The sequence below is a fragment of the Notolepis coatsorum genome (genome assembly GCF_963971535.1).
Source record: "Notolepis coatsorum genome assembly, chromosome: 18".
Classification (NCBI taxonomy): Eukaryota; Metazoa; Chordata; class Actinopteri; order Aulopiformes; family Paralepididae; genus Notolepis; species Notolepis coatsorum.
Window position 1 is genome coordinate 28,396,637 of NC_140182.1, and position 72,089 is coordinate 28,468,725.

The window sequence follows — 72,089 nt, forward strand, 5'->3', positions numbered from 1 at the left end:
CCTAACAATAGGGAAAAATGCTCCACAGGCAGTGTGGAGGAGAGAAACCTTAGAAGGGCCATTCAAGGGAGGATCTCCCTTCTTAGATGTCGGTGATAGTAGTGTTGCAGACTAACAGTTGGTAAGCATGCACTCAAGTGTGTAGTGAAACACAGATGAGTGCATGCAATAGCAACTGAACATTTTGAAAGATTAAAGATAGAGCTGATAGCGATAGCAACTGAACATTTTGAAAGATTGAAGATAGAGCTGATAGCGAATCTATTTGAGGCACAGGGGCGGCGCAAAGAGGGTCGCGTCCTCCCCGTCTTAATCACGGGACATTCAACACTCCGGTCATTGCTCAGAGACAGCCGGAGACAGGGAGATAGGGGGCGGCACAGAGAGGGTCGCGACCTCCCCGACATTATCGCGGGACATCCAGCACTCCGGTCACCACTACGAGACCTCCGGAGACAGGAGGGCACGCAGAGAGGGTCGCATCCTCCCGGCCTTCATCACGGGACGTCCGACACTCCGGTCAGCACTCCAGGGCCCTCATTTATAAATTTCTCTTAGAAAGTATTCTATTTTCATACATAAGCACAGAATTTAGAATGTGTGCACGCACAGACATTTTGGGATTTATCAACCGTGCGTACATAGGTCCTACGCTCCTCCGTGTTGATAAATACCTCTTTGTTCTACCGTCAATGCTCGTGCATGATTATCCATATAATGGTCATGAAACACCCCCCATGGGATGTGAAATAATGGACTGACCCGAGCGGAACTCTGAGAAACTTCACGGGAGATTGTTCACTGAGGCGCTGCCGAACCAAGAAGACACAACCCGTGTGTTATGGGATAAATAAAAGACTGACTTGTACACGGTGATGTCAGATATCAACGGCTCCCTAAGACCATTGCTGCAATTCTGCCTGGACAGCTCAAAATACTAATAAAGACCGTTCGTTGACCACTGTTTGGCGTTGGTGTGTCATTATAACCGTGCTGTAATATGAATGCCTTTATTAGTTGTGTTCGATTGGCTATAATATAATTTTTAGAGGCATCTATTTTGTTGTCGGTATTAGGCTAATAATATTAGGCTAATACCGACAACAAAATAGATGCCTCTAAAAATCATATACTATTAGGTAGCCTATATGAATTACATATAATAGCAGCCATAGCCTACATTATGCAACAGTAACTTGCGCATATATAATAGCACAATGCACAGCCCTCGTGGACGGACCAGTGTATACCTTATATCATATTCCTATTCATATTCATATAATAGTTTACTCTATCAGCATACCAGCATGTTCTGGGCTGTGCGTAGACATACGCACAAAGTCAAGTTCACGTTCAAATTGATAAATCCCACACTTTGCTTAGAAATGGCCGTACGCACGGGTTAAGCACATATCTGTGCGTACGCAACGTTGATGAATGAGGGCCCAGGACAGCAACTCACAGGGGGACAGGGAGACGGGACAGGTGTTAGACAGCTCGTGTGATTGTAGTGGGCGGACATAGCAATAGATACAAGTGGTAAGCATATATGTGAATAGAGTAGATATATGAAGTAAGCATATTATGTGAATAGAATAGAAGTACTTAACCCAGCAATGAAACCGTGTTGACACACCAGTTGACAGGACCACGGACAGACGACGGTGAGTAGCTGATCCAAGGCCTCGTGGTGCATGTAGAGCAGTCACTGCAATCTTGGCCAAGACCCCGAGGCATCCATCACCTTAGTCAGCGCTACAAGACAGGCACTCAGAGAGATGGGGGAGGGAAGGGGGGGGGGGGGGGAGGAGTTAGAGACCTGCTTTCCACTACCTACCTTCTAGTAATTATCTTCCACTACCTATCTTCCACTACCTACCTTCCACTACCTACCTTCCACTACATATCTTCCACTACCTACCTTCCACTACCTATCTTCCACTACTTATCTTCCACTACCTACCTTCCACTACATACCTTCCACTACCTATCTTCCACTACCTACCTTCTAGTAACTATCTTCCACTACCTACTGTATCTTCCACTACCTACCTTCCCGTGCTGGAATCTGTGCCTGCACTTTAGTTAGCTTTTTCCACTGCCAACTTACCAGTGCGGAACAGGGTCTATCTGTGCTAATTTAGGCACTGCTCTCGGATAGGTACTGTCATGCTATTATCACGGGACAGAGAGATCGACCTGGGCCCTATTCCCCGTACCTGGTTCAACTAAGTCGATCAAAAGTCCCATTATAAAGATTCAATTAACCCGATGTTTGAATCCGGGATTTTCCTGTTCCTCGAACGCTGATTCAGTCTCGTTCATTCGAACCAGACTTGAGACTCAGGATAATTGCGCGCGGCCGCCTCAGCTGAAAAGACAGCAGGTGTCGATCGCAGAAATCCTGATTTTCTAATGGCATTGATTGATTGATTGATTTAAAACTTTATTAACAGATTGCAGAATGGGTACAATGCAGTACGGCTCAATAGCCTCGCCGACAAGTTAAATGCATAATCTATAGGCTAATTTTAAGTCCCTCATTACCCCAATCAATCAGATTATATTTCTTTAAACGTGCCTGCTGGCAGTAGGCTTATGGAATGAATAATCAAATGAGATCTTGCTAGCGAAAATAATTAGTTCAACTCTTTCAGAATAAGGATAAAAACAAGGCCAAATAGTATATCTAATTGATACGAATTATATTATGAGGATATCTGTACTGTATGTGCTTAGGTATTATGTACTATATAAATACATGGTTTCCAAAGAGAGGCTTGGAGGGAGGCTTGCAGTTACACTATTAATCAGGTTTTAATCTGTTTCGAACCTAATCCATACATACATTGAATTGATTACCATTTGGTTTATACCAGTGACACCTCATGTTCATCATCAGATAACAGTGCTTGAAAAGATAAATGCATTTTCTCAAATTCATTCATCAAAAAAGTCAAAGGCTCATTCAATTTATCAAGTCACGTCACGTCATCAAATCCATCAAACAGCGCATCTCTCATATATTTTAATCCCAGTTACAATATCACAATAACGTGTGACACTGTCACAGTGACAGTGATACAATTAAATACTCCACAGATTCAGATTCCTCATAATTCATATCCACAATCCGCGGATAGACGCTTGATATGCTTGAATGAAACGCATCCGGGTGCTCCGTTAAGCAAATACACAGCGAAGAATATTAAACGAATCAGAGCCAAGCACCCGATAGGTTTCATTCATTAAAAATATCCCAGCGGGATTCACATTTGCAATGATCCGTTTAGTCCGTTATTAAAATAACTGTGTGTGTCGTGAGCGCCGTATCAGTGTAAATATGACGTGCATTATATAGGACAAAGTAAATTCATAGGCTGAATATGATTTATTATCAGCATTTTAGGTAGACCTGTTATTTTACATTTCAAACGAAGCACAAAAACATTATTCAGAATGGCATAATGGGATCTAGACTGTGAAAATTATTTCAGGAAGTGAGCTGGGATTTCTTTGTGAGGGTGTGGCCATGCAGGTTATCCAGCTAACTGAACTAAACCCTGCTCTGGAGCAGGTTCAAACTTTCTGATCTGTTACCATGGCGATTTAGACAATCCGACGTCGGGGAACGGAAATGTCTAGCTTAAGTCAAGCTATGCTGAAAATTATCCGGCTAACTCAGTTAGCCAGGTACGGGGAATAGGGCCCTGGACTAGGTTGTGCAGGTTCCAAAAACAGCAATACAACAAGACAACAGATGGAGATATAACTGAGGTAAGTATCTTATTGGAAATGTACAGAGCAAAAAAGGGAAAACGATAGGAAATGTCCTTTTGGGAAAGAAAACTGCTTTGGTGCCCGGTATGGTGTCGGGAGCCGTCACGCACCATGTAGCCTGTAGGGGAAAGGGAGTTTCCTCACTGTTATGGAAATGAAAGTCATCTAAAAATTCGGTGATGCAGAGAAATAAATATGACTCTGGATACAGTGTCCTTCTCAGGGTCGAGTTTTATTCTGCAGAAGGTACAGGTCACACAGAGTACACACAGATGCGGTCTGCAGAAGAGTACAAATGAAAGGACGTTTTCATACAGCTTAAATAGGGGGGGAAAGGGGTGTACATCCATGGCTCTTTATCAGCCACTAATATTCATACACGACGGCAGGGATAGTCCCCACACTATGTGTTTAGCCCTGGGTCCTGCAGGACGGGGTGATGTAGAAAGTAGTGGGGGCCCGGGGGCCTCTTATTTAGTTAGTTCTGGGCATGATGACATTCAGGTAACAGCAAACAGTGGCTCTGTTTGTGGAGCGGTTCACTGACCCACCTTTGTACCGCCACGTCGGCATACATGTCTTTGTTAGTAACACAGAGAGAGAGAGTTGGTTGTCTAGAGACGAGAGTTTAAAACAGTATTGTGAATAAAAATACGTATGACATAGCAATAAAATACATAGATACAGTAGATACATTTCTATCACATCACCTGTCTGAGCAAGAGACACTACCACATCACGATTCACTGGTAATATATGCTAAACTGATGTATGTGATGCTACACAGTGATACAGGTATAAATAGGTAAAAAAAAGTGTAAAAGGTGAAACTGGTATAAATATGAGGTACAGGGATGAGGAAGGGATTTGACATTCACGGGTGTACATTTTTATTTGATTTCTTTCATGTTTTACATATATAGTTTTTGTTTTTTTGTTTTGCATATATATATATATTTGTTTTGAAAGGTTTAAATTAGTACACTCATTTGAGTAGGGGAAAAGGGGTAGGATTAAATAAGTGTATACTGCTTCCTACTCCTTTTCGAACATGTAAATTGAGTTCTGTTTTGCTTTTGTTTATTTATTTATTTTGTTTGTATTTATTCACATGTTCGAAATAAAGATTTAAAATCAAATAAAAAAAAAGTTTGGTTTCTTACATATCTCGATGTAATTTACCAAGAAATATCTACAGCAAGAATTCTGGGTCTCAATGAATCCAAAATGTCAATGTGGTTAGAAGTGGTGGAGAGAATAAAAGCTAGCTTATAATGGTAGTGTCTGGTTAGGTGCGAGGGATAGTGGAGGTACTTCTCAAGGTGGGGTCCGGGAGGGGGGGGTTCGAGCTGGAGCATATGTGTGTAGGTTTTTTAGATAACAGGTATTAGGGGTATATCTTATATAAGACAACTAACTAAAATGTGATCTCATTGGATGTGCCCTGACAATTAATGCTTGTATATCTTATCGTGTGTTGTCATGTTTGTTTATATGTTTGTTTAAAAAATAATAAAAAAATAAAATACAAAAAAAAAAAAAAAAAAAAAAAAAAAATATACTGACCTTTTGATCCAGACTGAGTATGAACTGACCATGAACGAGGAGGGGGAAGGGAGGTTGAGTCAAGGAAAGCAGAAACTGGTATGATAATAATGATGACCTCGTGTGACACCCTGTTCCTCGTACCTGGATAACTGAGTTAGCTGGATAATTTTCCGGATAACTTGACTTAAGCCAGACCTTTCCGTTCCCCGACGTCGGATTGTCTAAATCGCCATGGTAACAGATCAGAACGTTTGAACCTGGTCGAGGGCAGAGTTTAGTTCAGTTAGCTGGATAACCTGCATGGCCACACCCTCGCAAAGAAATGCCAGCTCCCTTCCTGAAATAATTCTCACAGTCTAGATTCCATTATACCATTCTGAATTATGTTTTTGTGCTTCGTTTTTCTAGAGGGGGCTTTTGTCTTGAAATGTAAAATAATAGACCTAAAATGCTGATAATAAATCATATTCAGCCTATGAATTTACTTTGTCCTATAATGCACATCATATTTATACGGATACGGTGCTCGCGATCACGACACACACAGTTATTTTAATAACGGACTAAACGGATCATTGCAAATGTGAATCCCGCAGGGATATTTTTAATGAATGAAACCTATCGGGCGTTTGGCTCTGATTAATTTAATATTCTTCGCTGTGTATTTGCTTAACGGAGCGCCCGGATTGTGTTTCATTCAAGCACATTGAAGCATCTATGCGTGGATTGTGGATATGAATTATGAGGAATCTGAATATGTGGATTGTTTAATTGTATCACTGTCACTGTGACAGTGTCACACGTTATTGTGATATTGTAACTGGGTTTAAAATATATGAGGAGATGCGCTGTTTGATGGATTTGATGACGTGACGTGACTTGATAAATTGAATGAGCCTTTGACGTTTTTGATGAATGAATTTGAGAAAATGCATTTATCTTTTCAAGCACTGTTATCTGATGATGATCATGAGGTGTCACTGGTATAAACCAAAGGTTAATCAATTCAATGCATGTATGGATGATGTCCGAAACAGATTAAAACCTGATTAGTAGTGTAACTGCAAGCCTCCCTCCAAGCCTCTCTTTGGGAACCATGTATAATATTTATATAGTACATAATACCTAAGCACATACAGTACAGATATCCTCATAATATAATTCGTATCAATTAGATATACTATTTGGGCTTGTTTTTATCCTTATTCTGAAAGAGTTGAACTAATTATTTTCACTAGCAAGATCTCATTTGATTATTCATTCCATTAAGCCTACTGCCAGCAGGCACATTTAAATAAATATAATCTGATTGATTGGGGTAATGAGGGATTTAAAATTAGCCTATAGATTATGCATTTAACTTGTCGGCGAGGCTATTGAGCCTTACTGTATTGTACCCATTCTGCAATCTGTTAATAAAGTTTTCAATCAATCAATCAATGCCGTTAGAAAATCAGGATTTCTGCGATCGACACCTGCTGTCTTTTCAGGTGAGGCGGCAGCGCGCAATTATCCTGAGTATCAAGTCTGGTTCGAATGAACGAGACTGAATCAGCATTCGAGGAACAGGGAAAGCCTGGATTCAAACATCGGGTTAATTGAATCTGGATAATGGGACTTTTGATCGACTTAGTTGAACCAGGTACGGGGAATAGAGCCCTGTGCTTTGATGGAAACCACAAATGGCATTCCATTGGATGTTATAGTGGTGCAATAACCGAATACAAATACTGGGTAAAATATGCGACCCCCTCCCTTCCATCCCCCCAACACATACACTCACGTACACAGAGAGCCTCTCCAAGCACCCCCTATTTAGCACACGTTCACACGTTCACACACACACACACACACACGTTCACACACACACGTTCACACACACACACACACACACACACACACACACACACACACACACACACACACACACACACAAATACAAACATTTATTTAAAATATGAATAATAATTAATTATAATTTGCAGTGAGAACTACCTACACAAATACAAGAGAAACAGTGAACCCATCATATTGTTGACATAATGTGTGTAGGAGCCATAATGTAAGTTTCAGTATTCTCTATGAGTCTATGGTGTTGTATGGTTAGTTGTACTGTCACTTTAGGTGGTGGGCGTGTTCACGGGGGTTTGGCGGTAATGGAAGTGTTCATATGGAATTTCATTCACCTTTTCACTTGGTTGACAGTTTACGGAAAGAGGGGAGTGAGATAGGAGTGCATATTTTCTAATGACCGCAATCACAATCGCAATATAGTATTACAAGAACGCAACATTATCAGTATTAGTGTATGTATTTACGTGTATTTCATCTGTATCAGTAAGCAAAAGAATAAAAAGTTAAAAAGCATATTCTGGACGTGGAACGGAACTATTATATGATGCGCGTCAAAGTGTTTGTAGTTCAAGTTCAAGTTCAAGTTTCTTTATTAGTTGTCATACAAAAATACAGAATTATTTTATATGAAATGCTTTTTTCTGTTTAGCTCCTGAGAGTGTGCTAGATCTTGGTTCATGCACATACAGCTCATTATAGTAATATTCCACAATTATTACATTTAGCTGCGGTTACACTATGGCCAGTTTTCGTTTCGTTTTCAGGGTCAGTTTCGCTTTTCAGAATGCAACGTAATGGCAGGCAAGTTAGACATCATTTTTGCCTCCTGAGCACAGTGATGTATATACATGTAGTACAATGCCAAAGCAGTAGGTGGCAGTAGGTGGCGATGTAGTTCAAACATGAAGGGTATTTTCAACCAATCAGAAAAGTTGAATGTGCCAATACACTTCCGGCTAAAAATCAACAATCCACCATCTGGCCTCACGTGAGCCATTTAGCCAACGTAGCATTTATTTTTCAGCAAAGAAAGTGCAATAAAAGTGCAATAAACAAAACGGATACATTCACTGTGTGTTCTGCCTCTCACTTGTTGATGAAACAAAACTAACATCAACACAATTGACCACCAAGAGCGGAGTTTAGTCTCACAAAAAGATCGTCGCCGATTTTGTTAGCTTACGTGCTAACGTGATTGGGATATGCCAGTATAACTAGGGCTGCCGCGGTATTGATTTTTTCCTTACCGCACAAATTTGCGAAATATTTCCTACCGCCGCGGTTACAAAAAGAAAAATAATAATAATAATTGAATGCATTTTATTTTTTATTTATTTTAGTAGTCTACTCTTTATAGCATATAGCCTGCCTCTAGTCTAAATGTCTATCTTTAGAGGATGACTTTGCAGCATGAATATTGTTTGGGATTCGGCAAGCACGCATTCGTTATTGAAAGTGAAGGGAAGCACACAGAGAGGCTGCCGGACAGTTACTCCTCTGCTTAGCCCCTCGTTTTAATGACAGCCTACTGCCGCAACAATGTGTATTTTGGTCAGTAGCGTCTCCATGACGAGCGAGAAAAAACCTGATCAGCATCACGGTCTTCATTTTCCCCCATACGGCAGCAGAATCATCATCTGTTTCCACGAATCTGTCCAGCAGCAGTCTCCACTAAAACTCCAGGGCCCTCATTTATCAACGTGGCGTACGCACAGATATGTGCGTAACCCGTGCGTACGATCATTTCTAAGCAAAGTGTGAGATTTATCAATTTGAACTTGTGCTTGACTTTGTGCGTATATTTAAGCACAGGTCGGACCATGCTTACCTGGCGCCCAGCGGTAGAATATGGGGACTGCAGACGGACGGCATAGCTCTCATCAGTTGCATGCATTGGTTCAACGCGGAAATAAGCTTGACTGACGTGTTCTGTATGACCCCCGTAATTCATTATAGTTCATTGTGAAATAGCGATAGTAGTGTAATTATTGTCAAACCCTAAATAGCATGTGGAATAGGTCTTTCTCTCCGAATGAATGCAGCATATGGTTTATATATAGCGTTATCGGATGCACTGACTGCGCTCGCAGGAACTGTTTTCAGAGATAGCATCAGATAGGGATGAATGAATGAATGAGGGGCAGTCTAATTGCAGAGAGAACATAATATTAACTAGAGTCCACTACCCGAGACACCTCCTTCATTTGTACCGCAATTTGGGACCCAAATTGGAGCTATAAGCTTAAAAGCTTTTCGTGCTTATTTGAGAAGGGTCCAGCTGCAGAGCCGGAGAGACAGACAACAGAGAGACAGACAGACAGACAGATAGTGTGTGTGTGTGTGTGTGTGTGACTACTAGTCTCCTATAGTAGAGACTCCCCCCCCCCCCCCCTCTGGACCACCTCCTAGTAGAGACTCACCCCCCCCCCCCCCCCCATCTGGACCACCTCCTAGTAGAGACTGTACGACCGGCTGCGATGAGGAGGGGGAATTGCAACCACCGCAAGCAAAACTTAACTCTTTCACTGCAGTACACGGCTGTAACCAGAAAAGTCAAGTCATTAATCCTCATCTTCGTCTTCTTCCTAGAGAAGTCTCTACTAGGAGGTGGTCCAGGGGGGGGGGGGAGTCTCTACTAGGAGGTGGTCCAGAGGGGGGGGGGGGGCTGAGTCTCTACTAGGAGACGTCACACACACACACGCACGCACGCACACACACATCTGTGGAACAGTGTCTGTCAAATCAAATCAGATCAAATCAAATTTATTTATAAGGTCTGTCTGTCTGTCTCTCTGCTGTCTGTCTCTCTGCTGTCTCTCTCAAAATAGTATAAGTGCTATCTTGGCCCTGAGAGCGTTGCTCTCCGGCTCTGCAGCTGGACCCTTCTCAAATCAGCACGAAAAAAGCTATAAGCTTATAAAACGATTTAATATGCTAAACTTCGGTTTGAATTCTTTAATTCACATTTGTTTATTTCATAAAGATTTTCCCGACATAATGCTACCTGCCCCGACCAGATCCATGACTCTGTTGCGATACAGATTAATTATCTACTCAGAAAGCTTAAAAAAACGATTTAATATGCTAAACTTAATTTTAAATTATTTAATTCACATTTGTTTATTTCATAAAGATTTTCCCGACATAATGCTACCTGCCCCGACCAGATCCGTGACTCTGTTGCGATACAGATGAATTATCTACCCAGAATAGTATATAAAGTGGCTATCTTTTATGCTGTAGATCACTGCTGGTACGTGCGTGCAGAACCTTTATTTCAGCGGGGACTGTACGTATTTATTTGACGTTACTGTACAATATATGTGTGTATTAAAAGACGGAGCTGTCTTTTATTGTAATATAATAATAATTAATATTAAAAATAAATGAAGAAAGGCATTCTTATTCCAGCATGCATTAATGACACCAACGGGCAACGGCAAAACAGTGGTTAATGGTCTTTATTAGTGTTTGCGGTGTCCAGGCAGCAATGGTCTTTTAGGAAGTTAATAGATATAATATCCGACGTCACCATGTACAACACGCTTCCCGTGGCTTAGTCCACTTTTCCACATTTCATGGGGGTGGCCCATTACCGTATATGGTTAATCGGGGCGGTTCTGGTATGCAAATACTTAAAACAGTGCACGAGCTCCAGCTTAGGAGCAAGGTGATATTTATCAAGACAGGTGTGCGTAGGACCTGTGTACGCACGTGTGATAAATCCAGTTTTTTTTGTGCGTGCACACATTCTAAAATCTGTGCTTAAGAACGAAAATAGAATACTTTCTAAGAAAACTTGATAAATGAGGGCCCAGGAGCCAGTGGATGATGCAACATGGGGGGAGGGGGGGGGGGGGTTTAGAGAAGGAACATGGGGCCAGAACAGAGGAAGAGGATGATGATGATGGAATGGGATTGATATGACTTGCGGTGCAACACAGCCGCCCCGGGTGCTTATTGCTTATTCCCAGAGGAAGAGTACGCCCGAGTGCTTCCGCGTTTTCCCTGATTGGCTGCGACACGCCCCGCGGCAGGCGCGGCAGAGCTTGCGGCATTATGTAGCCGTAATCCCTGATGATTTTCATTCGAAGCTTAGCTCAACTGGCAGCGCTGCGGTCCTGCGGTCCGTTGGTCACAAGTTCGAATCCCTTCAATTTTTTTTCTTCTTTTAACGTGCATTCTTTCGCCGGTTAAGTTTAGGCATTAAGGTTAAGGTTAAGGTTAGGCATTGTTTCGGAGTTGGTTAAGGTTAGAAGGGTTAAGTTTAGGCGCTGTTAAGGAGCTGGTTAAGGTTAGAGTTTGTCTTAGAGAATGGCAATATTCTTTCGGAGTTGGTTATGGTTAAGGTTAAGGTTAGGCATGGTTAAGGTTAAGGTTAAGGTTAGGCATTGTTTCGGAGTTGGTTATGGTTAGAAGGGTTAAGTTTAGGCGCTGTTAAGGAGCTGGTTAAGGTTAGAGTTTGTCTTAGAGAATGGCAATAGACAGCCTATTTCCGCGCTGCAGCGCGAGGCAATAGACAGCCTATTTCCGCGCTGCAGCTCTCTCGCGCTGCCGTGGTCACATGGGCGTCATGGCCAATCAGAGAAAACACAGAAGCACGCGACGTACTCTTCCGCTGGGAATAAGCTACACGCGTCCCGGGTTCGACTCCTGGACCCGGCGACCTTTGCCGAATGTCTTCCCCCATCTATCCGCCCATACTTCCTCTCTCTCTCTCTGCCGGACTGCCCAGAAAAAAACAATAAAATATCTATCTAAAATTATTTAAAAAAAATTATAATAATTATTAAATTAATAAATAAAAAATTAAATAAAAAAGGTAATTGAATGCATCGCTGACCAAATAGCACACATCTGTAATCTATCATTCAAGCTGGGCTCCTTTCCCAGTAGAATGAAAACCGCTAAAGTGATTCCGATATTCAAAGCCAGTGAAAAAAATCTCTACAGGCCAGTTTCCCTGCTTTCACAGTTCTCAAAAATGATGGAAAAACGTTTTTTGTACGTTTGGACAGTTTCGTGGAAAAATATGAGTTGCTCTCAGATAGTCAATATGGATTTAGAACGAAGGAATCGCTCAACCTCAATGGCGCTAATGGATCTTGTGGAAGAACAAACTAGTACAATTGATAATAAGAAGTTTGCATTAGGTATATTTATAGATCTGAAGAAAGCATTCGATACAATTGATCATGAGATTCTGTTAAAAAAAATATTGGTTGTAAATGAAGATCAACCATATAGCCTTATAATGTACTTGTGAAATTAAACGATATAGCCTTATTATAATGTACTTGTAACATGAAACCATATAGCCTTATAATGTACTTCTAACATGAAATCATATAGCCTTATAATGTACTTGTGACGTGAAACCATATACACTATAATGTACTTGTAACAGGAAAACGTATAGCCTTATAATGTACTTGTAACATTAAACCATATAGCCATATAATGTACTTGGAACATGAAACCGTATACCCTTATAATGTACTTATAACATGAAACCATATACCCTTATAATGTACTTGTAATATGAAACCGTATAGCCTTATAATGTACTTGTCACTGAGCTGATTCAGCACCTTCTTGAGATCAAGTGTACAAAGAATATAAGCAAATTAATAAAGGGCAGATGATTTACAGGGGTTTTTGTAGACTGAATCTTGCCATCCGGACACATGCAAGGTAGAGAGGGTCCTCTCTCTACAACTTTCCAAAAAACAAGTTTTAATTTATTTTATAATACACTCTCTCTCTCTATCCTCCCTTGCTACCAAGCAGGCCTGGGAGAAAGATTTTGGCATCTCTATTGATGATGAGGATTGGCAGGAAATGCTCAAAATTGGACCCACGCTGTCCACCACTGTACTTGGTTTCCGTACTATCCTTAACCTCCCTGTAGGCCAATGCTGTTTTGTTGCCGGTGCTGTGTCGCTGCGGGGGCTATTTTAATCTGCCTAATGATGATGTTGGCCAGGAGCCGACCCCTTGACTGTTGTTCTTGCTATGTCTTTGTATAATTTCAAAGGTGTCTGAGCCGGTGTCTTGCTGTCTGTATGCTTGTTTTTTTTCTGTTAATGTTTTGCGTGTTTATAAGAGAAAATAATAAACATATTTGTAAAAAATATATAATAAAAAAATAAAATCTTATATATATTTTTTATCTATAGCACCTTTCCAAAAATCTACGTGTTTTGACGCACATCCAATATTCAGAATGTCAAAGAATTCCAGACTGCTCTAAATAGTGTGTGTGCGCGCACGCATTTGTGCAAGTGCATTTGTTTGGCTATTGTGTCACAAAGTAAATAAACTCCCTTTGAAATGGTGACCGCTGTGTCATTTATGTTTAATGTAGACCTTTTTTTATTTGTATGTCAGCTCTTTGACTGCCAGAATGGAGTGGACTCAACCTTGATGACTTGGACTCGGACTAGGGTAATGGTTACATACTCAGGCTCTTCTTTAGTGACTCAGACTTGGACTCTGGGGACTTGAGATTTAGTGACTCGACTACAACACTGCACCTCCTTAAAAGGAAATAACTCAGTTGAAGAAGTTCAGTACAAACCCTCCCACAGCTGCACTCTCTCTCTCTCTCTCTCTAGAACATTCCTCCTTGCTTAAGCAATACCATCGGTTGGGAAATACTCCTAAAACTGCCATTAGTTAAATCTTATTTTATTTTTTATCTATAGCACCTTTACAGTGTTGTAGTACTCGAGTCTAGGAGTCCTGGACTGATTTTCAGGACTCGTGACTTGACTTGGACTTGAGCACTGATGACTTGGACTTGGACCCGAGCATTGACTGCATTCAGACTCGGAAGGTGCAGACGAGGACTCAGACATTTTTTTATTGATAAATACAGTTTTTTTTATAGGCCCTAATAATTTGGCATAAGATATTGATGGCTATATTAATACTGTAACATTATTTAATTTCATGCAAGAGCAGACACGTGCGTTCCACCTACATGTATGCTATGGGAACATACTTCTTTTACTGTTTCCATCATTATTCACGGCTATCAATGTGTTTTGAAGCACATCCAATATTCAGAATGTCTCAGACTTGGACTCTGGGGACTCAAGATTTACAACACTGCACCTCCTTAAAAGGAAATAACTCAGTTGAAGAAGTTCAGTACAAACCCTCCCACAGCTGCACTCTCTCTCTCTCTCTCTCTAGAACATTCCTCCTTGCTTAAGCAATACCATCGGTTGGGAAATACTCCTAAAACTGCCATTAGTTTCACATGGAACATTTTACTGGGTAGATGCCAGAAACAAGTCCACGATCACTAACGTGACAGGAACTAACTTTTTAAAGCGGGCCGCTCTCAGAAACGTCAACTTAAACTGAGACTTTAAAAGGCTAAAGTCTAGAGGTACGTTTTTAGGTATGCTTACATTTGAAAATATTTAGTGATAGCCTCCATGTGTCCATAGGTAAGGTGTTCCATAGCTTTGGTGCGTAATCCGTGAAGGCTGCATCCCCAATTTTCTTTTGGCTGTGGTTGGGAACCTTCAGTAAACCAGTAGATGATCGTAATGTTAAGATAAGATAAGATAAGATATTCCTTTATTGATCCCCTTGGGGAAATTCAGGCATCATAGCAGCATGGGGGGGAGGGGGGGAGGGGTACAGGTAGTAAAACAACACAGTATACAGGTAGTAAAAGAAGTTCTTGTGGGCACATGGTTGACAAGAGAATTGACAATGTAGCTTGGCCCTGTTCCATTTAGTGCTTTGTATATAAGGTGAGTTGCCAATATTTCCAGTGTCAACAGACCACGGCTATAAAACATGGTGGCACTAGAACAAAGTCATGAATGTGCACCACATATTTTATGGCAATCTGGCCATTACTTTCCAAGACATTTATCATTTTGACATCTCCCCATTGTGAAAAATATTTCTGAATCTGTACTCGTGTAAGCATTGGAGTGTATCTCAATTCATACTCATGTGGGTATTAAACATTAAAATTATATTTTTTGTCACAAAACATAATAGTGTCGAGACACATTGTTACAACCCCAGTATGTCAAGGGGAAGGGGTGAATAACATAAATTATGATTATGTTATTATATACAATGAAAATGGTGGATTTGGGAGACAACCAAGGGGAAGGGGGGGGGGGGAGAGGAAAAGGGAGCTTGAATGATGCCAAAGGAATGAAGTAAAACAAAACTAAAATAACTCAGTAAGGAATATACCTATCTACCTATACACAAACACAAGGTCAAATAAAAACTACTCCTCACTACCTACACTAACTAACCAAACATATGTCCAAAACATACAATGAGTGGCATCACTCCTTACCTAGTGTGTCTAGACAATACTAATACTACGTGTAGCACCAAATGTATTGGGCCCCTTACCTGCTCCAATTCCCAACACACACACACACACATACACTTTTACAGAGTTGGCTAAGGCCTTGTCCAGACTAAAACGATTTTGATCTGTTTCGTTTTCGTTTCGTTTTAAGGTTTCCGTAAAAACGAAAACGTCTCAAGATAACAAGTGCATGCCACACATTTACAAAATAAATGTCTTTCCTGTTTTATTTTGAAAACCCCCGACCGGAAGTGTTATAGTGTCTGTTGCTAGCAGCTTAACTTGTGTCGGCCGGTTCTGTGCTTTTCGAGCTAACTTAACATTAGTTTCCAAAGGAGAGGAGAGAAAGACCGCGGCTCACATGCAGCTCAAACTACCTGTTGGAATAAATTAATTGATTGATGTTTAACTTGTCCCTTGATGTTTAACTTGTTTAACTTGTCCCTTGTCAGCACACACACACACATACGCACATAGGGGACACGTTGATATATCTGTGAAAAAAGCTCTGATTACCCCAAGACTGGTAAAATAGATTCCTTACCTCAGATCAGATGTTCTCCAAAAAGATTATTCCAATTCCTGATCGCCATTCTAAATATCGATCGCGTTTATTGATCCAACGCTGGGTGCTTGAAACACATATTCCACGCTGTTCTGAGGGACCACAAAGACTGCAATCGGCTCGGATTACATGCCTGACAAGTAAAATGTGGATTCCGGATTTTCTTTTCCCCATGCGTTTTCATTCAGTCCAATCCAAAGGGTGCATTACCATCCGGGAGACGATAGGGGGCGGTATTTTCCCTGTTCGAGCTCAGAGAGACTCCCAGTGGTAACGTGAGGCTAGATTGATGAAAAATGAATGGAAATCGCTAATAAAATAAATAAATATAACGATTAATAATGAGATTTCTCATCGTTGGCACTGAACGATTGGCATGAAATAACGAGAATTCTCGTTGTTGGCACTCAAAGTGTTAAGGGAGATGTTAATCTGTTGTCGACGGTGGTTGGTGATGTTTGGCTGAGTTTGCACATGCAGGAGAGGTGGGCTATACGCGTCATCGGAGAAGACGCGTATTGCTTGTAAAGATGGTGACGCAGTGGGGGGCGTCTTCAGAATTGCGCACTCTGGGAGCTGGTATCAAAAAGTACCGTCTTCAGGCTGCCAGAATGCAGTTCCGTGTGGCAGAACGATGCAAACGATCAAATACTTTGTGTTGTGAAGGGCCAGATTAAACTGAGAATTTACCTTTATTGTTTGATATACTTTGTATATTATTTATATATATACACGGAATATCCCTTTACCTGTGTTTAGACCAGAGTAATATTCGCTCTCCTATTGGACAGCGCCCCCAGGCGCCAGCCCCCAACGGCAAGTTCAAAGACAACTGCAGGCATGTCAGAACATGCCCGGAGTCAGCGTAGTAATACGAGACAAGGACTGAGGTTGGGACTAGATATTCACTTAAGTATAAATACTGCGGCAGGTGCGAACAGTAGCTGTTCATCAAGTTCGGTAAAACAGTGAAGTGAGCAACCTTGCGTCTAAACAGAGCATTGAGAACCGTGTGCGAATAGAATGGTAAAAGTGTCAGAGTTTAATGAAGTAACGTTGAGTTCGACTTAATCTAATGTGAAGTAAATAGTCGATCATTTATTGTATATCGTGCGGCCACAGTTCTTTCGTGTGTAGCATTACCCAGCGGTTCGTCGTGTCTTTAGCTAGTGTACTTAACCAGGCTGTGTGGCCTAAATACGTCGCCCACACCCGAGGAGTCCTAGGCGGAGAACCGTTGGACATGTACACAGGAGAATCGACGTCGGCGATTACAGAACCATTCCTGGTTGGATTATATTGATTTGGGACGTGACCACCGGAGAAGAGCATCGTTGATTTCCACTATCGTTTGGGATTCAACCTCGTGAGGATTACAACTCGGGCCTGCCTCGTGGACGGGGCTGGCTATCTGTCATCAATGCTGTCGGGCATTTGGATTACAATTATTGCTTTTGCTGCTGATCAAGGGAGTTTACAAGGACCGACTCCTGTACCTGCAGTCTTTTTATTCCTCATTGAATCAGACGGAGTACCCGAACATTCCTCTACCCTCCAGGCCTTACACCCCGGAGGGAACCCATTGTCTCCAGTCGGTACCAGTGTTGCCCTATATAATTGTTACTATACAACAGGTGGCGTCAACTTAGACCCATCGTAGGATTCCTGTTATTCTTAGTGACTCATGCTCTTGACTGACTTTACGTATATTCTTCGCCATACAAGCGCGACCCTAATTCTCATTCTGTAACCTAACGTTGCCTAATAATAATAAATTACCCTCAAATACTATTTCTGTGTCAATGCCGTGTTCTTGTGGGTGTTCACCATCTATATTTGATGTACTGTCTGGCCAGTAATTAAAGTACATAACTAGCAGTGGTTTAATCTATCACAATCTTTAATACAGTCAGGGTTTTGTAACCCCTCAGTTACACTTTGCCTAAAACAACCAACATCGTTTTAGTCTGGACATGGCCTAACTAAGTCACATAACATTTAACCAACAGCAAAACCAGAGACAAAAAGGAAGGGAAACAGGAAGTGCCACATGGGTTTTAAAACAAGAGGAGGGCTTCCGATTGGTCAACTGGTGATTTGATTGATGGCTGGGATGACTGGCTGGTTTCCAATTAGTGTCCTGATGAATGACAGGAACCTGGATCAGAGTAGCAGGTGGAGTGAGTGAGAGAGAGAGAAGGGGGGGATACACAAAAGTACAAACAACATACAATGGCCACATGCTGGAACGTAACACCCCCACACACAAAAGCAAACCCATCACCCAAAAAATTTAAAGAGAGCGGTTGGTACAACAACCACTCGGATCGATTATGACAATTCGACAGCAACAGGGAACGAGTCGACGGCAAACGGAACGAGTCAACAGCAACAGAGAACGAGTTGACGGCAACAGAAAACAAGTCGAAGGCAACAGAAAATTAGTCGACAGAAACAGAGAAAGAGTCGACAGAAACAGAGAGCGAGTCGACAGCAACAGAAAAAGAAAAGTAAACTAAACACACTATTGTTTAGTTTGTCATCAACATCATTAGTAACACCAGAAGCAATCACCTGAACTGAAGCAACTGAGGTAGTTGCTTTTCCCTCTACCTCCTCTGGCTGAGGGTTCCCTCTAAGGTGATAAAACTGCAAATGTTAACACAACACGAGTCCTGCGCTTGCGGTTAGGGGTACTTATCAAAAGGCCTACAACCTTTTCACGAGTCACAGATAACTGAGGAATACAGCCACTCTTGGTCTGGTCTGTAGCATTTGGGTGACCTTTGGTCTCTTCCAGTGGGCACCTAGAGATCAGTAACAAACAAGGATGTTAGCACAGAGTCAGCCAGATTAACCATATCACCCATTTCTTCCCCTTTTCGTAACTGAGCGTGGGTGTCCACGCAGGCAGGGAAGGCCTCAGGGAATGACTGACCCAGGTCTAACACAGGACACTGTTCTGGCTGAGCCAATACTTCTAGTACTGGCATCACTTTTCCTCCAGCTATGTCATTACCCATAATGAAGGCAACACCTTCGATTGGCAATGCATGACGCACAGTAATATCAAAGAACCCAGAAGCCAAAGCTGACTGGATGTGGACCTTATGCAACGGTACAGGAATGAAACCCATTTCAATTCCCTGCACTATGACACTAGAGCCACAGGACGTTTGGTCCGAAAAGGGCAGAACATTAGCAAGCAGGAAGGACTGCTTAGCACCAGTATCCCTTAGGATATGAACTTCTGATCACTCGGATTTCCAGTGAGCGAAATTAACCCATCAAAAATGAATGGCTTAAAACTAGGATCCGGTTCGGTGGGCTGACCGGAGACAGACGGCCTAATTGTCTTAACAAAGCCTACCCCTTTTGTCTGGCCTGGACTCTGACCTTGATGTTTACGTTTAAGAGTGTAGCAGTCAGCAATGAGATGCCCAGTCTTATGGCAGTAAAAACAATCACGTCGGTTTTTGAGGGGGCAGGTATCAGTTTCATATAGCTTGATTGTGACACAGGGACTTTAGGAAGTGACCCTGCAAACTTATCACTACGGGATGGTGCAAAGACAGTTGTGAATAAGCGTGAACTCATCTGCAAACACTGCAGCCTGTGACAAAGAATTTACCTTCTGCTTATGTAAGTAGACCACAATGCGTTCAGCAGTGTTGGGCAAGTTACTTTTAAAAAGTAACTAGTTACAGTTACTTCTTCCAAAAAGTAACTAAATTACTTACTCAGTTACAAATGATAAAAGTAACTAGTTACTTCAGAAAGTAACTATTGTGTTACTTTCAAGTAATTTCTTTTACATAAACAACATACACAAATCTAAACTATTTTAATGTTGCTGTGGGACAAAGTGAGACTAGCCTCCAATCAAATGGCATGTATATAGATATTATTATAATTACTATGTTTATATAGTGGATCATACAAATACAATAGATGTTTTGGAACTTGTTATATCATGTATTGCCCCTCAACAGGCCACAACTGGGCAACATTAAATTATGCTTGTTAAGCACTATACCAAAAATAAATAACAAATATATACTGATTGATTGAACATTTTAATTAACAGATTGCAGAATGGGTACAGTACAGTACGGCTCAATACACACAATTGTTAAGGGGATGCAGACCAGAGAAAGACTTTCGTCTTGTTTACATCAGAGTCCCCCATTTTCAATTCATGACATTTATGACATACACAACATACAGATATAAGAATCTAATCTAATCATCTAAACAAATCTAATCATGACATTTAAAACATGCATGACATACAGATATATATATCTCTGACTCTGAGCACCTGAAGACTGTGCTATTAAACCAGGAAGTGCAACACTATGTCAGCAGAGTAGAGCCTCCACTACTGCAGTGCAACACACAACTAACACAAGAGTGAACAAAAAACGCTCATGGACCGGCGGTCTGTCATTGACTGCTCGCTTGTGTTGTTTGTTGGATATTTGGCCGCCAATCAAAACGTACACGGACCGCGGTCTCACGTTGACTGAGTCACTTGTGTTGTGGCTGTGTCAGACTCTGGAGGCTTACCCCAATCGCGCTGAGGTTGGCTGAGAAGGACAGTATGCCTCTCGGCGCAGAGATCTGTCTGATGAAAAAAAACAGCTTCAATCATAGACAGTAACGCGCCAAATTTTTTGGCAGTAACGGTAACAGCGTTATTAAGATTGGAAGAGTAATCCGTTAGATTACTCGTTACTGAAAAAACGAACACCGTTAGTAACGCCGTTCTTTATAACGCCGTTACTCCCATCACTGGCGTTCAGACACACAATTCTTAAACTCCTCCAACAGCATTAGTTCTCTAAGATAGTTGTAGTCAGTAGACTTGTTAGCACTACACCACTTGTCAAAGAGAGTTCCCTTCTCTCTAGCAAACTCAACAAATGTCTGACTTGAGGATTTCTTCTCTGGCACCAACTCATATGCATGGTGAACAACAGACTTCACAATGTCATATTGCCATGCCTCCTTCTTCCACTGAAGCTCCAGCTTGCCTACTGCTAGCCTGAAATCTATTTCAGCTTGTCATGCCTGAGCCTTCTCTTGAGCTTCCATGTGAAACCGAACCAAGCACAGTTTTATTTGCGCATCAACCATTGAACCGGTTGAGCTAGGAGAGAGCGGGTCAAAGCGCGGTAAGGTAGCAGGTTGTTTCACATCTGCCTTCGCACCCAAGCCAACCGGTGACTTTTGTTGCTCCTCCTGAAACAAAGGAGAACTAGCTTCTGTAGTCCCCTCTTCCTCCAAGGCACTAGAACCAGACTGCTCTGTCAACACAAGTACCTCCATCTGCACCAATATTTCCAACACCATAGACCTAATCTCTTTTTTAGGAATATACCTTGATATCTGGAGACCATAGTACTTACCTATCAGTAACAAATCATCCTTTCGGCACTTAACAATCATTTCCAAAGAGGGATTCTGAACAAACTGATCTATGGTAAACGGAGCCATGTCAGCAGTGGACTGCAACAGTACACCAAGCACAAAATATATAATAACAGTAGTAGGAAGGAGAAAAAAGTATGTGGTTCACCACCACAAACAACCATCAAAACCAGGAATCCTTTACAGGAGATACCGGATGAGCCCCCATTTTATGTTACAACCCCAGTATGTCAAGGGGAAGGGGTGAATAACATAAAGGATGATTGTGTTGTAATTTGTGATACATGAACCAAAGGTGTTATGGTTTGTCGACGGGTCGGGTCGTACTGTTATGGTTTGTAACCGACCCCAATCGCACAACACAAGACAGGTATGAGAGTAAGCCAAAACAGGGCATTTATTTCTTACATAACAAAAAGCGGCACAGTCCCTTTAAGGGAAAACACAAAACACTAGAAATCAGGGAAAATATGGGAAAAGCGGCACTGTGCCTTTAAGAGGCGAACAGGATAAGGGACTAAGGCTAAGGGACAGGGCCAGGGCTAAAAGTCAAGGACCAGGGGCACTGGAGAGGGGGACAGGGACAGAGGCCCGGAGAGGCGGGCTGGAGACAGGGACAGAGAACAGGGTTAAGGCCTTGGACAGGGCGAGGGCCAGAGCTGCTTACAGGGAAGACAGGGTTCCGACGGCGGAGGCCTGGCACGGGAACAGGGGCCCGACAGCGGAGGCCTGGCACGGGGCCAGGGGCCCGACGGCGGAGGCCTGGCACGGAGATCCTCCTCGGAAGCTGCAGACGGGCAGCGCAGAACACCGGGGTCCCAGGGGACCGGGGCGAAGAGACGCATCCTCCCGTGGAAATAGGAAGCGATGCGCGCCGGCTTGACGTCTGGAGTGGGAACACTACTCCAGGCCTGGCACGGAGATCCTCCTCGGAAGCTGCAGACGGGCAGCGCAGAACACAGGGGTCCCAGGGGACCGGGGCGAAGAGACGCATCCTCCCGTGGAAATAGGAAGCAATGCGCGCCGGCTTGACGTCTGGAGTGGGAACACCACTCCAGGCCTGGCACGGAGATCCTGCTCGGATGCTGAAGACGGGCAGCGCAGAACACAGGGGTCCCAGGGGACCGGGGCGAAGAGACGCATCCTCCCGTGGAAATAGGAAGCGATGCGCGCCGGCTTGACGTCTGGAGTGGGAACACTGGAAAACCTCCCATAGAGAATTAGAGAGCGTAGACGGCGTCCCACTCCAGGCAAACGGCGACAGGTGGTGATGTACCGGGGTGGCACGACGTCTTACGCCGGAGACGTGGCCGTAGATTGTAGTAACAAGAACGACCCGACCAGGACTGGAGGGAGGTCCAGGTATTTAAAGCCCTCTGGGGCGCTAATCATAAACTATGACAGCTGCGAAAGGTAGTCCAAGGGTGGGGGCTGGTGAAGAGTAGAGGAGAGTAAAACATCGCAAGGGTGGGGGCTGGTGAGGTGAGGAGACAGGGAATTAAAGGTCCAGGGAACAGGCGAATCCTCACAGTACCTCCCCCTCCACGGGAGCCACCGGGCGACCGAAAAAAATCAGACAGCGGGGCAGGGGACATGATAAAGCAACAAACAAAAAAAAACTGGCCCATGCTAGCAGGGGAAGCTACACCTAAAGTGGGGCTAGCAGAGGGACTGGGTAGCTGCCAGAGCATTGCTAGCTACAGGGCCTATGCTAGCAGTACTGCTACAATAGGATAGAGGCTGCGCTAGCTGCCGGAGCTAGGCTAGCAGACAGGGCTGGACTAGCAAAGGAGAACAAGCTAGCTGGAAGGACAGTCCTAGCTGTGGGGAACAGGGTAGCTAACAGGGGAGCTAACAAGGGAGTCAACAGGGGAACTAACAGGGGAACTAACAGGGGAACTAGAGGGAGCTAGAGGGAACTAGAGTGGGTTAGAGGGAACTAGAGGGAACTAACAGGGGCTAACTCACATACACTGTCTGTGCTGGCTGGGGTCGTCGACGGGTCGGGTCGTACTGTTATGGTTTGTAACCGACCCCAATCGCACAACACAAGACAGGTATGAGAGTAAGCCAAAACAGGGCATTTATTTCTTACATAACAAAAAGCGGCACAGTCCCTTTAAGGGAAAACACAAAACACTAGAAATCAGGGAAAATATGGGAAAAGCGGCACTGTGCCTTTAAGAGGCGAACAGGCTAAGGGACTAAGGCTAAGGGACAGGGCCAGGGCTAAAAGTCAAGGACCAGGACCAGGGGCACTGGAGAGGGGGACAGGGACAGAGGCCCGGAGAGGCGGGCTGGAGACAGGGACAGAGAACAGGGTTAAGGCCTTGGACAGGGCGAGGGCCAGAGCTGCTTACAGGGAAGACAGGGTTCCAATGGCGGAGGCCTGGCACGGGAACAGGGGCCCGACGGCGGAGGCCTGGCACGGGGCCAGGGGCCCGACAGCGGAGGCCTGGCACGGAGATCCTCCTCGGAAGCTGCAGACGGGCAGCGCAGAACACCGGGGTCCCAGGGGACCGGGGCGAAGAGACGCATCCTCCCGTGGAAATAGGAAGCGATGCGCGCCGGCTTGACGTCTGGAGTGGAAACACTACTCCAGGCCTGGCACGGAGATCCTCCTCGGAAGCTGCAGGCGGGCAGCGCAGAACACAGGGGTCCCAGGGGACCGGGGCGAAGAGACGCATCCTCCCGTGGAAATAGGAAGCAATGCGCGCCGGCTTGACGTCTGGAGTGGGAACACCACTCCAGGCCTGGCACGGAGATCCTGCTCGGATGCTGAAGACGGGCAGCGCAGAACACAGGGGTCCCAGGGGACCGGGGCGAAGAGACGCATCCTCCCGTGGAAATAGGAAGCGATGCGCGCCGGCTTGACGTCTGGAGTGGGAACACTGGAAAACCTCCCATAGAGAATTAGAGAGCGTCCCACTCCAGGCAAACGGCGACAGGTGGTGATGTACCGGGGTGGCACGACGTCTTACGCCGGAGACGCGGCCGTAGATTGTAGTAACAAGAACGACCAGGACTGGAGGGAGGTCCAGGTATTTAAAGCCCTCTGGGGCGCTAATCATAAACTATGACAGCTGCGAAAGGTAGTGTCGTATATTTCTAAATGAAAACATGAACATAGCAACTGTACAAAATGATACTGGACGAAAATGCTGTTGGTAAACTGTAAAGGAGCGACCGGGGCTCCAGGAGAAATGGTGTCCGTTAGCACCAGGCCTACAGAGGGTAGAGGCAGGTTGACTCCCCAGAAACAGATGGCTGACCTTAAGACAATTACTGACCCCTCCAGGCTATCTTGAAGGAAGCCAGGACAGAGGTCTTGTAGATAATAGCTGACCAGCCGTGTGACCCAGGCCATGCAACGGCAGCTGCTGCTGACTAACGGACAGGGTCAGAAAGGTGACACCCATGGTGGGAATCTTCCTTTCACATCACAGAGAACTGCCACTAGTTGAAAAACAGTGCAAATCAATGATATACTAATAGGTTTAGCAATTTCATAGGTTACATGTAGGCATAACTCTTAGAACTACTAGAATAACTTAGTCACAATAAAGAATAAAAACTCTTAAATACTAGAAGGTAAAACTATACAAATATTGGTCACATGATTTAATCAGGAAATAAGGTGTTCTATTAAAGGACGGATATATAGGGTTTGTTGTCTGGGCACTGTCTGAAAGTAGTCTGTTTCTTATCTATACTATGTAAACATTTTGTCACAAGCATGAGGATGTATTACTCAGTGAAACGGATCCCCTCATCAAGTAAAGTGTCAGCAGATTCAAACTGTGAAACCGTTGTCACAAGACCCGCAGACAAGCCGGCTACAAGGGGTGGCCAAATAAGGAAGCCAGATTATGGACGTGAATAGGCAGGCAGGGACGCTCTCTCTCTCCCCCTCCCCCTCTCTCTCTCTCTCTCTCTCGCTCTGATAAAAAGGGCTGATGGCGACACACAAGGAAGGAGACAGACACACCAGAAAGGACCAGGCGAGCCACACAGAACTCGAGAGCCGAGCCTCAGACACTTTGAGAAGAATCCTGAGAGCATGGAGACACAGAGCCATGGACACAGACAATGACAGAGATCGAGGCTCATAGCAGACTCCGCCGATACGAAAGCAAGCGCTCCCTGCCTGATCGGCGAGGAGACGACCAGCAAACCACTAAGAGAGGACTCGTTGTTGCCATGGACAACCTGAGACAGCGAACAGCACCGAGAAGAAAACTCTGATCACCCTAGCTGATCCGAGCATGGACAACAGCCACATGAAAGAGACGATTAGATTGAACCAAAGAGACGATGTACTTGTTTTAATTCCTAAGCTGTGGTATTAATAAACACCGCAGTTATTTTGACCACTTTGTCAGCAGTCTCTCCTTACTTGAACCGAACATCTGAGAACTACCTAACCAATGCAGGAGAAGGGTGATATAGAAAACTATACGATCAATGAACTTAGATATAGGTAAATGAAGAACAGAGAGATACTTCAATTGGTGCGGTGAACCGTGCTGCATTCGACCGGAACCGGTTGGAGACGACTGAAAGCTACTTCTGGAAGATGGACCTCGTCGACGCCTCTACGACTGAATAATCGTCACCGTTTCGACCGGGGCCAGCGGGACTAGGTAAGTAGTAATGGCGTTTAAGATTGGTAATGGTCGAAGCAGTCTCGCATTTTGGGGTTGCTAGTTGCTTTAGGTAGAAATGAGATGGAACAGGTTATGTTGGTGTTGGAGGAGTACCGGGGTCCAGGGTTCACGACCTGGCTCTGGTCTCAGCCATACGCCGGCGCTGCACTTAGGAAGCGTAGGGGATAGGGGATGTCTATAGTTGGTACAATGCCAAGTGAGGAGAAGCGATAGATGTCTGTATTTAGTTAGCTTAGGAGGATAGGCTAGGGATAGGTAAAATATTTGAGGGGACCGGCGTGGTAGCGGTAGAACGGGGATTAGTCACAGATAGCGGGACGAGGGACTGTGAGTGACGAAGTGGTTCATTAAAGGGTAAGGTAAAGAGTTTAATGAGAGAACCGTGGTGTAGTACAGGGATAGCCTGGTTCCACGAAGAGAACAGAGAACGGAGTGTAGAGTACTGAGAACCGTGGTGTAGTACAGGGATAGCCTGGTTCCACGAAGAGAACAGAGGACGGAGTGTAGAGTACTGAGAACAGAGTACAGGGTACGGATAGCATAGAAACAGAGAACAGAGTGATGAGAAGAGGATAGGGTTCGGGCTAGGATGCTATAGAAGCCACACTTAGAATCGGTACGACGGAGTAATGGACTTTGGAAGACGTTCCATAAGCGAATTACCAATTCTAATCCGACGTCATTTAGGCTCAGATTGGCTAAGGTCGATATCTGAAGGACATCAGCCGAGTGGAGGAATGAGGGAATGTAGAAGAAATCAAGCCGACAAGGGGCTCTACGGGTAGCGGGGAGTACGGTCGAACACACGATTTGGCCATATAACACTCCGATACAAGCCGACAATGGGCGCTACTAAAACTCTTCACGGGCTACTATACATGAATGGAGTGGGTTTCTCAGGGGTATAGCAACGCGGACTCAGTAGATATATGAAGCACTTTGGAAGTAGATACTGCACATGTGATTAGAACATAGGAGAATATTGTGTGAAAAAAGCGAGGTAGGAAATGCGTTTGGGATGAATGTGAGCAAATGAATGGTATGCTTATGAATGGGACATTGTTTTGCTAAGTATATCAAGATTCAAGATTCAAGATTCAAGAGTTTTAATTGTCACGGCATACAGGTATACAATGAAATGCGGCTGGTCTTGCCCGCGACGATGTGCAATACAGTGGTACAACATATAATAGAATCCAATAAAATACAGTGGTACAACATATTAATAGAATCCAATAAACAGTGCAATAAACAGGTACATGGTGTGCCATCTCGGTATCTGTACATTAGTATTTACAGAGCATATAGGACATGCTAGTTAGCTTTAGTAGTGCAATACACTGTTCCTGATGTTATACTATTTTAAGTGGCCTTTCCTCTGGCCATGAGTGTTAAAGTGGCTGCTAGTGTGTGAGCGTGCTCAGCGTGCGTGTCGTGTATGTACTTGTGTGTGGATAGTGTATGTATATGTGTTTGAATGGATGAATGTTAGGAGCTCTGAGTGAATGCCAAGGTATTTTTTGTATTATTATGGAACATGGGTGATCAAGGCCGAGAAACCGCACCCCTGTCCGGAGGAAGAGAGGCGTTTGTTTAGCTGCCGGCGTTAGCTGGGGGCAACGGGTCTAACGTGTGGACGCTGTGTTGCGTTGTCGGGTGAATTGAATGAATGGCATGTGTGATGGAACCTAGATGATGTGTAATGTTCGTTGAAATTTTTTAAAACGGTGCTGTGGGGGTCTAGAAATAATGTAGTAACGGTCAACAGAAACGGAGATTTTGGAGCTGATGACGTCACTGGGAGCGTCGGAGCTTGGGGTGCGTTGGGTTTAATATACTGTGTATTTCGGTCAGGCGGGGCCAAACGGGCGAGCGTACTAGGGTAAAGATAATGATATATGTTCTGTGAACGGGGGCTAAATAGGATTAAGGTTATGTTACGGGGGAAAGCAGGGGTTGTGTAAACGTCGCGATGTGTTGTGCCGCTCGGATCAACAGGAGAATGGGCCGTTTAGGAGGAGTGATGTTGGATGCTAAGCTAAGCTATAGGAGCTAGCGGTACTGAGCTAACGAAGCTAAGATGCTAAGCTACCTGTGCTAACAATATAGCATGATTGAACTCTCGGAGAATATCGCGTGTTGCTACTCTTTGGTGGCTGGCGCGGGATCTTGGAGAGGCGGGGGACAGGGACTTCCGGTGTAAGGGGATTCTGGGAATTGTAGTTTTGTGGTTGAGATGGAACGTCAAGTTGACGTCTTGGTGTGGTGTTACCGTTACGTGATGACGCACTTGCGGGGGAGGCGTGGGCGCCTCCTGCAGGACGTGGTGAGAACTGTGGTACAATAAGGGTGATGAGCGAACGTTCCAGTGGAGGGCAGTGTTGCCTCTTTGATAGTTACACCTCTCCTTTACAGGTAAAACGAGGTGCAGTAGGCAACGGCAGAACGTTTGTGGTTATTATAGGTTTTGAGTAGCGACCATCTGTGGGGATTTGTAAATTCTTTATATTCGGTTTTTTCAGGTGTTGATGATGGATGTGTATACTTGTTTGATTATAAGTCTGTATTTGTTATGGGCCGAGTATGATGGCGTTTTGTGATGGGATTTTGCGTGAACCCCCCCCCCTTTTTCCTCTGTCTCTCCTTGTATTTCGCCCTGTGGTTCTCCATCCCTAGATTGCGGCGTATGTTGTGGGCATTTGGTTGTATGTTTATTTGGGCTGCGTTGATATTGTGTATGTGAAGTAGGTACCGGATGGGCGCTGGCCTGTCTAGGTGCAGGTGGTGGTAGGTTGAGTTGTGATATTCCTTGGTAGGTAGTTTGGGGTGTTTCCGTTCAGGTTCGAAACTGGAGGGAGGACGCTTTGGGCTGTGAGTTGACGGTTCTTTGTGTATTCAGGGAACTGGGTGAATATTGCGGTGGCATGGTGCGGGTGTCCATGAATTTATTAACGTGGCCAGCTGTACTATGTGTCGGTCAGGGTTTTAGTGATCTAAGTTGCTAAAAGTTTATTGTTTTCCCTGATTGGTGGTTGGTAGCAGTGACAACACTAATTGATTTTTAGTATTGTGAGGGGGTAATGGTTGTGTGTAAGGATGAATGAAATTGATGTTGTATGAGGAGTGTGTGAAGCAAAAGCGAATAATACATTTAGTCGAGACGCTAATCGGGCAGTTAAAGTAAGAAATAAGGTTAGGATAAACAGATTCATCAAGCAAAGAGAGATTGGAACGGATGAAAGACCAGGTTTACCAGGATTATTAGACAAATTGATAGGCATGGGACTAATGATTATGTTTCCCAGAAAATCAGGTGGAGAGAACACACAGGGGATTGGAAACCTCCAGTGTTCCTGTTGAAGGAACGGACAATCAAGATAAGCTGTATCGTTATTTTCAAACAGATCACACTGTGTCTCTCTAAACATTTTAGTATAGTGTTGCCCGACATTTCCAATGCATAACGAATAGTGGAAATAATAGGGAAATGCCACTGTATTAAGTCTGGATGTTTTTGCTTTCTTTCTGTACAGGTGCTCGGCCGGACAGGAGCTCTAACGATTTCCATAAGCCAACTAGGGAAACGGCTGTAATGAGCCTTGGTATAAGTATGAATGATAAGCCAGTTATCAATCCTTGTCTGCACAGTAAAATTTTGACAGTGTGAGTGTTTTAACTCAAGTAAGTGGAAATAGTGAAAGACAGAGAAACTTGTTTTTTCAAACGGTGATTACAGGAGTGTTTGAAAGTGGAATGAATGACTGTAACATAGGAAGTTCACCTTAGAGGAGCATTGATAGGAACAACTGAAGCGGTAGATGCAATAACAATAGAATAACAACCAAACAATATGGAAAAGGGCCTTAGTGATCAGGCCAGTGGGGGGAGAAGGCCGAGAGCCTCTGCAGACATTTCCCAGATAGACTTTACCAGTGATTATGATCTGATTGATTGGAATATGGACTTCTCTCATGTGACCAGTACGACAGAAGGACTTGAAATGTTGACTTTGGTTCCAATACAGGGGAGTGAACCAGTGACAATGGTGTTACTCCAACCAGAACCGATTCAAGCTGGAGTGTCCATTGCAGGCGACTGCGGTTTAACCAAGGGGCAGAAAAAGAGACTGAGGTTACAGCAGTCCCACGAAGTCCACTCTGGCTGGATGGCTGGAACTGAGACCGACAGCAGGTATGGAATACACGAACAGTTTCTACAGCCCACCCGTTTCCCATGTCCACCCTGCCCTCAGCACCAAAGCCAAGATGAGAGGCGGAGCCCAGCGATGGGAAGTCAAACCGCCAGTGCTGAGAGGGGGGAAGAGGCAGCATCCTATAGACGACAGAGAGCGTTTGTGACAGCGTTCGAACAACACGAGGCAGTTCATCGAGATCTGATGAAGACACAGCTGGAGATCGGTCAAGCCGCACACGAGACTCAGAGATTGGAACAAGAACTGGCAAGAAAGGCTGCGCTACTAGAAGCGACAGCTGTTGAGATCATGCTTCGGGCGTCTGACCTAGGCCGCCGTGATCAAAGAGTGCCCTGTGCTCTGTTGCCCGGACAGGGAACTGGGCCGCGACAGGGTGAACGGAACCGCAGGAGGGGTGAGTTTCTAGGCCCCTCCCAACAAGAGAGGGCCCGAGGAGAGGCAGCAGAAAAGGACAGGTATGCCCCTCTCTCCTCCAGGCAACAGGACATGCGACCAGAGGACAGGAGAGGGGTTGACCTGGCGAGGACTGTGGGATGCCAGCCGAGAGACTGCGGGAGTCGTGGTAAACTGGAACCCCTGGGATGGCCGGCGTCGGCTGTGTGCTGGCATTGTGGGGAGATTGGCCATTTCGCTCGGTCATGTGACAAAGGGTGGCGGGCTCAGCAAGAGTCCAATAGAAAGCAAGAGTCCATCAGAAAACAGAGTTGCTGGAAATGTGGAGAGTTGGGACATTTTCAGAGGGGGTGTAAATAGGGGATGTCTGCATAGGTCATAGGTTGAATAAGAGCGAAGCGGGAATGCACGAAAACAAAGCTAAAAGTGCTCGAGTAAATAGAGTTATTGATAAATTAAAATGGAAAATGAGACTGATTAGAATAAGGATAGAGATGAGGATACATAGATAAGGTTTGATTAGGGGTGCAAGTTACTAAAATGGTTTGGAAGACTAACCAGGGTAAGTTGGGGCTGTTGATGGGATGAAGTAACTGGGAATATTGCCTGGGCTAATCAAACTAACAAAATTGATGGCTTTAGACAGGAACGATGGAACATTTAATATTAGACAGAGTTAGAAACAAAGGACTATTTATAGTAGTGATTACATACTTGATCGAAGGGTGGTCAAGTTGAAAAAAAAAATAAAATAAAACACACAACGATATTATTATTATTTCATTACTTATTTTATTTCTTTTTGGATTTTTAATTTTGCTGTCTTAGTTTTTGCGGGGGTATTTATGCCTCTAGATGATGGTTAAGTTCTGTTGGATGGGTGTGTAGCATGTAGGCACTCACAATTTCTTTGTTTATTTACAATTTTCTTTGTTTTTGTTTGACTATATTTTTTTAGGAACTGGCTGGCTGGGAGGGATCTCTCGCCGGTCAGGGATAGCAGGTGGTGGTGACACAGCGAGACTGGTAGGAAGTCTGATGTAATGAGCTGGAAACTGAGAATGGACGGGAGCTGGTTCATGGTTTGTTTTCCGCTCATTAAGAGTCCAGATGTAGAATCTGGGCGGTTGTGTCACTTTTTGGGTTATGGTAAGGGTTGGGGAAACATATTTCTCTGTCTATAGAAAGCTCTGTAGGTTTTTGGTCGCAAATTGGCCGAAATAGTGTTCATGTAGGGTGCAGACATGTGAATTTGATGATTGACTTAGGGGAGACTCTGTACCGGCTTGTTGAAAGCTGGCGGAGTGTGTGTGATGTGTGTTTAAAGGAACTGTGGTTTGTTGACCATGCACATAGGTTCTGTTGGTGATTGGCCTCGTCTAGAGCTGACTGTCCGGACCGAGGAGCTGTCGGGAAACAAGGTATTTGATAGTGAAATAATGGGTATTCCACTTTCAAGGGTGGAAGTGGTAGTTGTGTTGATCTTGAGATATTTGATCTAGTAAAACAGTACAGCACAAAAAGAAATGAGACAAAGGTGATTTGATTGAATAAATAACTTAAGAAGCTGTGAAATACATAGATAATTAATTTGGAGAAAAATGTATTGTCAAAATGCAGAACAGTAAAGATGTATCTGCGAAAATAAAAGTTTCCAATCTATTGTGTGTTTTGTAAATAATAATCCAAAATGCAAAAAGGACAGAGGGAAAATCGTTTCCTTCTGTGGAGAATCGGAGCAGTACCGAGACCTGCATACAACAAAGAAGAGGCGGTGATTAGCACAAAATACAACAAGAAGAAAACGGTCAAAAACGAGTTAGCAGTAAAGGCCTCAGGAGGTTGAAATAGGGATAACTGACAGGGAGGTAATTGAGGCCTCAGTGGTCTTTTCAAGGAGAAGAAATGATTAATGTTGCTTGTTTGAATTTCCCTCAAATGTTTAGAACTGTTAGTCTTATATTGGTGTGAGGTAAATCTTTTCTTGCAGAGTCCATTACACAAAATAGACATTGAAGCTAATTACACGGATAATGGATAGTCATAATTGAAATAAGCTGAGAATGGTACGATGATTCTTTTTGTATAAAGACACGGACCTAGACTGGATGTCATAATAATAACTGATAATGTGTATAAACTGTGAAAGGAGGAAAAGGTAGGTGAAATGATGATTTGTAACTGTACAGATGGAAAGGGGTTTGGTAGTTCGATTTGGGTAAATTTTGGATTTTTTAGAAATTTTGAAAAATATTAGCAAAAATTATGATTATGATTTTAACATGTTTTAATTTAGAATATTGATGCTGTAGAGGAGGTTATTAAACCCCCTAAGGGTGGATTGTCGTATATTTCTAAATGAAAACATGAACATAGCAACTGTACAAAATGATACTGGACGAAAATGCTGTTGGTAAACTGTAAAGGAGCGACCGGGGCTCCAGGAGAAATGGTGTCCGTTAGCACCAGGCCTACAGAGGGTAGAGGCAGGTTGACTCCCCAGAAACAGATGGCTGACCTTAAGACAATTACTGACCCCTCCAGGCTATCTTGAAGGAAGCCAGGACAGAGGTCTTGTAGATAATAGCTGACCAGCCGTGTGACCCAGGCCATGCAACGGCAGCTGCTGCTGACTAACGGACAGGGTCAGAAAGGTGACACCCATGGTGGGAATCTTCCTTTCACATCACAGAGAACTGCCACTAGTTGAAAAACAGTGCAAATCAATGATATACTAATAGGTTTAGCAATTTCATAGGTTACATGTAGGCATAACTCTTAGAACTACTAGAATAACTTAGTCACAATAAAGAATAAAAACTCTTAAATACTAGAAGGTAAAACTATACAAATATTGGTCACATGATTTAATCAGGAAATAAGGTGTTCTATTAAAGGACGGATATATAGGGTTTGTTGTCTGGGCACTGTCTGAAAGTAGTCTGTTTCTTATCTATACTATGTAAACATTTTGTCACAAGCATGAGGATGTATTACTCAGTGAAACGGATCCCCTCATCAAGTAAAGTGTCAGCAGATTCAAACTGTGAAACCGTTGTCACAAGACCCGCAGACAAGCCGGCTACAAGGGGTAGCCAAATAAGGAAGCCAGATTATGGACGTGAATAGGCAGGCAGGGACGCTCTCTCTCTCCCCCTCCCCCTCTCTCTCTCTCTCTCTCTCGCTCTGATAAAAAGGGCTGATGGCGACACACAAGGAAGGAGACAGACACACCAGAAAGGACCAGGCGAGCCACACAGAACTCGAGAGCCGAGCCTGAGACACAGCGAGAAGAATCCTGAGAGCATGGAGACACAGAGCCATGGACACAGACAATGACAGAGATTGAGGCTCATAGCAGACTCCGCCGATACGAAAGCAAGCGCTCCCTGCCTGATCGGCGAGGAGACGACCAGCAAACCACTAAGAGAGGACTCGTTGTTGCCATGGACAACCTGAGACAGCGAACAGCACCGAGAAGAAAACTCTGATCACCCTAGCTGATCCGAGCATGGACAACAGCCACATGAAAGAGACGATTAGATTGAACCAAAGAGACGATGTACTTGTTTTAATTCCTAAGCTGTGGTATTAATAAACACCGCAGTTATTTTGACCACTTTGTCAGCAGTCTCTCCTTACTTGAACCGAACATCTGAGAACTACCTAACCAATGCAGGAGAAGGGTGATATAGAAAACTATACGATCAATGAACTTAGATATAGGTAAATGAAGAACAGAGAGATACTTCAGTAGTCCAAGGGTGGGGGCTGGTGAAGAGTAGAGGAGAGTAAAACATCGCAAGGGTGGGGGCTGGTGAAGTGACAGGGAATTAAAGGTCCAGGGAACAGGCAAATCCTCACAAAAGGAAAAATAAAGCAATGCCCACAACAAGTTTAGGTGAAAAAAGGTAATATACTGTGCCTTATGTACACAGTGTATACAAACAAAAACACCTAAACGTATGAAAATTGTGGATTTGGGAGACAACCAAGGGGAAGGGGGGGAAGGAAAAGGAGCTTGAATGATGCCAAAGGAATGAACTGAGTAAAACTAACTCAGTAAGGAATATACCTACCTATACACAAACACAAGGTCAAATAAAAACTACTCCTCACTACCTACACTAACTAACCAAACATATGTCCAAAACATACAATGAGTGGCATCACTCCTTACCTAGTATCTAGACAATACTACTACTACTACTACTACTACTACTACTACTACTACTACTACTACTACTACTACTACTACTACTACTACTACTACGTGTAGCATCAAATGTATTGGGCCCCTTACCTGCTCCAATTCCCAACACACATAGACTTTTACAGACTTGGCTAACTAAGTCACATAACATTTAACCAACAGCAAAACCAGAGACAAAAAGGAAGGGAGGGAAACAGGAAGTGCCACATGGGTTTTAAAGGGGAACTATTTTACTATTCCTAGCACTATTTGGGCAACTTTAAACAATTCCTGTCAGTCTATTGAAGACATCTGTACGTTTAAAAAAAAAATGCATTGGTTTATATTTCTAATCAAGTACTCAAACCCATCATTTTTCAGCCACAAGAAATCAGGCTGTTATGGCCTGGCTCCGCCCATAAGCACTTTGAGTGACAGTCAGTCGAGAGAGAGAGAGAGAGAGAGAGGGGGTGTAGACAGACAGACAGACAGACACCCTATGTCTATACGTTGTGTTAGTTTGCTGCTGCTATGAGAGAGAGAGAGAGAGAGAGAGAGAGAGAGAGAGAGAGAGAGAGAGAGAGAGAGAGACAGACAGACAGACAGACAGACAGACAGACACCCTATGTCTATACGTTGTGTTAGTTTGCTGCTGCTATGAGAGAGAGAGAGAGAGAGAGAGAGAGAGAGAGAGAGAGAGAGAGAGAGAGAGAGAGAGAGAGAGAGAGAGAGAGAAAAAAAAGTTGAAACACTCTGCGTGTCCTCCCGGGAGAGGGAGCCGGGAGGACACGCAGAGTGTTTACAGTTCTCTCTCTCTCGGTTCGGGAGCATGAGCTGTCTGTGGCGCAGCGCGGTGGTGGACTTGAGCCGGGAGGACACGCAGAGTGTTTACAGTTCTCTCTCTCTCGGTTCGGGAGCATGAGCTGTCTGTGGCGCAGCGCGGTGGTGGACTTGAGCCGGGAGGACATGCAGAGTGTTTACAGTTCTCTCTCTCTCGGTTCGGGAGCATGAGCTGTCTGTGGCGCAGCGCGGTGGTGGACTTTCTCGAGAGGGAGAGGGAGACGCAGAGCGTTTACAGTTCTCTGCTTCTCTCGCTCGGCGGGCAGCTAGAGGGGGCGGGTGTTATTATGCAAATGCACCATATGACGTCCCATATAGGCAAATTTTCAGATGACTCACTTGAGGGAGGGACATTATTGTGAGGGGAGAATTGGAAGAATGCGCCAAATCGAGAATTAGAGACATAGATTCTATTACTATAAGTCCACATAGCTAGAAAATAACCCTAAACACAGGAAAAGGTCATTTATAAGATAGTTCCCCTTTAAAACAAGAGGAGGGCTTCCGATTGGTCAACTTGTGATTTGATTGATGGCTGGGATGACTGGCTGGTTTCCAGTGTCCTGATGAATGACAGGAACCTGGATCAGAGTAGCGGGTGGAGTGAGTGAGAGAGAAGGGGGGAGACACAAAAGTACAAACAACATACAACAGCCACATGCTGGAACGTAACACACATATAGGGAGTAGGGATAAAACTGTTTGTGTAAAAAATCTGAACCATTTGCTTCTGGGCACCTAGAGCAGTGGTTCCCAATTTTTTTTTAACCAAGGCACCCCTGAATCTTTCCTCCTTCTCCAAGGCACTACAACTCTTCAAAGACTTAAAAAATGTAACAGACCTTATACTAAAAACAAATCACGATGAATTACATTTTAATGGATAAATATTATGAATAGGTATGTTGTTTTGGCTGAAAATAATGCCTTGGTAAATAATTTAAAGGGGAACTATTGTGGTATATTGACGTTGAATTTCATAATTAATATGTGGGAATAAATTAGAGACCCATAATGTAAAGCCAGATGTATCTTTCAATAGCAGAGAGAGACTCAGTGGCTAAAACAGTCTCAACTGTCAGTGGAGACAGCTGCAGCAGATAACAACAGAGAGCCATTCTCAACCCCCACTACACCTTTTCGAACTGACTGTATGTAAATGCTGATCAAAGACAGCTGGGCTGACCACAGGGCAGACCAGTTTAGACTTGTTGAAGAAATGATTAGTCATGGACACTAAGTCACAAACAAAGTTATCTATCTATCAACTGTTTAGTATCAAAAGAATAAACCATAATATTAGAAATGGGTAAATTCATATATACGGGAGATACAGTTGGTAAAAGGTTTATTGGCACACCCAGGCGGGGGGGGCCACAAAGACCCCCCTTCTGATCACGGAGGGAAGAGAAACCACATCAAGGAAGGGGGGGCCATAAAGACCCCCCTTCTTATCACTGAGGGAAGATGACATCACACCAACCCCCACCCGTGAGACAAGACCCAACCCCCCAGAAGAAGACGCTGGATTGGATCAACCATGTGCTAATATTGGCTAGAAATGATAGGATATAAGGGCCCACAAAGGGTGATTCTGGAGCCCAGATCCCACCCAGGTCTGCGTGCTCCAACCGCCCCCCCCCCCCCCCCCCACCGAGAGACTACTGCTGAGCTGTTTTAATGTAAGTAAGCTGAAATGGAACCACCATGTTTGGTTAGAATAGACTGTAAACTTAGCTTAGGAACCAGGCTTACTTACATACAAAAAGGGCTTACAGTATTGTCAATGTATGTTCAAATTATGTTAACGAGTGACTGTTTCTGTACATATTGGGGTTTGAGATGCAAACCTTATTGTGATTTCTGTACACGGCAGCCATGTTAATGTTTTTCTGATAATCTTTTGTATGTAAAAGGCAACTTCTTATTCACCCTTGGCCTCTGGCTCAAATAAATGTTGAGTTGAACTATAGTTCTGGTTTGTCTGGCTACACGTTTATTTCTTCATCTGCTTTAAGTCAGATGAGGAGACCAACAATTCTATCACTATGAACCCTTTCTCCTCCTTCCAGATAAGCAATCCCATTGTACTGTACTACAATAACCTTAGATTATTGTGGGATTCTGTAGGAATATACTACACTATCTTATAAATTGCCTTTTTCAGTGTTTAGCATTGTTTCCTAGCTATGTGGACTTATATTAATAGGATCTATGTCTCTAATTCTCATATTGGCGCATTCTTCCAATTCTCCTCTCACAATATTCACCCTCACTGAACTGAGTCATCTGAAAATGTGTATATCTGTGATGTCAGAGATTTCTCAGCTGCATAATAATGTGGCAGTTGATGTGGCAGTTGGCACCATGCCACACAGTTGTTGGAGCCCAGCCTCAAAACGGCTTAAGATCTTGAGGTAGAAAAATGCTGTTTTTTAGTACAAAACAATGAATTCTTTGGAAAAAAAACTTACAGAGGTGTTCCATAGACTCACAGGAATTGTGTAAAAGTGCCCAAATAGTGAAAGAAATAGTAAAATAGTTCCCCTTTAATAATAATGCACAAACAAACCTGAATGAGACATGGCATGTACATTTGACCAAATTTATCCAATGAGTTTTAACAGGATAATACAAGTAATTGACGTCCATGCATGACAAACATTTTATCACCCCCGGACCCGTGCACCCAGTTTGGGAACCCCTGACCTAGAGACCGTTGGGTTTACTTGGAACAATTTGATGTAGCCTAATACATCACTCTTGCAGTGTGGAGAGCATTTTTTCACGTAACTGATCTCTGACTATTTCCAATTACTGTCATACAACACAAAAAACAAGTAATATTAACTTCAGTTAACATTAGTAATTCATGCCCACTGAATTTAAATGCAAAACTGGGACCTTTTAGTTTGTCCTCACGAGGTGGCGAGTGCAGCTGTGCCAGTCGCTGTGTCTCGGACATGGCCATTAGGCTACTGGTAATTGCAGGCCCGTACAGACATTTTGGGGGCAGAAAAGCTAAAAAGAAAAGGGCACTCACATCACTGACTAGGGCTGTCGAGGAATATTATATATTCAAATTAATAATCGAATTGTTAAAAAATACATACATTCGATTGTAAAAATTGATATTCGAATTGTGTGAATTGTGTTTTATATATATATATATTTAAAATAAAAAAACAGCCTGGCGGTCTCCCTCTCGACTTCTCGCGTGTGTCTGAACGTCTTACGTGCACCTTACAAACGTCTATTGGCTGAGCAGCCTGGCATTCGTGTGACATCATGTCCGGAATCAACCAGGAAATAGCTAATGGCTAATAGTTGTTGTCGTTGCTGTCGCTTCCAATTCGTGATGATGGCAGAGTTCAGATCGCCAACTCGGCTCCGGAGAGAGTGATTTGCACTCCGAGCAATCTGAAAAGCCCCGTTTGGAAATACTTCGGATTTATGCTGAACCGTTAAGTCAGCTACGTTACATGTATCGTTTTGTGTGCTAAGTGCTAAAGCTAGCGTTTTGAGAGTTATAGCATCAAGAATTTAAGCACCCTAACTTTAGCGTTTTTTATAGCACTTTAATGTAAATCATCCCTCAGGGCAAAACTTTGTTTAGTCATATTTCTAGGAATTCTGTGCCTTAATTTTATTTAAACTGTTGTGAAGCACTTTGAACTGCAACCTCTGTATGAAAAGTGCTATACAAATAAAGTTATTATTATTATTAAACAAAACATGGGCGGCTGATTGGCGCAGTGGGCAAGACGCTCACCTCTAACGCAGGAGACGATGGGTTCGAGCCCAGCTCTCGGCGTTGCTACCGGCTGGCCGGTCGTTCATACTAACACAATTGGCAAGTGTTAGACGGTGGGAAAGCCGGTGGGTGGGGATTGGACATTGTGGACAGCGACTCCTACAGGTCGGTTGGGTGATGACGGAAGTAGCGGGGGCAGCGTGAGCCTCCCACGCGTTACTCCTCGCCACTGAGAGTTCGAGTTGCTGCGGTGAAAATATGCGACAGGCTGCCTCCTCGTGTACCGGAGGGGACACGTGAATGCCACCTACAACGCAACTGTACAGAACTGCGTTTCCGCATTGCTCTGATTGGCCACTGACCCCACGTGACGCTACCCTATTACACGCCCCCTTATCGACGCGCTTACGCGACGCTCTACAGCTCTTTCACTCGCAGAACAGCTGTTTCCGTATTTATAATATTGGAAACGCAGCGCTGTGAAGCACCTCTGTATTAACGTCTATCTGCTAACGTATTTATAATATTGGAGCACCTCTGTATTAAATGCCGACAGCACCTCTGTATTAAATGCCGAGACAGGGGAGGGAAGAATTGGATAATACGAAATTGGGATGGGAGAAAAATAGAAAAACGGGGAGAAAAAGTGGATAAAGAAAAAATAAAAATAAAACATGAAACAAGTATAAGCTACTACTGAACAGATATTGAATAATGAATTGACAGAAGCATTTTACGGATCCCCAATGGTTTGATTACTATTTCACGTTTCATGTCAAGGAAAATATATTGTTTGATATTTATCACGCCTTTTTCGGAGGCCCGCTGCTTTGTATAAATGTCCGTTCTATATACTGTGAACTTTCATCAATTTGATCTTGCTCCGAGAGACGGACCCTTCTGAGAGATAGATAATACATTATTCTCTTTGTATGTATGTTGATATTTATTTTGTTTAAAGGTCTTATGTGTCTTATAAATGGCCTTTTCCAGTGTTCAGCATCGTTTCCCAATGGGGGATTATATCAATGTGGTCTGTGTCGCTAATCCTCATTTTGACTCATCAGTCTAGTCTCGAGTTCACGAGATCCTCCCTCACTCAACTAAGCCGTTCTGATTTGACTGTTTTGCTGACGTGAAAAGGCACTGGTTGTAGTCACCACCCACATCGCTCAACAACAGAGCGAGTGGAATTACTTCCTCAAACGGGTTGCGCGGGTGCCGAGGGAGAGAGGGATATGGAGCAACGGAAACATTTACACACAAACCCAACTGTGTGTGTGTTTTCAGGACGCATCTCTCCTCTCTCTCTGTCACTCGTCTCGGAGCCATTTACACACAAACCCAACTGTGTGCATGTTTTCGGGACGCATCTCTCCTCTCTCTCTCCCCCTCTCTGTCTGTCTCTCTCGTTCTCTCGTATGCATCACGCTGTGTGGGTGACTGTCACTCAAAGCGCTTATGGGCGGAGCCCAGCCCAAACAGCTTGAAATAAAAAAAATTTGCTTTCGAGTACTTGATTAAAAATATAAAACAATTGTTTTCTATACTATACATTTTGCTCTTTATATTTGATACATATAACAATTTATTAAATACAATTAACACCAGCAGGAAAAAAGGGCACTTTTTTACTCTTGAGGACAAAAATGTAGGGGCTCAAGCCCCCCCCCCATGAACCCTATATGTGCACGTGCCCAGCTGGGTAAGTGGACAAAACGAGTCATGATAATCCTCAGGTACCTTTCTACCTGTGACACAAGGACCGGCTCAGATTAATTTGTATCGACTAATCTTCAGTAAAAACGACAATATTGAAGTCTGTAGATTGTGTTTGTGTTATTTCATGTGCTACATTGGTATAGTGGTATAAGAGAAAACATTTTGGAAAACTGAGGTGAATCAGCTTTTAACGATGTACAGACAAAGAAAAACAAGATTTTTCATAAAGAGTTTATTATACAAATGTATATATATTTTTTTAAAGGCGGTAAACACAGTAACATGTGTTACTTGTATGTGTATAGTGCAGATGACACAGTATTTTATATACATTCATTTAAAAAGGTTGGTTTTTTAATATAAAAAAATCTCATCACGTGAAATTTCAAGTAATGTAGACAAAAGGCATAATAGTGTTGAGTGAGAATTCACATGCAGGTAAACAATTAGGGTAAACGTCCCTTTTAAACCCACCAAAACCTGTTTGCAGACATTTTTAATATATACTGCCACAATTGAATTAAGATATAGATGAAATGAAACATTAATCTCTCATTTGAAGTTTTGATAACTAATTTATACCACTTTTTAAAGTTTTTATTATTTAATACAAGGAAATATGTCCAACGTCTGGCATGGGCTTAACACTTTCAGTGCCGGGCCGCGTTTTCCTTTTTACTCCCTTGAATGCCGCCACCCACTTCAATGATAGCGTTAAAAACGCATAATCTATGTTTTAAATTATGGCTATGTGTCTAATCTGCCCGTCGCTTATCAATGACTTGTTTGCAGTCAACATTGTTTGCAGTCAACTTGTTTGCAGTCAACATTTTTATAGCATTTTGAAAAGCTATCGTTTTCTCGAAAATTTCAGGAAAATAGAAAGATTCCGTCATAAACGGCATTTATTGGAATATTCTCGAATACACTAGACACGTTGTCATTTGTCAGCCTATTTATGAATAGTTTTCAAATAAACGCTAGATTATCGATAGTATGTGTACTTATGCACGCTATAGAAGCGAGCTGAGAAATCGATTATCGTATTTCCTCAACAGCACACACACACACATACGGGACACGCTGTTATCTCAGTGAAAACAGCTCTGATTATCCTAAAACTGGTAACATAGACTCCTTACCTTAGATCAGATGTTCTCCAAAAAGATTATTCCAATTCCTGATTGCCATTCCAAATATCGATCGCGTTTATTGATTGATTATTGGCTGCTGTAAATATATATTCCAGGCTGCTTTCCATCTCGCGATCACTTCCCTCTTCATCAGATCCCTCGCCAGCATAGTGGAGCCAGTAGGCTCCCCCCCCCCAGAGATCCACCAGTGTAATCGAATGGCCTGCAGTTACACTGGGATAGACGATAGGGGGCGGTATTTTCCCATCGGAGCTCCTAGAGGGGCTGCTGTACCAACGGGAGACTCGTTGATGAAATATGAATTCAGATCGCTAATAAAAAAATCAAACGACAATTAGCGTCATCTGCACTCAATGGGGGGCATGAAATAACGACATAACACGTCGCTGGCACTCAAAGTGTTAATGGGTACCGAATGTACCCTTTAAGCCCATGTGTGTTCCTAATAATAATAACTTTATTTATATAGCACCTTTCATACATGGATTGCAGCTCAAAGTGCTTCACAGAAAATAGCATAAAATTAACATAGGCATAACATTTGCAATCCATAAATGCAATCCATAAATGCATAAAGTGCAGACATAAGAATAGGAATAAAAGACAATAAAAGTAGTGCAATGTAAGCTAGCTAGAGTTAGCTACCTTCGTAGTAAACATAATTTAACCAATACAACGGGTGGAAAATACAGCCAACTTGGCTAGATTTGGTAATGAATGACCGAAGAGCTAGTCGACTGAAATCAATTCGCAACATATCACCGGTACTACTAGCTAGCTCCTGTCAAAACGAATGGTTTGGTATGACCGTTACGTTATTTATATTTGACATTAGCTATTTATGGGTGGAATGTTCTGATTCTAGCTCACTAGATCAGTCACATTAAACTGTTTCTTTTTGTATAGCTTGCTAGCTATGTAGCTGATGTTAGCTAGGTTAACGAAGCTGTAGCTAACGTTACTTTCCAGGCAAACCCCACTCTGCGAAGGGCTAACGTTAGCTAATTACCACCGTGCATTGAGCATTATTTTCAGATAACAGCACACCACGTCATGTATTATCCCTTACAGCTAATTAGCTAGCCATGGTAACTCCCAGCTATTACTAAAGTTGATTTCAAGACAACCCGACTCAGCGTTTTATTTTGCTGACTGGTGTAAACAAACTGCACCACATGGATTTCCTCGCTGGACTTCCGGGGGGTGTTCCAAAGGTGCATTCCAGTTGACATTTCTGACAGGCATTTTCCGAAGTTCATGATTCTAAACGTATACCATCGGCGCCTACCATCTGAACGTAATATTAGTGGTTTTGACACCGCAACATTTTCAAACCGCGGTAAACCGTGAAACCGGTAACCAGCCCATGCCTACACCCCACACATCAATCCCCACCACAACCCCATCCAAGACACACACCCTGATAGAGCATGTCATGACCGAAGGAAAAAACAAGCACCCGGACCGTTCACCAAATACAATGACCAAACAATGAACATCCCTATGCGCACAAGCATGTGAACCCCCCCCAGACCTCCCCCAGAGCCGAACACCAGTCTCCCGCACTTGCCCCGACGGACCCCGGCCAGTCCCCACCACTGAACTCACCGACAAGCGTTGAGCGCCAATAACGAGTAAACTAGTTTTTAGATCCTTTGATCTTTTTCCTCTGATCCCGGTTCTAAATCATCATCCGGATCATTCTAGCCGCCCCTGGCTCGTTTCCCTACGTTGGAATTGCAATGCCGATCGAATATCACCAGGTGGCAGTATCGCCTACCTTTGAACTGGAATGGCTTGGTGTTGATACACGTTTTCCCTTTTTAATTTTTTTTGGTAAGGGCTCCTCCTCCTGCTTGAACAGCTAGATTCACATCGATTGCCTCGAAATTCCTTTGCCGAGGCGTATGCGATCACTTGGAATTATTCTATTTAGAATACCTTCTGGCTAAGGTATGGTCTATTTTACCGAATGTGAAACATGTTTTTCTAACGATCACAGTTTTGTGTTTTACCGGACGTAAAACATGCTCAACAAACACGATCACGGATTTGAGTTAAAACGACCCCCCCCCTTGATGATTTTGTGAAGGTACATGTGTACATGGTATATGCCTTTGATTTGGGAGTATTTGGGGTTTCAGGGGATCAACCAGAACGGTTTGGGCTTATTGCACATAACACGTTTTATCTCGCGATCTATGGAAAAAGACTGGATTATCTTGGAAATGTGCAATGTTTAGCGTGTAATAAACTACAGTGTGTAGAAACTAACTATTTTTTCCATGTTGGACTACAAGTAGTGTCTTTCAAATGAGCCACACCATTGTCTCCACAGCTATAATACAGAACACACACACATCGTGAAACACCACGAAAATGACAATTTTAAGCTGGCCTTGAGGCGGCTTGGGGACAGTTTATGGCGCTGAAAGTGTTAAAAGGCCAAGGTGAAAAGATATGTTTTTAGCTTACTTTTAAAGATACTTAGTGAGCTTTCCAATGATGGCAGCTAACCTTCAATAGCCTACGAATCTTCCACACAAATATGAAAATAATCACGCCCTGAGGGTGGTACACAAGCACCAGACATTCTTTGCCATCACTGTTTAAGTTTGGCAACTCTACCAGCAACAGTTCAGGAATATTTGGCAGTTTTCAACATTTGAGGATTTCTGGGAAACAAAACAAAAAAACACTACTTTCTCCAGCAAAACCTAAATGTCAACATTGAATATGTGTTCAGCTGAATTCTTCTTCTGATGGCTACTTCTTCTTTTTGTATTTCTTCTGAAACTGTTGGAAGATGGTGCTGGTCTTGGGGACTTGAGAGTCTAGAGACGGCAGGGGGTTGTACTTCTTTGGAGGATCGGGAGCCCACGCACCTACAATGTCATTGTGATTTAGTTTAGTTCATTGATCTAGTAATATTTGATGTCAATATCTTATGTATCTGAGCACCCATTGTCTCCCCACGATGCAGGCTGTAGGACCGTGGCTCTGTGTGTCTCCCTCCACACACACACTCACACCCGTTGACCCTTGACCGAGTGCTGGGTCGGACCGGTAAAATAGTTAACCAGCCCTACTCACCGCGTCTCAGAAAACACCTATTAACTCTTGCACTTAAACACACACACCACACACACATACATACACACACAGATACATATACACACACACCCCTCCCCTTCTCTCTTTGTACAAGAGGGTATATAACGCTGTTATGTCATGTCTTCATTCTGGGAGACTGAGCCCCGTGGAAGGGCTGGTCGGAGTTCTGTGTTCTTGTGTTCGACAATAAAGACAACGTCTGAGAAATAGAACTTTGTCGCTTGTGAATCTCTGGTCAGCTGGTCCATACTAATATCAATTAAAGAACTTGGGTGGGAAGAATTCTCTAACAATCGTGTTCTAGTTAATTATCATGAAATAACACAACATTAAAAAAATAATTTTAACTCTTTTTGTATCACAAACAGTACTGTATTTGTACATCTGGTATGTCATGAATGTATAGATGTAGCAGTACTGTCTAACTGTATGTCATGTATGTCATATATGTTATGATTCATTGAAAATGGGGGACCCTGATGTAAACAAGACAAAAGTCTTTCTCTGGTCTGCATCCCCTTAACAAAAGCGTCGAGGGTGATGCGCCGATTCAGTATCTGGAACGGATGATTCCCAAGTGGTTCTCGTCCATCGTCCCTCCGGAGATTGAACGTGCCCACAGAATTTTCACAAAAGGTCCCCCGGAGAAGGGTGAACGTCCCCGCGCCTTCATATTCTGCTGCCTGCGTTTCACTGCACACCAGGCTCTTCTGCGAAAGGCCAGAAAGCATCCTCCAACGTGGATAACCATCCCCTCAGATTCGCCGCGGACTTCAGCGATTACACCGTCAAACGCCGCAGAGCCTTCTCTCAGGCTATGGACTACGCTCGTGAAAAGGGCATCGAAGTTTTCCTACTCTACCCAGCCACCTTGAAAGTCAAGATGGGCCACGGTGTTGTTACATGCAACCGCCTCTTCACCTTGCCGACTGAAGCACTACACTTCCTACGGAGCGGCATGGTATCCTCCCTGGCCGAGTGGGACGGACCCCCCTCGGCGGAGCTGGCTGCAGGAATCGGGGTGTAACAGGCCTGGTCCTGGATGGCCTTCCCGGCCGAGGGGGATGGACCCTCCTCGGCGGTGCTGTCTACGTGAATCAGGGTATAACGGGCCTGAGCCTGTTTAAGCTAAGTACAAGGCGTGCTTGTTATATCTCCGCTGTATTATCTCAATGACGGGTATACATATTGACTTTCTTCAAGTTTCACACAGACAAGATGTGTTTTAACGTATCTGCTTTTTATCGTCTGCACATTGAACTCCGCATTGAACTTCGCATAGATTTCTTATGCATATTGACTTTTTTCAAGTTTCACTCAGACGAACTGTGTTTTAAAGTATCTGCCGGCCGAGGGGGATGGACCCTTCTCGGCGGAGCTGTCTACGTGAATCAGGGTATAACAGGCCCTGAGCCTGATTAAGCTAAGTTCAAGGCATGCTGGTTATCCAACTCTCCTAGCTAACACTACCGTTACCACGCGCCTACCATAACTTTTTGGTCCAACAGAATGGTAATGCTCAAGGTTTATCTCCGCTGTATTATCTCAACGATGGGTATGCATATTGCCTTTTCTCAAGTTTAACTCAGACGAGCTGTGTTTTAATGTATCTGCTTTTTATCGTCTGCACATTGAACTTTGCATTGAACTTTGCATAGATTTCTTCTCTCTGATGAGCGAAGTGGGTTCCTTTTTCTAAATTGTTATAATATACCTTACACATTTTTGGTATGGTTAAGTTACATAATGTTGTGGTTGTTATGCTCAGTCATAGTGGCCAACTGATGTTTGATTGATATCGGACAAGTTATCTGATGGGGGGAGGGGGGTGGGAATGGGGGGGTGCGTTGATTTTTGTTTTCATTCGACTCGCTCTATTTTATTTTTGTTTTCACGCTCATGCTCGGAACTCAATAGAACCTTAACGAGTGGATATATGTCTGTTCTAGTGCTCTACTCCAAACGAATTACATTCAGTCACACTGCAGCCCTTTTAGACTATGGCTAATTTAAATATCTTGATCTGGAATACAGGGGGTCTTAATTTACCTCATAAACGCACAAGTGTACTAACGTTGCTAAGAAGGAAGGAAGTGGACCTTGCTTTACTGAGTGAAAGGCACCTTTTAATGGCTGATAATGCAAGACTGGCAAATAGATTTTACCATAACATAAGTTCTTCTTCTTTTAGCACTAAGGCCTAGGTTACACTGGGCGTTTATGTTTTCGTTTTGTTGCTAAATGAATATGTTTGCTGTCCCTGTTACATAGAAATGCCGTTTTGGCAGGAAAACGCGTTGCCCTAGCGGGAACGCTGAAAAGGTGTTTTCGTTTTGGATACTCGCCAAAACTCGCCGACAACGTGGCCGTGTAATCTGCGCGGAGCCGTTTTTGCTCAACGCCCATGCGCAGTAGACTGTCAGACTGCAGTGTAACCTACAGCCCGCGCGCAGCACCGTGTATATCCCTCCTGTCTGGCTGTCTGTCTCGAGCCCGGGGAGCAGCACCGAGCAGCGGCCGAGGAGCAGCCCGCGCGCAGCACCGTGTATCTCTCCTGTCTGGGCTGTCTGTCTGTCTGTCTCGAGCAGCAGCCCGAGCAGCAGCCATGCCCCCCATGCCTCATCTCTCCCAGCACCGAGCAGCAGCCCCCATGCCCTGCGCGCCTCATCTCTCCTGCCTCTTGCAGCACAGAGCAGCAGTGTTTTAGAGGTTATTTTGTACAGTACCTTTATCTGCACTGAAACATACATTTCTACAGTACATGCAGTTGTTGAGGTAGATAACCGTGATTATGTTTATTTATTTATCTATCTCTCTGTGAGCAAAACCTATTAATATTACATATGTGTTGGCGGAATCGCGTCAATGTTTGTTATGAATAAAACGCCCGAAATAACGTTACAAAGTACAGTTGACAGCTGGGCTGTGTTAATGTTACAATGTACAGTCGCGCGAAATAACGTTATGAATGCCCGAAATAACATAACGTTACAAAGTACAGTTGACAGCTGGGCTGTGTTAACGTTACAATGTACAGTCGTGCGAAATAACATTATGAATGCCCGAAATAACATAACGTCACAAAGTACAGTTGACAGCTGCGCTGTGTTAATGTTAAAGTTACAATGTACAGTTTCTGACAGCTGGGCTCGCGAAATAACGTTATAAACTACACAGGTCCAGCTCTCACATTGTGTGTGAGATGACAGCGGGGACGAGGGAGAGTAACTACCTCCCCGCGCATGCTCAGTGCTGAATTCGAGACGTGATCCGTTGCGGTCTGACCAAGCCTCATTCTGACAAAACGAAAGTGCTCAGGTTGCAAAACGAATGTCTAACTCGGCTGTTTTTACGTTGCGCTCTGGAAAGCAAAAATCATATTGAAAATGAAACGAAAACACCCTAGGTGTAACTCCAGCCTGTCCCGTGGGGTAGCCATAATAGCGAAGCTAAATTTGAATATTAAACTGTTAGATGTGTGGTCTGATGCAGATGGTCGAATTACTATTGCTAAAATGGAATACTCTAACCGAAAAATTGCTCTGGTCTCTGCATGTGTGGCGTTTGCTCAACCCATCCGCGAGAGATTACTCTTTTTTCTCTTCGAGACATAAGACCTTTTCCAGAATTGATTATGTTTTTTCTTCCCCGCGTCTCTTCGATAGCTTTGATGTTGACTTAATGCCCATTGCACTTTCAGACCACAAAGGTATCCTTCTCAAGGGTTCTCTCAGTAAAATAACGTCCCGCGCCCCTAGATGGCGCTTTAACTCAACGCTGCTGAAAAACGGAGAGTTTAACTTGCAATTTAAAGAGAAGCACACTGAATTCCTGCAGTTTAATGCTGGCTCGGTACTAATCTCCGCAAGGGACGTCTCTCCAAGCTGGTGGAATTGGAAAAGCTTCATGCCACGTTGATATCCTCTTTGCAGCACAACTACTCTAGTCGACTGGAGCTTCAAATTAAGGTGGTGAAAAAAGATATTAACTCCATTTTAAGACAACAGTCTGAATTTCAAATGCACAGAACAAGACCGTACTACTACTTTCACGGCTCCAGGCCTAGCCACCTACTAGCTATGAAGATACGAGCCAGTGAACAATTTGCTGATATCCCTTCCATTAAGAACCAACAGGGGGAGGTAACCACCAACAGTTAGATTTTGATTGGGATGCAGTCTGGGAAAATGTCCGGCTAATGGCTATCCTCAGGCAACCCAGATCACCAACAGATTGATCTAAATTTTGTTCACAGGACTTATCTGACCCCTAGACGGTTGAATCTAATGGGTCTTAGGCCTGACTCTCGATGTACCTTATGTCCAAACTGTGACACCAGAACATGTATGCATATGTACTGGGAATGTCCTTCTGTTGAGCTCTTTTGGGAAAATGTTACCCCTCAGCTCTCAGATATTTTCTCTCTGACCATACCCGTTTATCCTTCTGTATTGCTATTGAATGACGTTTCTCAATTACCAACCTCTACACATGTGAAAAGACTGATTCTAGCCGGCCTCACAGCTGCCAAAAAATGTATTGCCTCACGATGGATACACCCAGACAAACTCTGCCTGAAGGTATGGATTCTCACTTATCTTGATATGATCTATTTGGAGATATCCACTGCACGTGTTATAGGGGTTAATGAGTCTAATATTGCGATCTGGGTGGCTGCTGTTGCAAAGCTAAAAGAGCCCATATAACTCTCGATTACTCGATAATTAATAAACTGATTAATTATTATTATTGTTGCTGTGTCTGTCCGGTGATGTTTTGTTTGTTATTGTGGTGACTGTATTGTGCTGTGTTTTGTTTCATGTAAAAAAGGAAAATTAAAAAGATTTGATAAAATATAAAAAATAAATAGATGTATTATTATTATTATACTAAAGCTCCTTTAAAATGGTGTCTGTTGATGTTGCTTCACCATACTAAAGCTAATGGTGTCTGTTGATGTCCCTTCACCATACTAAAGCTCATCTAATGGTGTCTGTTGATGTCCCTTAACCATACTAAAGCTCCTCTAATGGTGTCTGTTAGGGGTGTAAAGGTACACGTATCCGTACCGAACCGAACCGTTTCAGTGTGTACCGTACCGAACGGCTGTGTAGTGTACTGAATGAATACAACGGTATGTTAACCACTAACGACCGCCCACCGGGGGCTGTTTTTTTCACAATCTAATATAATTATTATTATATTTAAATTTGTTTACAAGTCGATTATTAATTTCAATATAGAATATTCGTTGACAGCCGTACAAGTACAATTAGTTACTGCACACTACATCACCCCTGAGTGGAACATGGAAAGCCAAACTTTCCCCCACTGTACCGAAAACCCGTACCGAACCTTGACTTCAAAACTGAGGTACGTACCGTACCGTGGTTTTTGTGTACCGTTACACCCCTAGTGTCTGTTGATGTTCCTTCACCATACTAAAGCTCATCTAATGGTGTCTGTTGATGTTGCTTCACCATACTAAAGCTCATCTAATGGTGTCTGTTGATGTTCCTTCACCATACTAAAGCTCATCTAATGGTGTAGCAATACCTTGGGATTGAGCAGTGACTTGGTATCCATCCATCTTTATGAACTATTACAATTGTTCCTAATTCCCCAAATTACTATTTTGTTGAGTACCATTTTCTACACATTTCAAGGCCTTCAAATTTCAGTACAAACACACAAACAATGTGTACCTTTGAGTCTCTTGGCTGGTCGTTTTGAATCTCGGCCATGTTCTTTGTCAGGGTCAGGGATATCTGAAGAAAAACATAGGTAACGCTTGATCAATATTTTCATCTTACTTGTAATGGATTTATGCAATCCGATAATTTAAATAGTGTGAATAACATACTTGTACTATAAGAAGTATAAAGATGTATTAGAACCTTTTTTACCCAATACAATTTTTGAGAATCTAATGTCCTGAACACTGACGTGAAAATTAAAGCTGCAATCGTTTTGACCACTAAAGTGCCGCGAAGAGACACAAACAAATCACCCATTCCTCCCTCTCCCAAACCGAAAGATTTGTAGTAAATACAAGCACAATTGTAAACAAGAGATTTGCATTAATATTTTTTTTCATGCATCGATTTAGATTGATCAACTTCAATATTTCAATGTAGTGGACAGGTGATCATAACATACCTAACTGAGGATCAGTCGACTCCTCAGGGTCACCTGGTCCATGGTTGAAGTTGAAGGTTTTGGGAAGCACATTGAACCTAAGGACATTATTCCCCTGAAGGGGCATGAGGGCGGGGTTCCCCAGATCATATTTACTTCTCTCAGTATCTGCAGGCTTTTTGGGCGTCACCCCACATGTCTTTGATTTTTCCACCCTCTGTCTAAGACTTTTTAAAAGGGACTCCCTTTGAGCACCCCATGCGTGTTTGGTCTCATCTGTACCAGGTGGCGATTGTCCTTCAGAAGCTACTGGGAGCTCCTCTGTGACTGTGGGGGGACGTGCTTTAGTCGTCTCTGGCCTTACTTGATGTGAAGAAGAAAATGAATGTTTCTTTAGTGTCATTACCCTGCCTCTGGACTTCCTCTTTCTTTGTACAAATTGGTTATTCGAGGATCTTTGGCTATTTATAACAGTCCCATGCTCTTTCGGGGGCAATGAGCCAAATAAGGCCAGTTTTATAGTGACAGCCTTGCTATGAACAGGTTCAAGGTCATCAATGTTGCCATTTCCATTAAGTGGCTGATCCACAGGTGTCAATTCGTCCTCAGGAGCAGGCAGCGAGTTGGGATCCAAAGACACTTTAATATTTTTCAGGAATGGCAACGAATCAGGAGTTTCTGCCCGTCTCTTGTGCTTTCTTCTCGCCTCAAGACTCAGATTATTTTTACGATGTGGGATGCAGAAGTTGTTTTGTGCCAAGGAGGGGGATGAAAGAAAAGTAACTTGATTCGTTTTCTCGGTGGATGTGAGCTGTAAATCGAGAGAAACCTCCTTCTGAAAGGTAAGAGTTTGCTGTTGAGTGTTAAACTGTGTCTCTGTTGATTCTGGCCATTTCTGCTCAGATTGTCCATAATACATTTCAAGTTCTGGCCCCAAGTCATTAAGAATAGACAATTCTGTTTCACTGCAGGAGAAGAAATCATCGATTTCTCGTACAATTATGTTTGAGTCCACCAATGGCGTACTTGATGGAAGGATGCGCTTGGGCTCCATGTTGGTTTGAGAGAGAAGGATCTCATTCTCTTCTGTTAGGTCAATGAAATTCTCACATTGCTTTATCCATGTAGGTGTCAAGGTTTGATTATTGATGGCATTACCAATATCCACTTTATTCTTGCTTTCCATGGTGGGGTCCAACTTCATTAGCTTCATCACGCTCTTTGTTTGTACGTCCCTTTCTTCCTCACAGCTCTTCGCAGTGACACCATCAGCACTCTGCTCACGCCTGGACTGGCAATTACAGAGTGAGGGAGTGTTCGACACCCCCATCACTTCCATCCACCTCATGGTGCAGCAAAACTCTTGGATGGGGGCCTGAACCTTGTTCTCCAAATTCACCTCACCCAACCTGACGCTCACCATCTCTGGCAAGGCATCCTCCACATTCATGATAATCTCAGAGTGATCCTCCATCTTCTCAGTGTTCACCTGCTCACTGTTCAACTTCACCGCACCCAACCTGACGCTCACGATCTCTGGCAAGTCATCCTCCACATTCATGATCATCTCAGAGTGATCCTCTGTCTTCTCAGTGTTCATCTGCTCACTGTTCAACTTCTCAAAGAGGGTCCTGGCCTCTTCTGGAGGCAAAACATCAATCTTGAATGAGTAACTGGAGTCGATAGAATCTGCCGTTGCATTTTCCAGAGGAACAGGGGTTTGATTAAGGCCATCTCTGGTACTTGAGGCTTGTTTTTCTACATAATCATCATCACATAGTGCTGTGATCTCAGTTGGAGACACCCCTTCATTTTGCACCTCACTTGCTGTGTTTTCAGGAAAACCATTCTCCGTCTCAATCAGTGTTGGCTGTTCGTCTCTCTCAAGAGTCGTTAGACCATACTTCAAGGACAAAGGGAAGTCAAACTCTTTATGGATGTCATCACGCTGCTCATTGGTATTCAACCATGATGACTTGTATGTGTTCTCACAATGAACAGCGCCATGCCTCTGTCTAATAAGATTGAAAAAGGTCTCCCTACTTGGAGCACTCAGTGGTTGTTTGGTCTTATCTGTACCAGGTGGCGATTGTCCTTCAGAAGCTACTGGGAGCTCCTCTGTGACTGTGGGGGAAGGTGCTTTAGTCGTCTCTGGCCTTACTCGATGTGAAGAAGCAAATGAATGCTTCTTTAGTGTCATTACCCTGCCTCTGGACTTCCTCTTTGTTTGTATAAAATGCTTCAGTGACTTTACTCTGCCTCTGGATTTCCTCTTTGTTGGCACAAAACAGTTCCTCCATTCTTCATAAATTCGTTGTTTGATAGTACTATGAATCACAGGGCCAGTTTCAGATGGTCCCTCCAACATGGGCTGTTCAACTGGACTATCCGACTTGGGGCCAGTTTCAGAGGGTTCCTCTGAGATCCCCTGTTTGTCTGGACTTTTCATCACTCGACTTCCACCTATAGGGGTTAATTCTGTTGGTTCTTTCTGTTTGTAGCCAACTGTCACAGAAACAGTAGTTGGAGGCTGTGGTGTTCCAATTAAGTAGAAATTATTTCGACATGACATACTATGCCTATTCGAGGATCTTTGGCTGTTTATAACAGTCCCATGCTCTTTCTGTGGTGATGAGCCAAATAAGGCCAATTTTACAGTGACAGCCTTGCTATGAACAGGTTCAAGGTCATCAATGTTGCCATTTCCATTAAGCGGCTGATCCACAGGTGTCAAGTTGTCCTCAGGAGCAGGCAGCGAATTGGGATCCAAAGACACTTTAATCTTTTTCAGGAATGGCAACAAATCAAGAGTTTCTGCCTTAAGACTCAGATTATTTTTAGGATGTGGGATGCAGAAGTTGTTTTGTGCCAAGGAGAGGGATGAAAGAAAAGTAACTTGATTCCTTTTCTCGGTGGATGTGAGCTGTGAATCAAGAGAAACATCATTCTGAAAGGTAAGAGTTTGCTGTTCAGTGTTAAACTGTGTCTCTGTTGATTCTGGCCGTTTCTGCTCAGATTGTCCATAACACATTTCAAGTTCTGAATTAAGAATGGACAATTCTGTTTCATTGCAGGAGAAGAAATCATCGATTTCTTGTACAATTATGTTCGAGTCCACCGATGGCGTTCTTGATGGAAGAATGCGCTTTGGCTCCATGTTGGTTTGAGAGTGAAGGATCTCATCCTCTTCTGTTATGTCAAGGAGATTCTCACATTCTGTCATCCATGTAGGTGTCAAGGTTTGATTATCCATGGCATTACCAATATCCACTTTATTCTTGCTTTCCATGGAGGGGTCCAGGTTCATCACGTTCTCCGTTTGTACGTCCCTTTCTTCCTCACATCTCTTCACAGTGACACCATCAGCACTCTGCTCACGCCTGGGTTGGCAATTACAGAGTGAGGGAGTGTTCGACCCCCCCATCACTTCCATCAACCTCATGGTGCAGCAAAACTCTTGGATGGGGGCCTGAACCTTGTTCTTCAATTTCACCTCACCCAACCTGACGGTCGCCATCTCTGGCAAGTCATCCTCCACATTCATGATCATCTCAGAGTGATCCTCTGTATTCTCAGTGTTCACCTGCTCACTGTCCAACTTCTCAAAGAGGGTCCTGGCCTCTTCTGGAGGCAAAACATCAATCTTGAATGAGTAACTGGAGTCGATGGAATCTGCCGTTGCATTTTCCAGAGGGACGGGGGTTTGATTAAGGCCATCTCTGGCACTTGAGGCTTGTTTTTCTACATAATCATCATCACATAGTGTTGTGATCTCTATTGGAGACACCCCTTCATTTTGCACCTCACTTGCTGCGTTTTCAGGAAAACCATTCTCCGTCTCAATCAGTGTTGGCTGTTCGTCTCTCTCAAGAGACGTTAGACCATACTTCAAGGACCAAGGGAAGTCAAACTCTTTATGGATGTCATCAAGCTGCTCATTGGTATTTAACCATGATGACTTGTATGTGTTCTCGCAATGAACAGCATCATGCGTGAGGATATAGCAGTTCTTTATCAGTTCCTGAGAGTAGGAGAGTATGACAGAGTCTGATGCAACATGTTTGCTGCAGAATTCTTCAATCTCATTTATTAAACTTGTGTGAGAGTCCACTTCCATCCACACATTTTCGTAGGTTGCTTCCCAAAACATGCTTAAAATTGTGCTTGCGACACCAGGAATTGTAATTTCATTTTGTGAAAGGAATGAAAGGATTTTGCTATTAATTCTTTTATCAAGTATCTCTATCAACTTTGTCAAGTTATCATATTTCCATTGGATTAATGGAACTGAGGACAAGTCAAACTCAACAATTGGTTCATCTCGTCTCTTAGTTTCACCCATTGCCTCACTTCGACTTGAAGGCACTTCAGTGGTGACTGGTTGATGAGAAGTGGGTGTGGCTTGCATTCTACCAGATGGTTGAGATTCCACATCCTCTGCATGTAAATAGTTTGGCAATGTTTCTGATTGTCCTGTATCATGATTTGTCATTGCATCAGCCCCTTCCTCAGTGGACATTTCCAGGCTAACGTTACCATTCACATATTTATGTCTCTGTGTCAATGAGGTAGATTCAGCAATGTGGTCTACAAATGGTTTCACAATGGATGTTTCCTCACATACTCTACCAGATTCATCTGTTGTGGTGGTCTGTTTACACTGACCACTGCACATGTCAGAGTAGACATCTTTGTTGTTTGTCTGAGACAGTGGTTTTACAATTGCAATAGCTTTCTGGCCTGCATGACCAGGATATATGTGATTACTGTCCTTTACTTTGCTTGATGAGGCAGGTGTTTGTGGGAGAGATTGTTGGCCATGTCTTTGCAGTGATGTTTTTCCAGATGACAGGTGACATTGCTCCTGTTGTAGTACTTCATTTAAAGAGCATCTTTGCAGGCCCTTCGAGATCCCATTCGTATCCGCTTTATGTTCATGAAAAACAATATCATCTACCTTGAATCCTTTTACACTTTCGTCCTCACTCACTATGACGTAGTAGCCCTTTTGTACAGGGCGACCCTCTGGGGGAGCCCCTGAACTGTGCTGATTTGAGGATATGTCCTTTTGTACAGGGAAATATGGTGGGGAAGCATTTGGTGAAGTAGCTAACCTAGTCCCAGAGTTAACTGCATTATTAACCACAGTCAGAAAACGTGTGGAGCCTGCCGCTTGACGCAAATTTACATTATTTGCATCTCCAGGGATCATCTGAGAGTTGGACAATGTGCCTGTGTGTGGCCCATTTATTTTTGGAAAGTTACGTCCATCTGAATACTGGGAGCCACTTGGGTGTGTTGCAGAGTGGCTGGAGGAAGTGGCCATCTCAGTGATTTGTGTTAAAGATTGTCCACTCGATGAGTCTGACGTCATGACATGGCTGATGCTCTGAAGAGACTGAGACTGACTTGGTGCAGTAGTGTGGGGAAGGACTCCACGTTGAAAGCCATCGATTCCGTACCCGTTGCTGTTGTTATGAGTCATCTGTTGGCTGTATGTAGTGGTAGACATTGATGTTCTGGCAGGAGACATGTGTCTATGTTGAACAGAAGTAGCCGGAGCAGGGAGAGTGTTAACTGGTATCCTGTTAACATTTTGATAGGAAGCATTCTCAGCATCACCACACTGGAGCCTGTTAGGTGGGACACAATTAACAGACACATCTTGTGCTACTACTGGTTGTTTACCCTGTATTGGAACTTGCTGATTAGAATTGGATACAACGCCTTCTTCTTCTTGGTCCATTAAATCCAAGCGGAGCATATGCCATTGTTGAATCAATGCCTTGGATACAACGCCTTGCAATAAGTAAAGAGGATTATGTTGTATTCCATTAGGTGGACTCGGATCTGGCCGGTTCAGAGAGTTCTGGTGTAAAGCCTGCTGAGGTTCATTGTTTCCACTTTGTACTTTAACACAAGATGCTTGCATGGCTGCATTGTCCTGTGTAAAAGTCCCCTGATGGTAGTTATTACTCCTCCCTCCAGCTGGGACCTGCAGTGAAGATACAGTCTGCTGAGGGGCTCTTGCAGTCTGCCAATTAGGTGTCTGTCCACTCCAGAGAGCTCCATTTTGAGGGATGAAATTACCACTTTCTGGCTTTGTAATATTTGCGGTAAGTAAGTCATACAGTAGAGAGGGGGAACTTGGTCTCTGAGTGACCTGGTTTCCATTTCCGTCACTGTGTGGACTGGCAGCGTGGGAGTATTGTGATGCTTGTCCAACCTGGGACTGGTACGGTCCACCCTGGGTCTGGGACAGTCCGCTCTGGGTCCTGGCAGAGGCCTCCATTCTGGTCAGATAATTGGTCGTTCCTTATTAGCCTTGGAGTAGAATAATATCTGAAAGGGACAAAAAATACAATATTAAAACCTTTCAATTTTCAAAAACAATTATTTTAGATTATCTCAGGGGTTAGATTAGGGCCGGGCTCTGGCCCATTTTGTATGCATAGATAGGGGTTGGGTAGGGCTCGGGATCCTTTTATTAATCTCACTTAGGGACGTAACATTGCCAACAAAGCAACAGGCTAGACCGGTGAGAGCGTGCGTGTCGGAGAAGCTAAAAGGCTAAAATTGGAAACGGAGATCTTTTGAAAGTTCCCAATGCATTCTGGGAAAGCAAAAAAAGTTCTGGGAAAGCTGCATTGTGGAAGCATCGATTTAATAAAAAATGCAGAAAATGAACGATCGGCCATGTAGGCAAAACATTTTTACAGGCCGCACGTCAAATGACCCACGTCGGACAGTATACGCTCGAGAACTGACCAATCACTGCTGATGGTGAAAATTATTGGTCAGTGTTGTAGTCAATGAGTGTCCGCTTCCAACGATACCCCACGAGGGGGGGGGGGGGGGGGGGGGGGGTGCAAATATAGAAACTAGGTGAAAGTTGACGAGCAAAAATCAGTTGTGACTCAGACTTCACAATGCATGGAGGTGGATGGCAGAAATGGATATTGGAACTCTTTTTTTTGGCGTCGGTTTACTAAAACCTCTCTCAAAGACTCATTTCTGAACAGATTTTCATAAAATTTGGTGTATGGTATGGTATGGAACCGTGGTGTTATCCAGCTCATACCTCTATGCTGGAATAATGGAATCTGGAATCTTGCAACCACTAAAGATAAATGTGAGTACACAAGTTCAAGTTCAAACCTCTGTTACTTTATTTCATTAGCACTAAAAGTGATTATCCTTTTTTGCATAGGTAACTTCAGAATGTTATCTTTCAAAAGAGACCAGCCGCATGCATGTGCTATAAGTATAAAGTATAAAGCTATGCTTTGCAAGAAAAGTATGCAGTCCTCAAGTTCAAGTCAAAAAAATTGCCACTTTTCTGCCTGCCTGTTACAAGGTTAAATCGCAAGTCACTGATAAGTGCGTGGTTCTGATTTACTATTACTACAAATTAATTGGCTGCTGGTTTATGAGTGTTTTCGGTATGCTTTAGTGTCATGACATTGTTTTAGTCTGTGGGCATGTAATTGTTGCTGTTGTTAGCTGCAGAGCTTTGTTATTGTTAGGCCTAACAAAATTAATAGTTAGTTTCAGGTTGCCGACCGACCCTGCCGATTTAGGTGCGACCCAATATATTTTATGAGTTTTTAAAAAAAAAAGTATTATTAAAAAAAAAAAAAAAAAAATTGAATAAAGTTTCATAGAAATCTTAGTCAAACATTTAGTATTATGGATATTAAACATGCTGGCAGAGTACATGCATCCATGTTGTTGTGAACATTTTAATTAAATAAAGAAATTCCCTATCCATAGTCGCCGTGGGAAAGAATAAAATAAAAAAATAAAATAAAATAAATTCCCTACCTACCCATGGCCAAACTTGTTAACATGTAATCTCTTTGCCTGTATACTACTGGCAATACGTAGTCTAGGTTGCCCTCTGGAGGCTGTGAAACGCATGCGCAGTTAGTCTGTGTCGACCACGAGCATGAGGTCCACTGTTCGTTAATGGCTCTGTATTTGTGTTTGCAAGTTGATCAAATAAACCAAGTTAACAGAAGATAAACGTCGTGTTTATTTATAGTAGACTAACATTGGTAGCAGAGGATGGTTAGCAGAAGATGGCTACTGCTAACTACAAAGTTCCACCGAAGTTCGACGAGTCTCGACCATACGAGTGTTGGAAAAATGAGATCGCCATTTGGAAGCTGGTTACTGAACTTGATGAGAAGAAACAAGCCCTCGCCGTTGTCCTGGGGCTGGAAGGAAGGGCAAGGGACATCGCTATGTAAATACCAGCTTTGGACTTGAACACCAACAATGGTATGGACACGCTGCTAGCAAAACTAGATGGCATATTTCTCAAAGAAGAGAGAGACCGCGCATACGATGCATACTCTTTTTTTGACTGTATCAAAAAGGAGAGCTCCGTGTCCATGGCGGACTATGTGATTGACTTTGAACAACGTTACAACCGAATGAAAAGGTACGACATGACTCTCCCTGATGCCGTGTTAGCTTTTAAACTTTTAGACACGGCTTGTCTAGACGAGAAAAATAGACAAATGGCGCTGACTGCGTGTACAGATTTAACGTTTGCGGCAATGAAGTCCGCGCTGAAGAGGATCTTTGGGGGGAGAGTGCACGGCGGCACATCAAACGGAATACACGTTAACGATGAAGCGTTATTCACGGAGCAACGCTCACAAGGAAGATTCAGACGTCCAACGACGCAGCAGTTTGGACAAGTTGGACAACAGAGGCAACCGTCACAGGGTACCAACCCACTGGATATGTTCGGTAAGAGATCAAAATGTGCTTTATGTCAGAGCACGTTCCATTGGGCTAAAGACTGTCCTCACAAGAATAGTGAGCAAGTGAAGCTAACTGACGATCGAACAAGGGTAGAGGAATGTGACATCACACTGCTTACTGCTGTACTGTCTGAAACAGAGGTATTCCTAACTGAGTCCTTAGGGACTGCTATCATTGACACTGCATGTACCCGCACAGTGTGTGGAGAAAAATGGTTGGACAGCTTCGTCGCTGATCTCAGTCAAAGTCAAGTGAACCAGATGGTAAAAAGTGAAACTCCAAGCTCCAGACCATTCCGGTTTGGAGATGGAAATATAGTGCATTCTTCCAGAACACTGAAACTGCCTGCCAAAATAGGACTGACAAAATGTCGAGTGGAAACTGAAGTAGTCAAAGCTGATATAAAACCTGGTATAACATGCAACATCTAGACAATGATGGTAGTGATGGGCAAAAGGAAGCAGTTGATATCTCACAGGTTGATAATCTCAACATTCAAACAGAAAACAGAGAAGCTGATGTACTTGTAACCAAAGACATTTCATTTGATGCAGCTAAACAGGAAGAAATAAAGAGCTGGCACATTAATAATGTATTTGAGGAAGTTGAAGATGCAGGGCAGAAATGCATTTACACCAGATGGGTTTGTAGTCTTAAAGACACTCCCAAGGGTATCGTGCCTAAAGCCCGACTGGTTGCCAGAGGTTTTGAAGAGCGGAATATTCAAGAGTTACCGAAAGATTCCCCCACATGTGCCACAGATTCACTTAGACTTATGTTATCAGTGATATGTCAAAACCAGTGGGAAGTCCATTCTATGGACATCAAATCTGCATTCTTGCAGGGTATTGAGCTATCCAGGGATATTTATATCCGCCCCCCTCTAGAGGCAGGATGTCCACATGTTGTATGGAAACTAAAGAAATGTGTATATGGTCTTGCAGATGCATCACTATATTGGTACAACAACGTGAAGGAGATCATGCTGAGTACTGGTGGTAGAGTCTCACAGGTGGATCCGGCAGTCTTTTACTGGTTGGATGAGCAATGTAAGGTCACTGGGGTGCTTGCATGTCATGTAGATGATTTTCTTTGGGCAGGCTCATCTAACTTTTCATCCAATGTGATTCCCCAACTGCAATCTGCATTTAAGGTTGGGCGTGAGGAGCATGAAAAGTTCTCCTATGTAGGAATGGATTTTGTAACTGTTAAAGGTGAAGTTCAGGTACATCAACAAAGTTACATTGAGAACCTGGAGCCTATTCCCATACAAGCAAGTCGGGCCACACAGAGAAATGAACCCCTCAACGAAATTGAGAGAGAGCAGCTACGATCAAAAATAAACTTTTTATAAACTGGTCAACACTGGTCAACACAAACGGTTCGGGCAGAACCAGTCCTTCATGGTAAATCTAGGTTGGTTGGCTATGGGCTAGCAAGTGACTGTGGATTCACTCGGCCAAACCTAGCGTTGGCGTGCATCACAGTCATGAAAGGGGCTAACGGTTGTGGAGCCTGATGGCCATTGGCACACGACCACAGCAGACTGCAGAGAGTGGCCCGATCAGCCGAACGCACAATTGGAGGTGGGTTTCCCTCTCTCCAGGACATTTACACCAAGCGTTGCAGGGCCACGGCTAAGAGAATAGTCAAAGACTCTAGCCACCCAAACCACTGCTTCTTTGCACTGCTGCGGTCAGGCAAGCACTACCAGAGTCTCATGTGCCTCACTGCATCACTGAGCACAGAGTGACAGTTACCATCTTCCTGGACTCTTAGTTTTGAAACAGCACTGTGCAATATTACACCTACTGTAGACCTCAGTATATTTTTTACTGTATTTATTTACTCTATATTTTATTTCATTTTTATTCTACTCTTATCTTAGGCAACTTGATTTGATTTGTTTATTATTAGGGATGCTCGATATTGGCTTTTTTACCGATACCGATATTCCGATATTGTCCAACTCTTAATTTCCGATACCGATATCAACCGATACCGATATATGCAGGGTTTCCCCCCCCCCCAAAAAACTAAATAATTTCAGGTAACTAATAATTTCACTGGATATATATATATATAACAAATATTGTTATTGTTTTATTTTCTTTTAAACCGATACCGATATTTTCCGATATCACATTTTACTGCCGATATCGGCCGATAATATCGATCGGCCGATAATATCGGACATCCCTATTTATTATTCTTATTCGTGACCTGTTCTGTCTAAATGTTTAAATGTTTAAATGTTGAGCGATTTGCAGTGTCAAATTTCCCTCTGGATAATAAAAGTATTTCTATTCTATTCTATGACCAGTATAGAAAGACCCAGAAGGAGCTTCTATCCCCAGACCATCAGGATGCTCAATGACTCTATGTAACATCAACCCATCCATCCACACTCATTGCACACACATCCACATGCACACACTCACTTTAAACAAACACCCACCCTAACACTCACTTTAGACCAGGGCTCCAGAGTGCGCCTATTTGGTCGCATTTTGCAACCTATTTTGGAGTCAGTGCGACCCAAAATTATAACTAGGCGCACCAGTGCGCCTTGCAAATAAGTCCCTGTGAAAACTCCAATGCATCTAACATGCTTTGCATCCTCGCCATTCCTGTATGCCCACGTCACGGTAAAAACTAAGCTAACCCTGGAAACGCTCACAGGCACAGCTAGAAAACAGCGGAGTTCCAATAGTGAGGGGGGAGGGGGGGGGGGCTGAGCCTGTCTCTCTCTCCCATACCATGTTGTACAGTTGTACAGTGTTCCCCCCCCACCCCTCCTACCCAACCCCGCCCCCCCGAAAGTCTTTCTCTGGTCTGCATCCCCTTAACAATTGTATGTATTGAGCTGTACTGTATTGTACCCATTCTGAAATCTGTTAATAAAGTTATTTTCAGTGGCCTGAAAAGGGTATTCGGTATCTAGGGATTCTTTTCCCCAAGCAAGTAAACCACATTGTTAGTGTCAACTTTGACCCACTACTAGGCAACATTTCAGTGGATGTGGAGAGATGGGCTCCCCTTTTCTTGTCACTATGGGGCAAGGTCAATGTTCTTAAGATGAACTGCATTCCCAGAGTAAACTACCTGCTCCAGTCACTGCCGATAGCAATACCTAACAAGTATTTTAAACAATTTGACAGAATATTTTTAGTTCATTGATCTGATGTCAATATCTTATATATCTGTGCTTAGGCTGCACACTGCTCTCTGTGTCTCTCTCCCCCTGCATGTGGCGTGACCTGATGACCTCTGGCTGAAGGCCCCTTCCACACACAGGGCCGGCTCCCTCCTCTCTCTCTCTCTCTCTCTCTCTCTCTCTCTCTCTCTCACACACACACACACACACACACACACACACACACACACACACACACACACACACACACACACACACACACACACACACACACACACACACACACACACACACACACACACACACACACACACACACACACACACACACACACACACACACACACACACACACACAGATTAGTGACCGCCCAGCCAGGCCCATTACCCCTAGCCGCCTCCTCTACACACACAGGCACACACACTCACGTGCACACACATGCACGCGCACACGCACACACACTCACGTACACACACACGCACAAGCTGTCGCCCATGAGGAGTTATGGAGATGTTGTTCAGAGAATAGGGGCTCCCTGAGTACATCTGGACCCAATTAGCCCCCCTTCTTCTGACCAAGCACACACACAGCCTAGCACACACACCCATACATACACACACAGAGACATACACACACAAACATATACACACATACACCCCTCCCTTTCTCGCTCTGTCCAAGAAGGTATAAATATGTCAGGGGACCGCACCCTGGAACGGGAACCAGCTCAGGAGGAGACCCACATCCCCTAGAAGACGGGACCAGGGGTGCACTGTAAATAGAGGGGGGGTTCCTCTGGGTTAGGTGAATGAGTAAGGGGGGTCCGACGGGGTTACGTGCTATCTTCTGTTGGGTTGCAAATTCTGTGTTTCTCTCTTTCTTCTCTCTCTCTCTCTCCCGCTCTCTCCCCTCCCTCTATCTCTCTCTCTGCTCTCCTGATGTTGATTGTCCCGTCTGGTATTGGATGTGATGCATGTAATGAGGTGACAATCGACGGGTACAGGTCCATCAATGAACTGTTGTGTTTGACGTATTTAACATCAAAAAGGGGGATTGATAGTTTTTAGTTCATTGATCTGATGTCAATATCTTATATATCTGTGCTTAGGCTGCACACTGCTCTCTGTGTCTCTCTCCCCCTGCATGTGGCGTGACCTGATGACCTCTGGCTAGTGATGCACCGATGTGAAAATTGTGGCAGATACCGATAACCGATATTAATATTGCTGTTCTGGCCGATACCGATATTTACCGATGTCGATATCTCTGTATAGAAAACACTTTTTTATGATAATCAAATAAAGAGCTATTTTCCAAAACGCATAATTTTTTTTACTTTTGTAACTTATCTTCAGAAATGACTGATATTTTGAAACTATTTAAGGCCAAAACATGTAAAAAGAAAAAAAAAAGATTTAAAAAAAAACCCCCTTTTTTTTTTTTTTTTATATATCGGCCCTATCTTGATATCGGTCCGATACCGATGTGTAAAAAAACTGCCATATCGGCCGATATTATATCGGCGGCCGATATATCGTGCATCACTACCTCTGGCTGAAGGCCCCTTCCACACACAGGGCCGGCTCCCTCCTCACACACACACACACACACACACACACACACACACACACACACACACACACACACACACACAGATTAGTGACCGCCCAGCCAGGCCCATTACCCCTAGCCGCCTCCTCTACACACACAGGCACACACACTCACGTGCACACACATGCATGCGCACACGCACACACACTCACGTACACACGCGCACAAGCTGTTGCCCATGAGGAGTTATGGAGATGTTGTTCAGAGAATAGGGGCTCCCTGAGTACATCTGGACCCAATTAGCCCCCCTTCTTCTGACCAAGCACACACACAGCCTAGCACACACACACCACACACACACCCATACATACACACACAAACATATACACACATACACCCCTCCCTTCTCGCTCTGTCCAAGAAGGTATAAATATGTCATGTAATGTGGATATTCTGCCCTTCCTCCTTCTTCTGGTGATGTGCCCGCGCGGGGTAACTGTCTTCTCCTCTGATGAATAAAAGCTCCGTTTGAGAAATACTCTGTCTTCCGCTTCGTCTTTCGGCCGACTGGTCCACTGGCAAATCAATTAAGAATTCACGTGGGATAGGCTAATCCCTAACAAATGGAGGTTCCAGTGAGAATTGATGTGGGCCAGAAGGACGGAACGAGGTATGGAGACACGGAGGAGAAGACGATGCAGAAGATCCAGACGTTCACTACCAGCTGTCTGCAGCGCGTCTGAACCAGGGGTGAGATACCAGCAGCCCCTCAGATGTCCGTGACCAGACCACCAGACGACCCTCGACGGTGACAGGCAGGAGGAGACGAAGGACAGACGGGCCAGGATGAGGCGGACCGGAGGAGATGGCAGCTGTGCGAGAGGCCGGAGATGACCACCGCAGCACCGGAGAGGAACACCGCAGCCAGGCACCGCAGGCACCGCAGATCAATCACAGCTGATCGTCGTCTACGACACGCAGTTCGTCCACGACGAGAACGGGGGAAGCGGCCGCAGGAGAGACACTGAGCTGAGTTGGAGTGACGGTGGGGCCGGCCGGCGAGAGGTGGAGCGGACAGTCCAGAGACACTGGGAAGGCGGCGGACCGGGGGAGGCACGTTTGTCTAGGGGACCCGCACCTGGAACGGGGACCAACCTCAGGAGGTCAGCCCTTGCCCTCCAGAAGACGGGGCCGACCCAGGTGGGCGGTGCACTGTAACAGGGGGAAGGTAGCGCCCTGATGGACGTTGTGTGTGCCTGAGTAAGGGGGGTCCAACGGGGTTACTGTATCTTCTGTTAGGTTGCCGGAATCTGTGTTTCTCTCTTTCTTCTCTCTCTCTCTCCCGCTCTCCCCCTCCCTCTATCTCTCTCTCTGCTCTCCTGATGTTGATTGTCCCGTCTGGTATTGGATGTGATGCTTGTAATGAGGTGACAATCGACGGGTACAGGTCCATCAATGAACTGTTGTGTTTGACGTATGTATTTAACGTCAAAAAGGGGGATTGATAGTTTTTAGTTCATTGATCTGATGTCAATATCTTATATATCTGTGCTTAGGCTGCACACTGCTCTCTGTGTCTCTCTCCCCCTGCATGTGGCGTGACCTGATGACCTCTGGCTGAAGGCCCCTTCCACACACAGGGCCGGCTCCCTCCTCACACACACACACACACACACACATACACACACACACACACACACACACACACACACACAGATTAGTGACCGCCCAGCCAGGCCCATTACCCCTAGCCGCCTCCTCTACACACACAGGCACACACACTCACGTGCACACACATGCATGCGCACACGCACACACACTCACGTACACACGCGCACAAGCTGTTGCCCATGAGGAGTTATGGAGATGTTGTTCAGAGAATAGGGGCTCCCTGAGTACATCTGGACCCAATTAGCCCCCCTTCTTCTGACCAAGCACACACACAGCCTAGCACACACACACCACACACACACCCATACATACACACACAAACATATACACACATACACCCCTCCCTTCTCGCTCTGTCCAAGAAGGTATAAATATGTCATGTAATGTGGATATTCTGCCCTTCCTCCTTCTTCTGGTGATGTGCCCGCGCGGGGTAACTGTCTTCTCCTCTGATGAATAAAAGCTCCGTTTGAGAAATACTCTGTCTTCCGCTTCGTCTTTCGGCCGACTGGTCCACTGGCAAATCAATTAAGAATTCACGTGGGATAGGCTAATCCCTAACAAATGGAGGTTCCAGTGAGAATTGATGTGGGCCAGAAGGACGGAACGAGGTATGGAGACACGGAGGAGAAGACGATGCAGAAGATCCAGACGTTCACTACCAGCTGTCTGCAGCGCGTCTGAACCAGGGGTGAGATACCAGCAGCCCCTCAGATGTCCGTGACCAGACCACCAGACGACCCTCGACGGTGACAGGCAGGAGGAGACGAAGGACAGACGGGCCAGGATGAGGCGGACCGGAGGAGATGGCAGCTGTGCGAGAGGCCGGAGATGACCACCGCAGCACCGGAGAGGAACACCGCAGCCAGGCACCGCAGGCACCGCAGATCAATCACAGCTGATCGTCGTCTACGACACGCAGTTCGTCCACGACGAGAACGGGGGAAGCGGCCGCAGGAGAGACACTGAGCTGAGTTGGAGTGACGGTGGGGCCGGCCGGCGAGAGGTGGAGCGGACAGTCCAGAGACACTGGGAAGGCGGCGGACCGGGGGAGGCACGTTTGTCTAGGGGACCCGCACCTGGAACGGGGACCAACCTCAGGAGGTCAGCCCTTGCCCTCCAGAAGACGGGGCCGACCCAGGTGGGCGGTGCACTGTAACAGGGGGAAGGTAGCGCCCTGATGGACGTTGTGTGTGCCTGAGTAAGGGGGGTCCAACGGGGTTACTGTATCTTCTGTTAGGTTGCCGGAATCTGTGTTTCTCTCTTTCTTCTCTCTCTCTCTCCCGCTCTCCCCCTCCCTCTATCTCTCTCTCTGCTCTCCTGATGTTGATTGTCCCGTCTGGTATTGGATGTGATGCTTGTAATGAGGTGACAATCGACGGGTACAGGTCCATCAATGAACTGTTGTGTTTGACGTATGTATTTAACGTCAAAAAGGGGGATTGATAGTTTTTAGTTCATTGATCTGATGTCAATATCTTATATATCTGTGCTTAGGCTGCACACTGCTCTCTGTGTCTCTCTCCCCCTGCATGTGGCGTGACCTGATGACCTCTGGCTGAAGGCCCCTTCCACACACAGGGCCGGCTCCCTCCTCACACACACACACACACACACACACACACACACACACACAGATTAGTGACCGCCCAGCCAGGCCCATTACCCCTAGCCGCCTCCTCTACACACACAGGCACACACACTCACGTGCACACACATGCACACGCACACACACTCACGTACACACGCGCACAAGCTGTCGCCCATGAGGAGTTATGGAGATGTTGTTCAGAGAATAGGGGCTCCCTGAGTACATCTGGACCCAATTAGCCCCCCTTCTTCTGACCAAGCACACACACAGCCTAGCACACACACACCACACACACACCCATACATACACACAAACATATACACACATACACCCCTCCCTTTCTCGCTCTGTCCAAGAAGGTATAAATATGTCATGTAATGTGGATATTCTGCCCTTCCTCCTTCTTCTGGTGATGTGCCCGCGCGGGGTAACTGTCTTCTTCTCTAATGAATAAAAGCTCTGTTTGAGAAATACTCTGTCTCCGCTTCGTCTTTCGGCCGACTGGTCCACTGGCAAATCAATTAAGAATTCACGAGGGATAGGCTAATCCCTAACAATATGCAACACATTCCTGTGGAACGGTAAAAGACCCAGGATGTGTATTGGTAAACTACAACAGCCTGTGGACAGAGGTGGCCTGGGTCTCCCCAAATTATCACTATATCATTATGCTTACAGTTTTAGACATATGACACAGTGGGCCCTGCCCCCTGAGAGAGCGCCTCCATGGTACATAATGGAGCAGTCGGTATATTCACTGCTGCCCCCACTGTCGTATATCACAGCTAAATTACCACCAACTGCCCGAACTCACCCTATTATCTCTCACTTACAGGCCGTATGGAAGAAAGTGTCTCGCATCTTTCATATCAACCCACATTTAAGCCTGTCAGCAGGTTTATGGGCCAACCCAAAATTGTGTATAGGCAGATCCCCCTTTATGTGGAAGGAATGGATAGACAAAGGCATCCTCACCCTGGGGGACCTCTATGAAGACGATGCATTAAAATCATTTGAAAAACTGATTCAACAATATCATCTGGCCAACAATCAATTTTGGAGATATTTACAATTGAGGCATCTTCTCATAAGCACATTTGGCTCTCCACAAACCCTCCCCCAGGGTACAGACCTGCTGAAAAGGATTTTGGCTATTTCTGGGTTGGGACATGAGGCCTCTGTTTACTATTCCATGTTCATTGACAAGATTCGACAGGGAGGGCAGTGGGATATCCTCTGCTCTCAAAATAGGCTGGGAAAAGGACCTAGGGGTCACATTTGAGCAAGAGGACTGGGATATAATCTCGGGGATCCCCAAACAGGTGTCCAGGGATATTAGAACAAGGCTAATACAATTCAAGATCTTCCACCGCATTTATTGGACCCCCTCTAAAATGTATAGACTGGGCCTGAAAGAGAACCCAGATTGCTGGAAATGCCAGACAGGGGAGGGGGACCTAGTCCATGCACTCTGGTCATGTCCGAAAATCAGAGACTTCTGGAGTAACATACATGACTACATCACAGAGGTTACAGGGAAGGAGTATGATTTCTGCTCTGGTTTATATATCCTGGGGGATCCCTGCAGTCTTAGCCATATCGCAAAGCCCCTAGCTGATTGGATTCAGACTAGTATTATGATAGGCAAACAGATCATAATGAGAGGCTGGAAGGCACCAGAAGGCCCGTCATTCCGAGAGTGGAGTGGAGAACTGGGTAGAGTAGAGCCTATGAGAAAATATCTTTTAGTTTAGGAGAGAAAGGAGAAAAATATATTAGCAAATGGGGGAAATATCTGCAATTTCACTCACTATAAATGGAGGGGGGGCACACCTGCCTAAGACAGCGACGTTGCACATGAGTATATAATACCTGACAAATGCACCATGTTTATGTCGACAAGATTGGCTCTATGTTTTAATGTAGATTTTTTTTTTCGTTTTGTGTCGTTTCTTTTGTTTTGTTATTACTTTCCATTCTATTTTCTGGTTTAGTTTTTTTTTCTTTTTGTAGAATTTTCCATTTGTTTATTTTTACTTATTCTTTTTTTTATGTCTTCCCCCCCATATGGGGGTTGTCATTGTAGCCTAGACGTTAGTGGTCTAGGTGTCTGTGTTGTCCTTCAGGACTGACCCATGTTGATGCAAAATATATATCATTCATTGTATTGTCCTGAAGTACTGTGTGCAAAAAGAAAAAATACTCAATAAAGTATAAGTCATAAAAAATAAAGTTTTCAATCAATCAAACTAGAGTTGTTCCGATACCGATACTAGTATCGGAAATGCCGCCGATACTGCCTAAAATGCTAGTATCGGTATCGGCGAGTACACGTAAATTCTAGCCTCCGATCCCATGATGTAATTTATCTCCTGCCGAGTCCTGCGGAGAGTGAGGATTATAAAATGAACATGTTTTAAAGTGTGATGCTGTGTCATTTTAACAGCAGATACACTTTCTTAAATTCCATTGTCCCCGACAGTGCGGTGTGACGGGGAGCTCGGACGGGAATCGGGATGTGTTTGGCTGGTGTTATGATAGCATTAGCTGGAAAGATAGCTAGTTGGAACAACATCCGCTTTTAACGTTACATCAAATCAGATGATCGCCTGTCCTTTCTCCAGGACCTAACACTGTCCGTGACCGTCTATCTACAATAATGCACCCACGGTGAATTGTATTTAAGTTAAGTAGCTACGGACTAGCGTTAGCTGACTATTACTAACGTTATCTTAATGTCGATGCGGGAAGGCAAGCTAGGTCAGTTAGCTTAGCTTGATAACGTTACCGTGTCTAAAGTTGGTGCTATTCACATAATCCAGCAATAATGGCTGCAGACCTGCAAGCAAAGTACAGCAAGTGCCAAAGGATAAGAGTCTGAGGCGGAGTTTCAAAAGAGAATGTTGAATATTTATTTTGCATCAAAAACCACAACATGAACGTTCTATCTGCCACTAGTTTACAGACTGAATAGGGTATATCTGCAGAGCCACTGAGTAGCGAGTGCAACACCGTTTAATGTCCGTGTGGATCATTGGAGTAGGGTATATCTGCAGTGCTGCAGCCCATACTCATTGATTAATGATACTAATACAAATCTATACAATCACCTGTTGTTGAATAAATACCATACGTTCTAGTTATTACTAAAAAACAGTATAACAGTATCTGAAAAAAAAAAAAAAAAAAAAATGGTATAATTTATATAATTTTTTTTAATTTTTTTTTTATGCACTGGTATCAGATAAATATCGGTATCGGCCGATACCCAAAGCTTAGGTATCGGAATCGGATCGGAAAGGGAAAAATGGTATCGGAACATCTCTAAATCAAACCCACTCTCTCTCTACATTCAATGATTTTAAGTTGTGTGTGTGTTTTGGAAAGACCAGATGAGGTCAGAGGAGTTTGATAGTATTTACTGAGGATAGCCAGATAATATATCTTGATATTTAAACATAAGTCAGCGTTGCCTCCGGCTTGGGCCGGCCGTCATACTGACTCAATTGGCAGAGTCAGCGGGAGGGGAGTCGATGGGTGGTAGTCTGGCCGTTGTAAAACAGCGACTCCTACAGGTCGGTCTGGGCGCCTGCACAGCAAAGTCAGGAAATGGCGGGG

General features: G+C 44.1%; 1 long non-coding RNA gene across 1 annotated transcript; it reads right to left on the reverse strand.

Moving 5' to 3' along the window:
- Positions 1 to 44,085: 44,085 nt before the first annotated feature.
- LOC311245698 lies at positions 44,086 to 54,489 on the reverse strand. The gene is made up of 3 exons (XR_014620758.1): positions 51,748 to 54,489; positions 51,294 to 51,356; positions 44,086 to 45,359 (listed from the first exon to the last, which is right to left on the reverse strand). It is a non-coding gene; the product is annotated as an uncharacterized lncRNA (long non-coding RNA).
- Positions 54,490 to 72,089: the final 17,600 nt, after the last annotated feature.